We start from the raw sequence: 72,089 nt of genomic DNA, 5'->3' as shown, positions 1-72,089 counted from the left end.
CTTGGAGTGCCCAAGCTACTGACATTTCTGAGCACTCCCACACTTTTTCAATTCTTTTTTCTATTCCTCACAACTGCATGCCCCCCAACACCCAGCTTTCTGATAGGATTGATCTCATGAACAACTCATCCTATGGTGTTAATGGCTGAGTGCGACTCACAAGGAGCAGCGGAGGCAAAGTGACATGCTTTTTTGTTTTGTTTTGTTTTGACATGGAGTCTTGCTTTGTTGCCAGGCTGGAGTGCCGTGGCGTGATCTCAGCTCACTGCAACCTCTGCCTCCCGGGTTCAAGCGATTCTCCTGCCTCAGCCTCCCGAGTAGCTGGGATTACAGGCACGTGCCACCATGCCCAGCTAATTTTTTGTATTTTAGTAGAGACAGAGTTTCACCATGTTGTCCAGGATGGTCTTGAACTCCTGACCTCGTGATCCACCTGCCTCGGCCTCCCAAAGTGCTGGGATTACAAGCGTGAGCCACCACGCCTGGCCCAAAAATGGCGTTTGAAAACTCCCTTCTAAGTGCCTGCTGTTGTACTGTTGCCACCTTCCCATGTCATCCTCATAATGAGATTTGTGGCAATATCCCCACTTGATGGATGAGGAAACTGAGGCATAGAGCAGGTAAGTAAGGTTATACAGCTAGCATGGTGCCAGTCAGGACTCAAAGGTAAGCCCATATGGCTCCCAAGTTTATAAAATATTTGCAATTTAATTTCAGGAAATGCCTGCATTTTGAGCCTTCTCAATGGTAGGCGCAATGGTAGACTTTCTAACTCTCTCTCAAGGTTGAAATATGAATTATTTTGTGCACAAGGCCATCTCTTTGTGCTCCAATGTCACCTTTTGCCTTCTCTGTGCTCTGTCCTGATATTTAGTGGCAGTAGATTAGCCTCCTTTATTTGGGAGAGTCATACTGAGCTTTACAGCCCTTTTTACTTGCTGATGTTGGCCGGGGATGCCCAGGACATCTCTGCCAGCTGGCATGGCAGCCTCGTTGTCACTCCTGAATTCTAAAGAGGACATTTGCTCTCACCACACAGGTACGGATGCCTTGAGCTGGCCCCAGGAAAATGCTGCCAAGCCTCCATGCTGTGCTGCCCGCTGCATAACTCACCTGAATTCATTGCTCCTTGAAGAGAATGTTTTTTCATTCCTCTGCAAAAAGTCAGGGTGAAAACCACTTTGTTAACAGAGAGATATGAAGAAATGTACTAAGAAAATTTCAAAGAGAGAGAAGGAATCAATAACACTGAAGAAAAATAGGATGAATGCGACACCTGGAAACACATTTTTCACCAGCAGTATTGTCATTCTAGTCTAAAGAATAACCAAATGAAAGATTCCTACCTGAGGCTGCCAAAAACACCTAATTACAGAGAAATATTAGCTGATTTCAAGTCCCTGAAATGTGTTTGGTAGAACGCTAATTTTTAAAAGATGATTAAAAGATCTGCTGGGAAATATAGTCTATAGTCAAAACAATTGAAAAATATCTAGGTTACACAAAATTAACTTGCTTCGTCATTTCTTTGCTGAAGATTTCTCATGTCTTTAATATGTTAATGAACATTATGAATTTCTAACAGGCAACTGTAGTATGCAGGATTTTCCAGACTTCACAAACTTCCTGACCTTCACAAAGTAGGTCCTACCCGTTCTCTATCACCAAACCATGTTCATTTTCTCCTTGGACTGTACTACAATGTACTGCAATGTGGAATGTTAGATTTATTTATTGGTGTACTGTTGTGTAGATCTTCTCCAGTGGATACTGTGACCTCCAGGAGGCTGGGTCTAGGTCAGTCTTACTCACTAGAGTGTCCCCAGCATCTAGTGCTGAGTCTAACACACAGAGGCTACTGCAGAAACATCTGTTTTATCGCTGTGGGTTTTTTTTTCTTTTTCTTTTTCTTTTTTGTAAAGCAATTGGCAAAGTGTCTGGCACAAAATAAGTGCTCAATAAATGTTAAACATATGCACCATTACTATCCCTTTCTACAGATAAGGAGACCAAGGCTCGGAGAATTCAAGTAACTTGCTCAAGATCACACAGGCAGTAAGTGATGATGACTGGATTTGAATACAGACATTCTGGTCCTAGAGCCCACACTATTGAATTAAATAAATGTATCAGGTCTCTGCTCAATCCCAAGAGGGAGGCAGAAGTGAATAATTACAGTAAGTCCTGGCTCAGAGGGCAGCCAGCATCTTTTGGATTAAGATGGATGGTTTAGTGCATTCTCAGAGAGCTGAGAAAGTTCATGTTCATTGAGACCTTACTGTGTGGCAGACACTCTTATACACGTGTCAAACCATTTAATCCTTAGGCTCTTCAGGAATTGGGTAATCCCATTTCCTCCTGTAGTGAACCAAACTGAAGCTCAGAGAAGCTAAGGGACCTGTCCAGGGTCACTGGGCCAGGAAGCACCCAAACAGAGATTGTCTGATTCTAGAGCGCCTGGCCTGGGTGGAACCACTCAAGCAGATGGCTGGACTGGGGTGTGGAAGAGCAGAGGCCCAGAGGGAGTTCTTGGAGCAAGGGCTGTCACTCTAGATTCCTTCTTCTTCTGTTGCCAGGCTCCTGTTCCCAAAAGCTATGTGGCATCAACCCTTCAGCCCTAATGCTACCCAGGAGCTGATCAAGAGACAGAGAAGCCCCACTCCTTGCCCTCACTTTGTTACCTGGCTCACCTAGCCTTCTGATCTGGTTAATTAAGTGGACTCTGGGGCCTGAGTGCATACGCATTTTCACCACCTACTAACTCTATGGCCATAAGCTATTTCACCCCTTTGAGCCTCACATATAATAATAGGGCCAACTTCACTAGGACGCTGTAAGGATTCATCAAAATGATGCCTAAGAAGTACTTTAGCTCATGGCTTGGCACATTTCAGATATCTATGAAGTAGCTGTCATTCATGAAGTAATGAATCATCCCTCATGACCCAGGCTGGTGGTGCTGAGGGGACTGTGGATGCTTTCTAGTTCTTATCCTCGGTGGGGCACAAGGATATATGGATAAGCACAGCACTCAGCATATAGAAGGTGCTCCATAAATATTGAGTTTACTTGGCTTCTTCTCCAGAATCAGCAAAAACAGAAAGCTAGGAAGAGGTGAATGTGCTGTGGCATGCCCAGAGCAGCTGGGGGCAGCGGCACAATGGGATGGCCATCTCTCCCTCCCTCTCTGGGTACATCTCAAGGGATATGGTGGGCCTGCAGGGCAGATTTCAGAGCCTTTCTCAGGAAAGCTTCTTTGTCTCCAGGACATGCATGTTTACCTGGCTGTTTCAAGGGGATGCCCAGGTTGAAGGCTTCTCAGGCAGCGGGTCAGCATTAGTTTTACCACCTTTGTGGGCTGTCTCCAATTATGCTATGAAGCAACCTTCTGCCAGATAATAAATTCAAGATCCAATTTTTTCATGCAAATGCCGCACCTGGGGCCAGAGGGATCTTGTCTGCTTGTCCTGAGATGGATTAGTAAGTGGTCCATGGATCCAGCTCTTTCTGTGTGCCTGGCTGCCTGCTAGCCCCTCCCACGTCTCACCTCAGTGAATCCTCACCCTTTCTGTGAGGCAGATGACAGCATCTCCAACTTTCAGGCGAGGAAGATGAAGCCAAGAGAGATTAGGTAATTTGTGCAGTTGTATTATTCCTAAGGGGTGGAGCCCTTTTGGCAACAAATTTTGTCTCTTATCAATATGCACCTCTACTTCCCACCACAAATTCTATTTCTCCCTAGAGGTGAAATATCTGGCTGGCTCTTAGGAGACCCAGGTTGTAGGCCTGACACAGCCTCTAATTTGGGTAACCCCAGCAAGCTATTTAATTTCCTTCAGCCTGGGTTTCACTGTCAAGAAAGTAATAATGATGAGAACAATAATCATCATTTATTGTGTCATTACTGGGTATACTATGGAATCACCTGTGGCATCCTACTGAGTCTTCACACTCATGCTTTGAGGCAGTCGATAATTTCTCTTGTTTCTCAGAAAGAGAAGGAAGTCCACAGTGAGGAAGTGATTGGTCAGTTTCACAGCCAATGAGTGGCTAGGCCAGGATCCAGCATGGAGTGGGATCCTAAGCACTGCATATCCAGCCTTCTGTCCCCCGAGGAGGAGAGGGTTGCACTATAATCTCTGAGGCACCTTCTAGATCAATTTTTGGGATTCTAAGAAGGTTCTAAGACAATGCCAAGGTGGCGGAGACTCAGGTCCACAGGACGGTTCAGTCACTCCAGGGCCATCCCATGTATCACTCTATCCTATTGATTCTCAGGCCCTGAGCTTTTGCTACCTCTTGGTCTCTGCTTGCCTTACCCTGTTCTTTCTCTACATTCTGTGAGCCCCCTTCCTTCAAGCCCCAAATCAAGTTTCACTTCCTCTGACCACTTCAGAGACACTTGGGCCTGTCTCTGCTCTTTGCACTTATTTGACACACATTTTGGATAACTTTGATTGCCACTTGACTTTAAGCTTCTAGTCTTGGATGTGACAGGTGCATAGTGAGCCATAGGATGATGACTTCACATGCATATTTCATATATTTCATATATGTTCATGCAGTGTGCTCCTACAGGTCCCCAGCGCATACGTGGGGTGGTAACATACATGTTACCATTATGATTTCAAACCAATTTTAATGCATTATTTCCAAACTCAGTTTCTTTTATTTTCTTACATTAAAAAGATTTAGATTCAGGGGGTACATGTGCAGGTTTGTTACATAAGCATATTGCACGATGCTGTAAACTGTTTATTTTTGTAGTTTTTTACCATCTTCCATGCCCTTTTCTACTACCTTTGAGGCAATTGAGGTCCAGGGTGCTTCTACAAAACCGGGGTAGCAAATGCCATTAGCAGAAGCAGAACAACAAAGCAGTGTCAACTGAGATTCTCCATTCCAGGTTCTTAAACCCACCACAAGGGTCCTTAGAAAGGCTTTAGCCGGCCATAGCTAATAAATATGTCCTTCTTATTCCCTCTTTACTGGTAAGTCCTTTCATCCTCTTCCAAATAAGCCACACGGAGGCAGAGACGAGGAGAGGCCCATGAAGGCCTGAATGAAGGAGCATGAAGTCCGCTGCTACATTAGCTCTGTCCCCAAGAGAGATCTAGGGACATTTGCTCATCTGGACAATTGTTACTGAGAAATATCATGTGGCTTCAGAGCTGCCATGAGGGCACTAAGGAGCCAAGTAATGGCACCTAGTGTAGAATCACATCTGTTTGCCTAATGTTAACCAGAAATACCCACTTCTCACCTAGCCGCCTGCCCTGTGATGAGACATTGGCAGAGCATTGCAGACACCTAACGGATGGTGGAATCCAAGTACAGGGACCTTGTCAAAGGGTCTTTAGAAAAGGTGGGGAATGGTCAGAAGCATCTGTCACCCACTGGAGGCCAAGGCTGTGCAGGGAGGGTACAGTGTGTACAGTGTAGGATTTCCCCCATAAAAACCTTCTGATAAAACAATTATGGACACACCAGGCATATTGAAGAGGACTCTTGATGTTAGTAATTTATTAGTATGAAGCTACTTCCTCAAAAGTAAATCCCTGACTGGTGGGGGCCCCTCCTCCATTTGTATTTGATTTCATTCCCCTTCTTAGTGTCAGGAAAGACATCCCACCACTCTGTTTTCACCTTAATCCAAATGTTCAAATTTTAATGACTAAAAGAGTCTAAACATGTCAGTATTTCCCTTTCTTCCAATGTCCTCCCAACACATCACCCAAGCAAGAAGTTATAAAATGTTTCACATTATTCCACACAGTATACGTTATCCTCCAGAATGAGGGTGGCACAGCAGGGTCTTGCCCATTGTTCAGGTCACCAAGTCAATACCCTGCATCAAAACCTTTTTCTGAAATGCCAGGCCAGGAAGGACCTGATGGAGAAACTGAGAGCCACTTGCAGGTAGAATTACTATGTGTTCATGTCTCTGCATACCCTTTTTAAGCTTTAGTGTTTGTTTAAAGACAGAAAAGAGGCACACACTGGTGGTTAAACCCTGGCTCAGTATCGGCTGTATGTCCCTAGGAAGGTAACCTGGGCTTTCTAAGCCTCTGCTTTTTCATCTGTAGACTGGAGATGGTAATAGTAACTGTTCTGTAAGGTTGTTACCAAGGTCCAGTGTGGTCTTGTATATGGTACTGGTAGCCCCTTCTGGTGTCCAATAGGTGGTAGCTGTTATACATGGGCATACCAAGATTACTGACTGTCAGAGAGGGCTGTTCATTGCTGTCACTTCTCCCCAACTCTTCAAAGGAAGACATCACTGCAAGCCCCAAATCTCCTTTTGGCTTCTTACAGAGAAAGGAAGAAAGACTTTTCTGGAAAAATGCTCCATGGAGAAGAATGAAATCACTTTGTTGGCGGTGAAAAGACCATTTGCGAAACCCTGATCATGAGCTGAATCTCCAAGCTGCTCCTAAGGGAGCTGAACTTTGCCTGTTGCAGGTGGGCAGAGGAGCCAGAAAGTGGGCGAACAGCTTCCCAGGACGTGGAAACCTTCCAATCTGGCTCACCTCGCCATCCTCATGATTCCCCTGGAGCACACACTGGTTCTGTGTCTGGCTGACAGGGGCAAGGGAGCTGACCCTGCTCTCCGAATGAAGAAGGTGCTTTCTTTTTCTCTTTGAAAGAATCTTCAAGGACAATTTTAAGGTCTCTAAGACAGGGAAGTTTCCTTCTGTTTTTGAGTGATGGACACTATCTTCCTGGTGTTGTAGTTGTTTTTCGCTGTGGTCTCTTTAGTCTATTTGCCTCAATGACTAAAATTTTAGAACAGGAAATATTTGGAAAAATATTCTCTACTCAAAAAATGGCAGAAAGGATTTAGATGACCCATTTTTAACTGAAGTAATTATTGAAAGGTGAATGAAATAATTACTCTTATAATAATAATGATGATGAACCCACATACTGTTCCTGAAGGTTGATGCTGGCCCATAGGTCCAATCTATGTGTGTTGCCGTAATAAGCAGAGTATATCTCCTGCCATGTTTATCAAGCATGAGGTAAGAAGTAGTTGCAAACAAGACCAGAAGGAAAGCAGAAAGGGAAATAAAATTTGGTGAATGCTCATTATGTGCTGACAGTAGGCCAGAAGTTTTCTCGTCAATACCCACTTCCAACAATCCAAAAAAATGGATGTCATTATTATCCTCACTATACAAATGAGGAGAATGAGGCATTCCCAAAATTATGTAGTTTGCAGTAGAGTCTGGATTTTTCTCACCTGAGAGTCCGTGGTTTTGACCACTGTTCTGTCTCTAGACCCCAAGAGAATTCAGTGGAAGAAATTCTGCATTTCCAATTAAACACTAGCAAGAATGCAAGGCCTTACTATGTTGATTTTTCCCAACTTTTCCCCACTGTTTCCCAATCTTTTCCCAACTGTTTTCGAACTTTAACATCTGGAAGTTGTTTACAAGTATTATGTTCTGTTGATGTAGGGGAAAAAAGTGAACTGAGAAATAATGGTGATAAAACTATGCAATTTATTATTATTTATAGCTCATTTGTCTGGATGGGTGCATAAAAACTGAGCAAAGGGACCAGGCGCAGTGGCTCACACCTGTAATCTCAGCACTTTGGGAGGCCAAGGGGGCAGATCACTTGAGGTCAGGAGTTCTAGACCAGCCTGCCCAACATGGTGAAACCCCCTCTTTACTAAAAATACAAAAATTAACTGGGTGTGGTGGGGCACGCCTATAATCCCAGCTACTTGGGAGACTGAGGCAGGAGAATCATTTGAATCCGGGAGGTAGAGGTTGCAGTGAATAGAGATCGTGCCACTGCACTCCAGCCTGGACGACTGGGCGATAGAGTGAGACTCGGTAAAAAAAAAAAAAAAAAAAAAAAGGAAGGAAGGAACGAAGAAACTGAGCAAAGGAAAAAATGTGTGGTGGAGAAGACTTCGAAGCTTGGAGGATATGAGTTCCAATCCCTACTAGCTTACTAATCAGCTGTCACCTTAGAGTAAATTACTTAATTTTTCTGCCCTTCAATTTGCTGATCTGTTAATTAGGGAAAATGGTAACTTCCTCCTTTGAGGAAGAACACTTTTGTTCTTGTGAGAAATAAATCCTTTAAAAAATGTGAAACACTTAGGACCAAGTAGATATAGCACGGAGCAGACTCTAAGAATATGAAGCTGTGTTCAACATTTTGATCACTTATTCAGAAATATTTATTCTATCCTATGAACTGAGCTTCTGCAGGATGCTAGGTTTATTTTTAAGCAGATCAGCTGTTCAAAGACAGCTGCAGTAACCATGACCAGTCAACTGGCAAATAATAAAAAGTAGGAGTATTTCCACTAAAGGAAAAATTTATCAGAAGTGCCCTACTGGGAGATATTAACAACTACTACCTTCATTTGCAAAAGTGAATGCCTTTCCTCCATGGATGGTTACATTTAGTATTGTTCACATATTTATATAAACACAGGTATTTCAAATTTTCCATCCCGTTATATTCATTGGATTTTCAAGAGAAAAATAATCCATGTGAGATATTACAAAAAGAAGACTTTGGAAAGAGATCTGCAGCTGTATGGAAGAATTCCTTATCTCTCATCTTTTGGTCCAAAAGTCATGATGAACTCCGTGACTCTCAATAAAGTATTGCCAGACTGGTTTCCAATCATGTGCCTTATTCTTCCCAACCTGTGAGCTCCTGTTCAGAGTTGCTTAATTAACTTGGACCCAAGTTACTGTTTTGTTTTTTTTTTCACTTGCCAGTTCAACTTGATGGAATGTTCAAAGTAAAATTTCAAAAAGCAGACAAGGGAAACTGCTGTTTTCCCCAGTGTCCAGGGTTTTTATTTACCTTTTTCTCCTTTGTAGGGGAAAACTTAAGAACTTCTCCTTCCTGGATCTCTATAACCAACTCCCCAATCCCACTGTAAAGGGACATTTCATTTTGCTAACTAATTAATAATACTCCTTTTGAAGGAGAACAATCCCCAAAAGTCTCTGCCCAAAGCCCTTTGATCACTTGTTCTTAATGAAATAAAGCAAGTCAATAACTATAAGGCAGAAATGTTAACATTTAAGACCTTAACTGAGGTTCTTTCATGGGAGAATAAGCATCTAATGAATTTTCATGTTTTCCTTTCCGGTGCTTGTAACACTGTATGTATTTGCTGTTTGTCTGGGGAGGAAGTGTTTGGGAGGCTAGGGACGGGGAGTTAGCCAAAAGGAAATATGGCTGGCTGGCTTAATTATTTTTCTTTGTGTAGAATAATATCCTTTAGAACGAAGAACTGCAGTGCATTGCCCTGTATAAATTACTTTACGTTAGCTTCCTACCCAGTGGGAAAGCAGGAGGAGAGAGCATTAGTTTACCTAACTCTGCCCAGGGGAACAGCATCATAGGACTGTGGTTAATGCAATTTATTAAATGCATGTTTAGTTTCTTGGCAAAGAAAATCAACCTTTTTTTTTTTTACGTGCTCTATATCTTTATTGACTCCTTAATAACTACTACAAGCTCACTTGTGAATCACACCTGATGTACAATAAATAAGTCACAATTCTGAACCACATCTATAGAAACTTGAATTCCTAGTAAATATAATAATTGAGGATCTTAAAGCTCAACAAATCAGGCCTTCCAGTTTTTCAGATGAGGAAATTAAGGCCTAAAGATATGAAGTGACTTACCCCAAAGTAAAAGATCTAGTTAGTAATAGGAGCTGAGATTGAGATCCATGACTTTTAAAACCCAGAATCATGCTCTCTCCACTAAACCATGTGATCATTCTAAGTAGTCAACAGTTTTGAAGATCTTCCTTCTGTTTCCCCGGGAAGGGTCTCCACATTAACCAAATTCTTAAGGCATTCAGAGAATCTCTCCAGTGTGAGGTTTTTATTGTTGTAAAAAAGAAGAGTTTTGTCTAATGGTTTCCCCACACTCAGTATGTATATTTGATTTCTCTTCACTATGAATTTTTTGGTGTTTTGTAAGATATGTGCTCTGGCTAAAGGCTTTTCCACATTCATTACATTCATAGGGTTTCTCTTCGGTATGCATTTTCTGATGTTTTTTAAGGTCTGTCCTCAAAATCAACCTTTGAATAAAAGATGTAATTGTTTTTATACTCCTAATATGAACCTTTATGTATCTCTTTATTACGTGGTAGCTCAGAGAGTGCAAAGGTTCTATTCCTTTGGGGAGATTAATTTGGCATTCATGCTTTGAAATCTTAAAACATACCAGGTTCTGGATCTAACATTCATTGATGACTTCATGACTGTTCTCAGCTCTAGCTGAGAGTAACCTGTGGAAATGTAGAAATACACTCATTTAGCTTGTACCCCCTCCATCCTGAATACCCACACTGAGTTTCAGATTCATAGGGTCGGGAGGGTTCAGCTGTCTGTAGTTTAAGAAGTGCCCCAGGTGATTCTGATGATCCTTCATGTTTGAGAACTAAGAATTCGTAAGAATGGTTCTTACACTTTAGCGTGCATCAGAATCTTCTGGGCTCACATAGCTGAACCCATCCCCAGTGCTTCTCATTCAGTAGGTCTGGGACAGAGTTTGAGAGTTTGCTTTTCTACAAAGTTCCCAGATGATGTTCCCAGAGGATACTGCTGATCCTGAAACCACACTTTAAGGATCAGTGATCTAAAATAGAGGTCAGCAAACTATGGTCTGTGAACCAAATCCAGCATGCTTCCTATTTTTGTAAATAAAATGTTATTAGATCACAGCCACATTCATTCATTTACATATTCTTCATGGCTGCCATTGCACTATAATGGCATAGGTGAGTAATTGCAAAAGAGACTGTATAACCCATAAAGCCTAAAAATATTTACTATTTGCAGAAAAAATTTGCCAGCTACTGGACTAGGAGATGGTAGTCCAATCTTGGGCTTTTAACTGGGGATAGTGTTGTCAGATAAAATACAGAGCACACAGTTAAATTTAAATATCAGCTAAACAAAGAATATTTTTAAAATTAAAAGTATATCCCCAATATTGCATGGAACATATGTATACTAAACAAATTATTCAATAAATCTCCTCTCATTGGCCTGAACTGAGTCACCGAGCATAACCAGATGCAGAGTAACATTCAGTGGGGGTGTTTCCAGGCAGGGTAGCACTGTGACTCAATAGAATTTTGTGAAGAAAGTTGGGAATGGTATTGGAGACTAAGTACAAGCTTCATCCACACACCCTTGGGAATAGGACCAACTCTGAAGGCAGGTACCCGTCCCCCTGCAAGACAAGATGGGAAGGAGTCTTCAAGCAGCTGTGGCCTGGAGAGCAGAGTGAGACAGGGAATAGCAAGTGCCCCAAAAGGCTCTGGTTATCACTGGTAAGATTAATCCTTCTGCTCCAGACATGTGCTTCTCTTTCCTCAGAGAGGTATCAGTAACTGACCACCAGAGACTTGACTAGTTCCTGCTTCTGATATTCCTAGGTCATTCTAGCATGGACCCACTAGAGCTGGGTGATCTATTGCAGCTACTAGGCATGAGGCTTGCACTGAACAGATTTGCCCATGTAGTATTTTGAGTTGCTTTTTAGAGGTTCCATCAGACACTTAAAATTTGCCTTTCTGCTGAAAGAACTCCTGCCATACTAAACCTTTCTCACCCATACACATTTAACATTTCAATAAAATAAACAGTCATGGCTATTAGTGTTATTTCATGATACACTGACCGTTATGGTGTCTGAGAAAGATATAAAAATTGTGTTGTATGCAAATGTTGATCTAAGGGATCATATGGCTTAATGATCATATAGTTAAGGGATCATATGGCATATGCTTTGGAGTGACACAGAATCTAAATTTGAATCTGCAAATTTGAATCCAGGCTGGATTGCTCTTATACTGCTCTTTTTGGCTTCTTACTTACCTATGACCTTAGGCAAAGGCAAGTTATTTAAGCTTCTTGAGACTCAACTTATTCCATTGAATAGTGAGGGCAAAAATAGACCCTATCTCATAGGGTTGTGATGAGGATTAGGGAGACGAAGCATGTAAAGTGTTCAACACACAGCCTGCTCATGGTGAGTGCTCAGCACGTGGGAGTCTGTTGTTATTATTTACTAGCATTAGTTATTATGAATGTAAACCATTAACTACGTGACCAACCACCTATTAGATCTCAAACACATTTTATTTTCCTCCCTCCAGAACTGTAACATTTGGAAAAAATTTTATCAAATTTCAACCCTTCATATATGGATAACTGATTCTCAACAAACGTGCAAAGGCAACATACTGAAGAAAAATGATCTGACAATAAATGGTGCTGGAACAATTGGACATACACATGCAAAAAAAAAAAGACCCAAACACTTATCAATACTTTACACCCATAAAAAAATTAACTCAAAATTGATCATAGACCCTGATTGTAAAACCTAAAACTGTAAAACTTCCAGAATGACGTATAGGATAAAACCCTGTGACCATGAGTTAGGTAAAGATTTTTTTTTAGTAGGGCACCAAAAGCAGAATAAAACAACAAAATGATAAATTCCATTTTATCAAAAATTTAAAACTTCAACTGTTTGGCAGACCATCATAAGGAAATGAACAAAAAGGCCACAGACAGGAAGGAAATATCTGCAAATCATGCATCTAATAAAGGACTTATATCCAGATTATAGAAATAACTCAGAACTAAATAATAAGAAAACAGCAACCCAATTTTTAAACAATTTTAAAAAATTTCTAAAAATTTTTAAATTTCTTAAAAAATTTCTTAAAAATTTTCCTAAAAAATTTCTTAAAAATTTTTAAAAAACAATTTTTAAAATTTCAACAGTCACTTCACCAAAGAAGATATTTGGACAGAAAATATGTGCATGAAAAGATATCCAACATCCTTAGTCATTAAAGAGATGCAAATTCACACTAAAATGAAATATCACTACACATCTATTAGAATGGCTTAAATTTTTTAAAAGTTGGTCACATCAATCCCATGTATTAGTGATGATTTTCTTCATTGCTTGTGGGGATAACAATGATACAGCCTCTTTGGAAAAGAGTCTGGCAGTTCCTTAACAAAATTAAATATATATGTACCATATGATGCAGCCATTTCACTCCTATTTACCCCAAGAGAAATAAAAGATACATAGATATGTTCATACACAGACTTGTATTTGAATGTTCATAGCAGCTTTATTTTTCATTGCCAAAAACTGAAAACAGCTCGAATGTCTATTATCCAGTGAATAAATAACACAACTTAGCAATAAGAAGGAATGAACTGTTGATTTATGCAACAACCTGGGGGAAAATAAAAATAATTATGCTAAATGAAAGAAGTCTGACAAAAGAAAGTATATACTGTTTGAATCTATTTATGTGAAATTCTAGAAAATGCAAACTATTCTACAATGACAGAGCAGGGAGAGATGAAAGGGAGAATTTCCAAAAGGCATAAGGAAACTTTTGGGGGTGACAGACAGACAAATCTTTGGGGTGTTGATTTTATTATCTTGTTTGTGCTGTTGATTTAACAGGTGTAAACGTATGACAAAACATATAAAATATTCATTTAAGTATGTGCAGTTTATTGTATATTTTTGCACATACCTTCAATAATGCTAGGTAAAAACAAGTTCAACACTTCACCTTCTGATTTCGTCCTCTCTCCACTATCCCCATGCTCTGATCTGAGAATTAAGGCTAGAGCTGATGCTGACTCACTGTGGCAACAACCGCACTTATCTGGACTCTTTGTTGCTGTGAGTCTAATCTCTCCTATTGGATTATAAGGTCCTGGAAGGCAAATCCTGTACTTAGATGCCCCTGGGGCTGAGCCTACTCTAAGAACAGTGTCCTGCTGTGGCTTCCTGCTCCCTGGTCTGCCCACCTTACTGGCAACTCCAATCTCTAAGTATGTCCTGAGTTGAGACTGCATAGCAGAAACTACCCTGACAACTAGCCCCACCTTGGCCACTGGCCCCTATCCCTGCTAGTAATGCCTGTGTGCTGCCCAGCGTCCCCGAATCTCAATCCTAGGCTGAGGCAACCTCAAGCCATGTCACTGAAGGACTCACATGCCTTTTGCCAGTGCACGTAGCGTATGTGTCTCCCTGGGCAAGGCTTTTTCATCGTGTGCCAGAGTGGCTTTAGGAGCAACCCTAATCTAACTTGTCTGGGAGCAAGGCCTGAAGGTTAGAAATTGAAGCTGGTGTCATTGAATCAACATCATTCCCGCTTGGTTACCTGCCCTTATGGGCTGGCATGATCTGATGAGAGCAGACCCGGGATAAGCAGAAAGATGTCTCCATTCTATCCCTGCCCCCAGGGGAGGAGCCTGCAGGCCAGGCAGACATGTAGGTCCTCTCTTTCCAGCAGCAACTGAGTCTGGGAATTCTGAAAGGAAAAGGCATCGCTACATGGGAGCGATCTTGCAGAAATGCTGATAATTTGCCCCCTACCTCCAAATGGATCTCAGTGTACAGTTTTGTCATGATTTTCAAAAACGAAATAAGCCAGTATAAAATGAAATGGTCTATGCAAAGTAAGTTCTCACAGATGTGATATGTTCCATGTGTTGGATGGAGTTATTAGTCAGCACTAATGTTTAATTAACACAAAAATGCCCAATCCAAACAGTGCCCACTTTCCTGTTCCACAGCTTGATCATGCATAAATTGACTGAAGCTCTGTGAATTTCACCTAATTCATATAATGAACTTCATCATGTGAGGAAGATCCAGGTGGGCCCTGATGACACTGTCCTTCATTGATGGGCTGACTCAGGAAGCCCCAGCATTGCAGGTCAGCACACACTTGTCCTCAGTGATCAAAGACCCTTAAAAAAAATGGAAAAGAGATCATAAGACCTACTAAAACCTGAGCCATGCTGAGATTCTGTTTCCCCTCCCTTACTTTTCCTTCTGTGGGTTGCTAAGCCTGCTCCACTACAGTGCCCCAGGGCTCACTGGAGCAGACCCCAGAACTCTTAATGTGGGCCACGGCAGACTCCCGCCCCCTCCTAAGACAACATTCATCAAGCAGAAACAATAAAAATATCCCCTATGTGCTCTGTACTGTGGTGGATACTTTGAGTATGTTGCCTTTTTAAACCTCACAACAACCCTGTAAGTTAGCAGTTATTATTCCCATTTCACAGCCAAGCAAGTTGAGGATGAAAGAGACTACTAATGTTTCTCGAATTTTAATGTGCATCTGAATCACTTAGAGGTCTTACTAAATGCAGGTCCTGGTCTGATCCTAGATTCTGCATTTCTAATCTGTTTCTAGGTGAGTAGCAAGAAGTGGCATGATTTCCCATTTCATCAGCCATAAAGGGCAGAGCTGGGGTTGAACCTGGTTAGTTGAACTTCAAGGCCTGAGCTCATCCACTTGCCAGGTATCCTGTGAGGTGAGGGCTGGGGATGGGGGGCAACTATGTGTGATGAATCAGGACGTGATGCTGCCTTGGAGGATTCCCAGACTGGCCAGGGAGGCAGACACTTTTACTGAGTAATGAAATGTGCTAAGTGCTGCATAAATCGTGTGACAAATTCCTGTGGGTGCCAAGGGATGGGGAAGGGGGGAGGGATTCATCCAGCCTGGGAGGGAGGGGGTCAAGGGAGACCTCAGAGAGCTTAACCTTCAACGAAGGGTGGAATTCAGCCCTCAGGGAAGAAGAGAGTTGGCTTCACAGGACATTTTGGTCTGAAAGGGCAGCCAGGGCAAAGGCCCAAAGCTGAGACAGTGAGTGCTGCGTTCCGGAACGGTGAGAAGTCTAGCGGGACCGAAGTGTGTCCTCGCCTCCCACCTGCACAGCGCTCTGCTTTTGTTAACAATTTCTGCTGTCCTCCAGCCCTGAGTCCCTCACACCACACCATGTGCCCTGAGTAAGTAGGTCAGGAGGGAGGGGCTGGGGAGCCAGGCGCTGCAGGGCTAGGGATTTGCTTGTCTTCTTTCTGCCTGGCTCTGGCACCTGCCCTAGCCCATCCCTCCTCCTCCTCCCGGGCCAACCCAGATCCAGTGAGACACAGCAAAGGAAGGTGGGCTAAGGAGGCCCTGAACTACTCTCTGCCCTGGCTACTCCCCAGGAAACGTGGCAGGGGCTCTGAGGAACAGGAGGAAGGAGCCCATTGTTCTGGGAGTCTCAATCCCTGCTGCACACCAGTCACTTGGGGGACTTTGGAATCTACAGAGGGGGACCAGCCCCACCCCAGAGCTTCCTCAGAGGATTGACATATGCAGCCAGGGTTGAGAACCCCAGATAAGCATGAACTCAGAAAAGCTTGGGGCAGAGACAGCCCACAAGGTTCCTGGGGAGGAACAAATATTTCAGACTTTGCTACAGCTGAGAAAAAAAGCAAACTGTGATTAGTTTCTAATATGAAGAACTGAATTGAAATAGGGTAAGAGAAGACCACCTAAACCATATGCAGTTTGTCTAAGATTAAAGTGTGTTTTAATATTTGTGTGTCACATCTGATTACTTCAGAAATTTATAGATACTGAAGAATATTTGGAAGTTTTACAAAAAATATAAAGAAGAAAATTGAAATCTGACCACCCAGAGATATTCACCCTTATGGTAGATTTTTTCTAGTCTTTTTTTCTGGGCATGTTTCTAATATAAACATACATGTGCATCTGTCAATAGGCGATCACATTGCTCATACAACTCACTCCCTGATATCGTGTTTCATGTTTATTTTATTGTCTATTGTTCCCTTCACATCCCCAGAGAAACCCCTACAGGCAGGAAGTTTGTGTATTTTGATCCCCTCTATAGCCTCAGAGTTTATGGTGTCTAGCACACAGTGGGCACTCCATAATTATGTGGTCAGTGGTGAGCATATTCGTCCTTTAAAGTCAGGGACATTGAGGTCAGACTTAGATCCAATCCTAGTTCTGCCATTTACTTGGACAAGCTACCAAAACCTGCTAACCCTGTTTTCCTCATATATAAAATGGGGATAAGAAGAAAACTGGCCTGAAGTAGCACTGCTTAGTATAGAGCCTGGCATGAAGTAAATCATCAGTAAAATGTTAGCTGTGACATTATATTTTCTGTATTAGGCAAGTCCTCCTGGAAATTTGAGAAGAAACAGGCCACAGAGTCTACTGGTACAGAAGGAAGACGTTGTATATCTTAAAAACACACAAAGCTGAGAAAAAGAAGCACGGAACTTCAATTGACCTCATCTACAAATTTCTGTTTTAGAAGAGTGTATCAGACAGGGTGCTCCAGAAAACAAACACAATAAGAGATCACACACACACACACACACACACACTCACACACACGAGATTTACTATGGGAATTGATTATGAGGTTGAGGCCACAGCCTGCCATCTGCAAGCTGCAGAACCAGGAAAACAGGTGGGGTAATTCAGTCCCAGTCTGAAGGCCTGAGAACCAGGGAGGGGAGTCAGTAGCGTGACTCCCAGTCTGAGAAGAAAGGTTTGAGAACCAGGGAAGACAATGCTGTAGTGTCAGTTGGAGTCTGAAGTCTGGCCCAGAACCAGGAGCACCAATGTCCAAGTGCAGAATAAGATGGAAGTCCCAGCTCAAACAGGAAGCAAATTCATCCTTCTTATTTTTGTTTTTAGGAAACTTTTATTCTATTCAGGCCCTTAACCAATTGGATGATGTCTACCCATATTGGTGAGGGCCATCTGCTTTATGTAAACTACAGATATTCAAATGCTGATCTGTCCTAGAAACAACCTGAGAGACAGATACATCCAGAAATAGTGTTTTATCAGCTATCTGGGCATTCCTTAGCCTAGTTAAGTTGACACATAAAATTAACCATCACAAAGACAAACAAAATAAGTAAACAAAGCAAATTAAGACTATCCTACATCCTGAAGTATCCTTGATATGGTTTGGCTGTGTCCCTACCCAAATCTCATCCCGAATTATAGTTCCCATAATCCTCATATGTCGTGGGAAGGACCAGATGTAGATAATTGAATTATGTGGGCAGTTTCCCCCATCCCAGTCTCGTGATAGTGCGTTAGTTCTCATGAGAGCTGATGGTTTTATAAGGGGCTTCCCCCTTCACTGGGCATTCATTCTCTCTCTTGCCGCCGTGTGAAGCGGAATGTGTTGCTTTTCCTTCTGCCATGATTGTAAGTTTACTGAGGTCTCCCCAACCATGCTGTACTGTGAGTCAACTAAACCTCTTTCCTTTATAAATTATCCAGTTCCAGGTATGTCTTTATTAGCAGCATGAGAATGGACTAATGCAATCCTACAGCGCTTTCTTCAAGACATATGAAAAACACATTGATAGAATGCTCAATAAAAAGTTGAATGTTATTCAGCCACCATTTTTTTCCTTCTCCAGAATCCTCATTTAAGGTGCAGAATTGTGTCCTAGATTTGGCAATGCCTCCTCTGATGCAGAAGGGACTCCCCTGCAGATCTCCAGTCCCTAAGACAGAACGTTACCAGGTGACAGCATGGCAAGTCTCCTGCAGAACTCCCTGTCCCTGAGAGGGAAACTTTGTGCCTGGCTCTAAGGGATGCTGTCTCAGATTGTGTGTCACCTTTTGGTCATCACCATTTGTCTTGATTACATTATAATATGAGAACCATAAGAGAAGCTTAAAAGAAAAAAAATTCTCTAGTATCTAGGACACAGCAGTCCATGACGTAAACTAAACATTCGATAAATATTCGTTGAATAAAAAATTTTTATCTTACTTATTGAATAAAATACTTGTTAAACAAAATCATGCAGGCTGCTTTTATGTCACTGGGTTTCTTTTTACCAAATGCTATTTTATTTCCACTAAACGCAAATTATTGTCCTTATATGAGTATTAACTACTCTCTCTATTTCACCTTGAACATGACATGTTCTCTCACATGTGTATGTCTTTCTTTTTTAAAAGTGCTCAAAACCCTTATCCTGGAAAGCAGGAAAGACTCCATTTTTCCCTTGGTTAATTTGGAGTGATTCTTATCTCTAGTTTACCTGGGAAAAATTTTTATCTAACTCTTATTTTTGGCATGGCTGTCCTATAATAATGATAACTGATGTATTATCACTGACAAGTGTGGAGATTGTGGCCTCAAAGAGCTACAGAAATCACAGAAGATAAGTGGGACATGTTGGTGGCAGTGGGCACCTGAGTTAGAACTGCCAGTGTTTACCACTTAATGTCACCTGCTTTTGTGGATTCAGAACACCACAGTGGTAAAAGTGATGGACTTTTGAGTCAGACAGACATGGATATAAACCTTAGCACTACCCGTTCGTTTTCTATGACTTTGGGCAATCATTGAACTTCCATAAGCCTTAGAAGGCAAGGGCATGAGTGTTGAACTTCTAGGGTCATTGCAAAGATCAAATGAGATAAATGCAAAGCAGGGGTTTGGCATAGGGTCTGGCACATTGCAAACATGAAATAACCATGGTAATTCTTCCTACTAGTTGAAGTGACTATAATCAGGGTCCATTCTTAAAGACAAAAAAAAGTTTCTTAAATGGCCTCTGAAGGCTTGAAACTTCTTTATTTCTTCCTTATTGTCAGCTAATCAGTAGGAATGTTAAGCTCAGAATAAAGTGGTCAAGAGACAAGGGCTTGTCTCTGCATGGAAAACACTCTCTTTCTTGGGCACCACCCTCTCAAGACAGCAGTGAGAGCCCCTTCCATATTTTTCTGACATCTACTTTAGGTTTCATTTTAACTAAACCCCAAGGCTTCTGAAAAAAGAGGAAAATAAAGCCCTAAATAATATTGCAGGTAAGGTGAAAATAGGTTCCTGGGATGAAACCAGTTAAAAAAAAAGCTGTTTTTTCATTATAGGTTTTCATCATAGGAACTTTTTACACGTTCAATGCAGAATAAATTTAGATCCTGACATTCAAGAGCTAAGTAGCTACACATTTCCTAAACTGAATAAAAATCTAGCATCAGGGCACCTCCAATGAATGTGGTCTTTGTGTAAGCTGCTGTTTATCACTTGCTTGCTCATTTCTTCTAGGATGACATTGCCTTCAGGTTAAGTCTTGAAGCATTTTTCCTCCCATGTATGAATGTTTCAAAAGCAAAGCTTAGGGTGAGAAAGAGATGCAGACAGCGAGGGTGTTTGCCTGATGAGGCTGCTGATAGGGCTGGGGACATTTGCTATCAGGTAGGACCTGGCAAACATAACTTCTCTCTCAGAAATGGACATGTTTTTACTAAGTGCCCAGAGACTGATGTGTCAACCAGAACACCAATTTATAACTTACCACTGAAAATTCAAACTCCTAAGGGGAGCATGCTTGTTCCTCTTTTGACCTTCTGCCCTCCCACTGTGTAACTCACATCACGTGAAGGCCAGTGATAATCAACAAGTGGCCAGCCGGACGCGGTGGTTCATGCCTGTAATCCCAGCACTTTGGGAGGCTGAGGTGGGTGGATCACCTGAGGTCATGAGTTCAAGACCAGCCTGGCCAAATTGATGAAACCCTGTCTCTACTAAAAATACTAAAATTAGCCAGGTGTGGAAGTGCACACCTGTAGCTCCAGCTACTTGGGAGTCTGAGGCAGGACAATTGCTTGAACCCAGGAGGCAGAGGTTGCAGTGAGCCAAGATCATGCCACTGCACTCCAGCCTGGGCAGCAGAGCAAGACTCCGTCTCAAAACAATAACGACAACAACCAAAAACAACTAGTGGCCACCTAAACAGGAGATCAGAACAACTTATTCATTCAATAACTATTAATGGAACGACTGCTACGAGTCTGGCTCCGTACGAGACACTTTGAATGATGAAAAAATCATAATCACTCTTGCCATGAAATAACTCACAATCTATTGAAGGATGTAAACTGGCTACAAGTGAGTATGAAATAATGTGGAACTCATATAACATGATGTAGAAAGTGTATGATGGTGTGGGAGCCCAGAACAGAGGCATCTCTGCCAGCATGGGGAGCAGGGTATGGGAGAGGGGAGCTGGGGAAAACTTGGAGGCGGTCATCCTGAAGCTGAGACCTGAAGGATGGCTGAAAGAGGAAGAAAGGAGAGAGCTGGATGTGCTGGTGGTGGACAGTGGGGGACTGGATAGCGGGAAAGAATGTCCTATGATTCCTAATTCTGTTGGCTCATAAACCATGTCTTTTTCTCTGCAGGGATGTTTGAAGTTGGATGCTATTTCCACAACAGAGACACAGTTTTCTAGAAACCAGACCAGGTGTCCTTGGGCACCTTTTTCTCTGGAGTCTGCTGAGATGGGTAATGTCAGTGTCTCCTTTGCTAAGTACTTCATTGCGTAGTAGGCTTTTGTTGAGAAATCAAATCAATCTTGTGGGCCTAGAATATATTCTGGCTTTGGCTTTGTGCGTATGTACCCTGAACCATTATGTTTTGGGTGTTTTGCTCATTTTTCAGAGGGTAGTTAGGTATTTGTTATGGCCAAATTTTTGTTGAAAAGACATATAACCCCTTAATGTAATACTTTCATATTATCTATATAACTTCTATTTTAGTGGATACCATACCTTCCCTGGGCAATAATTCATTCTTCATTTGCTCACTGGTAAATTTATCATGTAGTTATCCTGTATCGCATGGTAGGGATAAGATGGTGAGCAAAAGGCAGACACAGTCTTGGCCCTAATGGAATTCACAGTCTAGTGAAGAAGATAGATAATAATCACGTAATCAAGGGCTTAAATGTAATATTAAAACTGTCCTAATGCTATATATAAATAAAGAACAGTAGAATAATGATGGTGTGCGTGCGAGAGAGGAAACTAAAACCAAGGGAGTAAAAGAATTTTCAAAGTGTCAGGAAAGGGGTTAGTTACCATCTACGTAGGGTGAATAGAGCCAACTAATGATCAGGCAGTACAACTATGAGATAGATTACAGTTTTTTTAAAAGCTGAGAAAGAAGCCACAGCCTGAATACAAAATAAGGCTCAGCTTTTAAATCTGAGGCTCAGGTAGAATTATTCTGGATGTGTAGCCAAATCCATTAGTATCCTATGTCTTACACTGGTGACTCGGTTGGCCAGAAATGGCAAATACGCTGTCCTTATATGGGGAAGTGTCTTTGTACCCTGGGAAATTTGGAAATAAGCCCTCAGCTGGTAAAATACATAAGCCACACCCAAGGTATTAGCAAATTTTGCTTTGGAAGGTTTTGCAATCATAACAATTTGTGTGTTTGTCATTTATGGTAGTGCTTGCCAACATTTACCACGTCATAGAATAAATAATATTTCAAAGGAATACTAGGGTTACTCTCCAGAGGGATTTGGAGCCCTATATGAGGCTGTTCTTGGCAGGATGCCAAGAGCCCCATGGATTCTGGCCACCTCAAGCCCCACTTGCCTGTCCCAAAAGCTGAGAGTATCAAGTCTTGGGGCATACTGATAGGTAACCATCTATTTAAGGTATACGAAACAGTTAAGTCCATCTGACCTATTGGAGTTGTTATTTTGATTTTAACTGTTTATTTGGTAACACACTTGTGATTTTAATTTGAAATGTCTAGATAATTTGATTGATTGTATTTGTAAACACTGTTTATTTAATAATCTGATCGGTTACATCCCAAAGTTGAGATTAATTAGTTTTGAAAGTAGTCTTTAGGTGCCTAAGAAAATCATGTCAGAATTGTAGGTCTGCCTACAGCTATGCCCTGAGAGAATTAGATTCATTGCATTTGTGATTGTAATTTGAAACATCTAAGGACATATTAATTAAGAAAATTATGTTAAATGTTATAGATAATTTAATCTATTAAATTCATTATTAACTATTAATCAAATTATATTAATCAAATAACAAGTTAAACATTTTTTAATGTATGTAGAAAATAGCTAGATTATAAGTAAAAGAACATAATTCACCAACTGAGATTAATGCTTAAGAAAAGCAAGTTTTTTAGTATTAATTAAAATATAAGTAATAGTAAATACCCCATTGAATGTGTAAAATCCATTCTCATACAACATAAAACTCAGTTGACAACCTGAAGACAAGAACATGATCAGGCGGAACACATAATACCAAAATTGATTCTATCTGGAAGGTGACGAAGGATTTTCCCAGGGGAGGTGAATTTGGCCTGGGTTTGAGGATTAGGAGGAAACCAGGTCCAGTGAGAGGAAGGGAGAAGAATGTTTCAAGTACTGAAAAAGGAAGAGGAGGAGGAAAAGGAGGAGAAGAAGGGAAGAAGGAAGAGGAGAAGGACAAAGAGCCAAGGGCATGTGTAAACGCCCTCAGGTAGGCTTAGGCATTGGGGAATATAAAAAAAGTCAACAAGTCTAGAGCACAGAGAATAAAGGAGAGCAGAGAGCTTGGGCCCCAAATGTGTTCTCACTTCCTTTAGTTTTCTGCATAGGAGTCTTTTCTTTAGAGAGGCTTCCTCCACCTTCTTTCTAAATTTACTCTGCTGGTTACTCTTCAACTCCTTATGCTGCTTAACATTTATTCATCATATTTATCACCCCCAAAAAGAAACTTCTTTTTTGTATATGTTTGAGTTGTTGATCTTTCCCACTAGAATAAATATTCTGTGGCTCCACAAGAGCAGGAATATTGTTTTTTTTGTTTATCACTGTATCCACGGTGCTTTGAACAGTGTTTGCAGTCAATAAATATTTCTTAAAAGAATTAATCAATCAACTAATCCATGAATTAACACAAGAAGGACCTCGAGGACCGTGTTAAAGATTTTGGTCTTCAAACTAAAAGCAGACAGGAGGCATGGCCAATTTGCATTTTGAAAATGTTTGACTAACTGCATAGTGGAGACAAATGACAAATGATCACCACTTAGAATAAAATTGTGGCAGTGGAAAGAGATGTGCACAGATTTGGAAGGTGAGAGAGCTTGTTGATAGATTGAATATGCAGATGTAAAGGAGAAGAAGGTCATTTGGTTCATAGGTTTTGGGCTTATGAAACTGGATGGATGGGGATCCTAATCCCTGAGACAGAGGACATTGGAAAGAGACTAAATCCATATTTTGGAGAGGATGAGATCAAGGTACCTAGAAGCATCTATGTAGAGATGTCATATAAGTAGTCAGATCTGTGTGCTGGAAGCTAGGTTAATGATTTATATTAATGAGTTATCATGTATAGATAACAATTGAACCCATGAGTATCAATAAGAAAACCTAGGCAGAAAACATAGAGTTAAAAGAGTACATAATGAAAAGTAGAGGGCCTGTGATTAAATTTTGACAAATATTAATATTTAATGACCTAAAGAGGCAGTGGATGGAGATACTGGAGGAACATAAGGAAGATGTCATGTCACATAAGCCAAAATAGAGTGTGATTCAAGAGGGGAGTGAACAGTCAACATGAAGATATGTGACCAAGAGGTCAAACAACGGGGAGCTGAAAGGTGGATTTAGAAAAGCGGTCATCTTAGCGGGCATTATATTGCTAGCTTGATATGATTGTAATTCACTTCAGAGTGGGTTGAGGAGTAAGTAAGAAGTGAATAAATGGAGACAGGAAATAAAGGCAGGAAGTAAAGGCAGCTCTTATAAAAGAAATAGGTTGTAAAGAGAAGATAAGTGTCTCAGGGGGTGGATATAGTGTCAGAAAAGAGATTTTTGGGAGACTTGATTTTGCTCTTTTGTTTGTTTTTAATATAGAGGAACTTGAGCATGTTTAGATGCTTATGGGAAGGACCTGGTTCCAAAGAAAGATTGACGGGAGAAAGACAAGGACAATCCATAGTCCGTGTGAAGTCCCTGAGAAAAACTAAGTGGGCATGAGAAAAGGAGAAAAGGAGAAAAAATGAGGACAGGTGTAAATAGGTCTGTAGATTTAGCGTTTGGAAATGGAGGGCATTTCCCACATGATGACTTTACTTTTCTCTGAGTCACAAGTTGGGTCAATTACTGAGAGATAGTAGAAAAGAAGATAAAGTGGCCAAGATCAGATGATGGAGTAGAGGAGAAGTCTGAAATAATAGTTGTTATTAGTCAGCAACTCTAGTCAACAGTTTTAGATGATGATAAGAAACAGACAGGAAGTGTGGGGTAGAATATCTTAGACACTGAAGATGAAGAGGTCAAGGAGGTGAGCAGCCACATTACAGGATGAATTGTCCATGTGACTGTTGAAGTCAATGGGTGATGGCAGAGGAAAAGCATTTGAGGAGCAAAAAGTGGAGAGTCTGAATGTCATAGGGCTCAAAGAAGATTTTTGTTTGTTTGGTGTTTTTTTGCCAAGAGGCTGAGAGTGGTTTGGAAATGACAATAGAAAACCAGAAGGGCATATACTCCAGTAGCTGACCCTGAAGGATCCACTTGGAGAGAGAATTACCTACCTCTTAAAAGGGCTGCAGGAGAAGTAGGCTGTGAAGAAGGAGCCCAGGTTTGAGTCAAAGAAGGCAAAAAGGTTTTGTTTATCCGGTTGTCATATTTTCTCTACTTAGCTTACTGTTACATATGAGGAAACTAAAGCTCTGGAAACAGGAGTTAAAACTCACTATTCTGGCATTTCCTTTGAAATATTACTGATCTACCACTTCCATGTAGCATTAAAAGGCAAATCAATCTGCCCCGTGTTCATACAAAATATTTTTTCCATGCATGTTGTATGCCTCCTAATTGAAAGAATCAAACCAGCATTGGCACATCTAGCACCAAATGTAATGAATAATCTCATATGAAATTAGAAATGTTTGCATATATTTGACATTCTTGAATCTCTGTGACAAGTATAATTTCTTTTTCAAAAAAATAATTTTTGGTACTGAGCTTGAGGTGAAGAAGTAATCTGTGTACCAAACCCCCGCAACACACATTTTCTTACGTAACAAACTTGCACATGTACCCCTGAAATGAAAATAAAAGTTAAAAAATACTTCAGGGAAATAGTGAAGTGTAAAACTTTATAAATAAAAAGTATGATTTCTTAACAACATGAAAAAATAGACCCCAATCACGTCTTTCTTTCAAATGGAGATATGTGTAAGATGAAGCAGACCTCTTCTTTATCAAGCAAATTTGATGACTTAAGGAGAAAGTTCCAAAGGACTTATGGCATTGAGATTTGACTTGTTAGCTCTATTTCTCCAAGACTAGAGAAACTCACAAATACCTGTAATTTCAATATCACAACAACTTTGATTCTAACTGAGGAATTTCTTTCTAAATATGGGTCCTCCTTTCTTGTCATTTCCATATTTTATCTTCTTTGAGGAGACAAAGAATTCCAAAGTCTATATTTAATATTAATTTTTTGGAAACTTAGCAGCACTGGGGAGAGGAGCTTTTATAAATGGGATATGAACTTTGAACACAAAATAATATTTCCTTTGGTGTCATTATGCGGCACTGAGCTAAGCAGACTTGTAATTGATATAGAGTTATTGAGTATTTTGTACATTTTTTCATCAAATCCTGTGTATTAGGAATCCAAAGGGAATGAGGAGGTATAGTTAAGCATGCTACATAAAAAGCTATTTTGTACATAAGGAGTATTTCTTTATCTTTCATATAACTCACAGTATACTCTAAAAGACTCCTCTCCTATCATTGGGCATCGGGTCCAAATAACATAATCAGTGTCACAGTGAAGACTGTGAATGTCTGCATCATGGCTGGCTAAAATCCTGGCCCTTCCCCTGACCTTGAGGTGCACTTGAGCAAATTCTCTGAACACTCAAAGCTCCTTTTTTTTATCTACAGAAGAATGCAGCCGTGACGGTCACCTCAGAGGGCTGTTGGAGAGGTAGGTGCTGTGCAGTGTCTGGCACAAATATAATGCAGAGAAGGGTTTCCATTACAGTTAATGATACTTAATATAATATTATTATTATTAATTGTAGATGATTAAAGCTAATTATTAGGCCTGCTTCCTTCAAGATCCTGCTAATGTTCCACTATCTCTGTGGAAATCCATACCTGACCAAATATCCCAGAATCTTTCTTCCAGTTTCTGAATTCCTGAACTATATCTGAACTACATCACCCAGTTTTTGATGTTGTGCTATCATGGATTATTATCCAGGAAATTTTGTATATGCAATTATCGTCCCTTCTATAATACCCCTCATGTCTTGTCCAGGCTTAACCAAATGAGCTCTGTGCTTCTCTGGTTATTCTGGACCCTTCTCTTGATTATAGCAAGTAATACTGAAATACAGATTTTAATTTATACTCTGTTTTCTTGAGGGCAAAAACTGCATTCAACAAAAACAACTATCAGCAGGGTCAACCGACAACCTATAGAATGGGAGAAAATATTTGCAAACTATGCATCCAACAAAGGGCTGATATCCAGAATCTATAAGGAACTTAAACAAATATACAAGTAAAAAATAACTCCATTAAAAAGTAGGCAAACGACATGAATAAACGCTTTTCAAAAGAAGGCATATGTGCAGCCAACAACTGTATGAAAAAATGCTGCACATCACTAATCATCAGAGAAATGCAAAATAAAACCACAATGAGATATCATCTCACACCAGTCAAAATGGCTATTATTAAAAGTCAATAAATAGATACCGGAGAGGTTGTGGAGAAAACAGAATGCTTATACACTGCTGGTAGGAATGTAAATTAGTTCAGCCATTGTGGAAAGCAGTTTGGAAATTGCTTAAGGAACTTAAAACAGAATTACTATTTAACCCAGCAATCCCATTATTGAGTATATACTCAAAGGGATATAAGTTGTTGTCCCATAAAGACACAGGCATGCATATGTTCATCACAGCACTATTCACAACAGCAAAGTCATGGAATCAACCTAAATGTCCATCAGTCGCAGACTGGATAAAGCAAATGCGGTACATATACACCATGGAACACTATGCAGCAATATAAAGAATGAGATAATGTCCTTTGCAGGAACGTGGATGGAGCTGGAGGCCATTATCCTAAGCAAACTAATACAGGAAAAGAAAACCAAATACCATGTGGACTTACTTATAAGTGGGAGCTAAACATTGAGTGCATGTGAACACAAAGAAGAAAACAACCTACTTGAGGGTGGAGGATAGGAGGAGGGTGAGGATCAAAAACTACCTATTGGGTGCTATGCTTATTACCTGGATGATGAAATAATGTGTACACCAAACTCCTGTGACACACAATTTACCTATATAAACAAACCTGCACATGTACCCCTGAATCTAAAATAAAAGTTTAAAAAAATAAAAAACCAACCATGTCTCACTCATCTCTCTATCTCCAGGACTGACACAGATTGGCTGCTCATAAACTGAGCTGTCACAAACTGAGATTATAAATTCCTAGAGAGTATGTGCTGCTCTTGAACTGTCTTTTGGCTACTCTCCAGTACTGTTGAGTGCCCAGGTGCATAAAGCTTTCTATTTAATGATCCCCCTTCCCCTAGTCTTCCTACCCACGTGATAACTGTTAGAATACAAGTAAGGTGGAAGGTTAATAAGTGGGACAGGAAAAAAGTTTCAATATTAAAATAATAGATGAAACAGGAATTACCAGCCTTTCCAGAGTCTCAGATAATATCAGTTATGACTTTTCAAGTGGGGCAAGTATAATTGGAACTCAGTACTCCTTCTATTGCGGGGCTAGGGAGTGGGGTCTTGTTTCCATGTTACATTCTTTCAGGAACAATGCAAAGACCAACAAGGCCATCCCTCTTCAGTGAAATAACTAACACCTGCGGTGTTAGCATAGGTCTCTGACCTTAAAATCAAGTGGCTCTAATTTGTATGTTCCTCTGAGCTACAGTTGTGATACATATAAATGCTGTGGTTTACATACATATATCCTATCCTTTGTTGCTTTCGGAGTTCTTATTCCTCTCTCTCTCCCCTCCTCCCTATCTGTCTCTGTCTCTTTCTTTCTTGCCTTTTTAATTTGTTAATTCACTTATTGTGGGTCTCCCCCAATTTACAAATATGAGGGAAGGAAATCTGTCTGTGTCATTTACCAACAAAACTTCAAGGTCTAGAATGTTGCCTCGCATAAACTAATTCATATAATTCATACATATTTAGACATGAAAGAACTATCCTCTCTGACGGTGCAAAATTTAAATAAAGGCTGATTAGATATCAGACCCAACTGATCTGTTTACTAAACTGACCCATTATCTGACTTATTAATGAAAATAATCTAGGAGTTTAGGTACACAGCACATCAGTAATGTAATTCTCCTATTGAAGCAGCAAATCAATTCCTACACAAATTATATTTGCCAAGAAAGGGAAACCCCTGAGGCCGTTTGTGGAAATGAAGCACAAGCTCAGTGGACTCACTCCACGGGCTGTGGTCATGCGCCAGCTGCTCACCTTGTATGGAGACAGGGCTATTTTTTAATGGAGACATAAAGCTGTGACTGATGGGCCACAAACACCATGGGAAATTTCCATTTCAGTCGCATTTCCTTTTCTTGTTTCAAATTGCATTTTGAGCTTTTTATAAGATGATTGATGTTAAATCCCTATTTCTGTTGCTGGTAAGTCATTCAGTATTTGTATTTGTATTTGTCATTACAACTCAAGACTAGAAGCCAAATCAATCAGGGGATGAAAACACAATACATGATGGTGATCATATTCCATCATGTTGCAATAAAACAGATAAGACTCTTCAGACAGATTCCCTGCTTTTTAAAGCGATTTCTCCTAATCTGTGGCTGTAAATGACAGCATCTATCCCAACATCTCAGGACACCAGCCAAAGTAATTTCTTTTGGTGTCTCTTGTTACAACGGCTTGAATGGTCAGATATTGAAACGTATATGACTCAGATTAAAGGAAATGGCAGCATTATATCGCAATGCCAAGGAAGCAATTACTGCAAACAAGACATTTACTAGAAAATGCCTATCTTGGAATTCTCCTTGGCAGGAAAAAAAATGATATATAAGACTTTCTTCCAGGTTTCTTTTCTTTTTTAATATTACAAAGGGAGAGAAATCTTCTTGAGCTCACCAAGAAAATATATTTCTAAACAACACATTTATAAAGCCTGGTTCTTCACACAGTAATACCTATATTTTACCATTGGGCCTCTTAAGTTTGTTTGACTTTTCTAAATTCCTTCATTGGCTCCACATGGCAAAGATTCTATTGTCCAGATTTGGCTAACAGCAGTGGCAGGGGCATGACCGGAATAGAAGGCCAGCTGTGACCACCAATGCCAGTGCCCATGGGCCAGAGAACGGAGTTCTTTATTACTTTGATTTAAAGATTATCATGCAGAGGAAAATCTTGTTTTCTTACTTCTCAATTATTTGGGGATGAGAAGGAGTCCCATATAGTAAAATTTTAAAATTTGTTACATTAAAAATTCATGTGTTTGAAATTAGGCTCAAGTTTTTATTTAACATATTGCAAAAAAGAAAAAAAAAACATGACTTAGATATTTTAAATTGAGAACTAAGAGGGCTAGGGAAACTTTGAAATCCAGATAATGCGTGACATGGATCAGAAGCATCATGTCTATCACATGATGATTTTCACTAGAAAGTTACCTGACCAAGTGTTCTACTCCTTATCCCCTTCAATGCCTAGCACACTATAATGAATATTGTAGGTGGCCCAAATAATTGTTGAATTTTTGTTGAATGAACGAGTGGGTTGGTGAATGAATGATTGAATCAATGAAATAGCAAGAGAGAAAATGAATTGTCTTCAAGCTCAAAGGTGAGCTATTTCTACAGCCGGTGTCTATATACAACAAGGCATCATAGAATTTGGGCAAATGCCCTTAAGTTACATATTTGCTGAGAAGATTTTTCTCCACATTAACAGGATAACTTTTATGAAATAAAGACTTTGTTTTTTTCTCCATCATTTTCTACAGACTCTACTATGACATATTTTGAATCAATGAGTGATTTTGTTATGGAATATTCCATAAAACAGTATTTATTCCGAATTTTTCCTCCCAGGGCAGTTCTAAAAATGAACTGGAACCCATTCTTTAAAAAAAAAATCTAATTTATTTATTTATGTGAAATTGACAGAAGTATATATACATTGTGGATGGTCAAATTTAGTTAATTAACAGATACATTAACTCACAAGGTTATCATTTTTGTGGTGAAAACACATCCACTCTCTTTACTTTTTTTAAGAATACAAGGTATCATTAACTATATTCTTTTGCTGTACAAGAGATCTCTTGAAATTCATTCTCATATTTATTCTCCTGTAATTATATATCCTTTGACCAATGTCTTCTCACCTTCTTTTCTCCACTAACTTCCTCATCCTCTGGTAACCACCATTCTAATCTCTACTTTTATAAGTTCAACTTTTCTAGCTTCCACATGTGAGTGAAATAATGAGGTATTTGTCTGTGCCTGACTTGTTTCATTTAACATAATGTCCTTCAGGTTCATCCACGTTGTCATCAATGGCGATTTTATTCTTTTTTATCCTTTTATTCTTTTTACTGAATGGTATTCCATTGTATATATATACAACACACCTATTTTATGCATTCATCCATTGATGGGCAATTAGGTTGATATCCTATCATTGCTATTGTAAATAGTGCACCTATAAACATGGAATGCAGATATCTCTTCAACATAATGATTTTATTTCCTTTGGCTATAACCCAGTAATGAAGTTACTGTATCCTATGTTAGTTCTATTGTTAATTTTTTTAGGAACTTCCATACTGTTTTCCATAATGTCTGTACTGATATATATTCCCACCAACAGAGTATAAAAATTCCCTTTTCTCCACATACTCACTAACATTTGTCATCTTTTATCTTTTTTTATAATAGTGATTCACACTGGGATAAGGTGATATCTCATTGTGGTTTTGATTTCCATTTCCTTGATGACTAGTGATGTTGAGTATTTCTTCATATACCTGTTGGCCATTTACTATTAGGCCAAATCCCTATTCAGGTCTTTTGACCATTTTAAAATTTTATTTAATTTTATTTTTGTTGTTGTTGTTTGAGTTCTTCAAATATTTTAGGTATTAATCCTTTGTCAAATATATAGTTTGCAAATATTATCTCCTATTCTGCAGGTGTCTTTTCACTATGTTGGTGGCTTCCTGAAGCTTTTTAGTTTGATGTAATCCCATTTTTGCTTTCACTGCCTGTGCTTTTGAGGCATTAACCAAAAAATCCTTGCCCAGAACAACATCACAAAGTATTTCCCCTATGTTTTTTTCTAGTAGTTTTGTAGTTTTGGGTCTCACATTTAATTGTCTAATTCATGTTGAGTAAATCTTTGCATAGGGTGAAAAAAAGGAGTCTAATTTTATCCTTCTGCATGTGTATATCTAATTGTCCCAACACCACTTATTAAAGAGACTGTCTTTTCTCCAACGTGTGCTTGTGGTATCTTTGTAAAAAAAAATCAGTTGGCTGTAAATGTGTGGATTTATTTCTGGGCTCTCTATTCTGTTATAATTGTCTATGTGCCTGTTTTTGTACCATTACCATTCTGTTTTGGTTATTATAGCTTTTTAATATACTTTGAGTCAGGTAGTGTAGCACCTCTAGCTTTGTTCTTTTTACTCAAGGTTGTTTTGGGTCTTTGGGCTCTTGGGTGGTTTCACACGAAACTTAGGATTTTTTTCTATTTACATGAAGAATGTCAGAATGTCATTGGGGTTTGATAGGAATTGCACTGAATCTGTAGACTACTTTGAGTAGTATGGACATTTTAACAATATTAATTATTACAATTAATAACAAGATATCTTTTCACTTTTTGTATTTGCTTCAATTTCTTTCATCAATGTTTTACAGTTTTTATTGTAGACATCTTTTACCTCCTTGGTTAAATTTATTCATAGGTATTCTAAATTTTGTGGCTATTGTAAATGGGATTATTTTGTTGATTTCTTCTTCAGATAGTTTGCTATTAATATATAGAAATGTTACTAATTTTTCTTTTTTCTTTTCTTTTCTTTTTTTTTTTTTGATGCAGTCTCAATCTTATTGCCCAGGCTGGAGTGCATTGGTGCAATCTTGGCTCACTGCAACCTCCGCCTCCTGGGTTCAAGCGATTCTTATGCCTCAACCTCCCGAGTAGCTGGTATTATGGGCATCTGCCACCACGCCTGGCTGATTTTTGTATATTTTAGTAGAGACAGGGTTTCACTAAGCCTTGTCTCGAACTCGTATCCTCAAGCGATCCACTTGCCTCAGCCTCCTAAAGTGCTGGGATTACAGGCATAAGCCACCGCACCCAGCCACTAATTTTGTATGTTGATTTTGCGTCTTGCAACTTACTGAATTTATTTATCAGTTTAAACAGTTTTTTGTGGAGTCTTTAAAGTATTCTGTATATAAAATCATGTCATCCACAAACAGAGACAATTTAACTTCCTTCTTCGCAGTTTCGTTACCTTTCATTTCTGTCTTTTTTTTTAAATTTATTATTATTATACTTTAAGTTTTAGGGTACATGTGCACAATGTGCAGGTTTGTTACATATGTACACATGTGCCATGCTGGTGTGCTGCACCCATTAACTCATCATTTAGCATTAGGTATATCTCCTAATGCTATCCCTCCCCCCTCCCCCCACCCCACAACAGTCCCCGGTGTGTGATGTTCCCCTTCCTGTGTCCATGTGTTCTCATTGTTCAATTCCCATCTATGAGTGAGAACATGCGGTGTTTGGTTTTCTGTTCTTGTGATAGTTTGCTGAGAATGATGGTTTCCAGTTTCATCCATTTCCCTACAAACGACATGAACCCATCATTTTTTATGGCTGCATAGTATTCTATGGTGTATATGTGCCACATTTTCTTCATCCAGTCTCTCGTTGTTGGACATTTAGTTTGGTTCCAGGTCTTTTACCTGATTGCTCTGGCTAGGACTTCTGGTACTTTGTTGAATAAAAGCAGTGAATGTGGACATACTTGTCTTTTTCCAGATCCTAGAGAAAAAAAATTCAACTTTTTCCCATTCAGTATTATGTTAGCTGTGGGTTTGTTTTAATTGGCCTTTATTGTGTTGAGATACATTCCATCTATATTTAATTCATGAAGAGATTTTTATGGTCATAAAGGAAGGCTGAATTTTGTCAGATTATTTCTCTGCATCTATTGAAATGATCATACAGGTTTTGGCCTTTATTTTGTTAACGTGATATGTCACATTTACTGATTTGCATATGTCAAACCATTCTGGCATCCTTGGGATGAATCCCACTTGATCATGGTGAATGATTTTTTTAATGTGTTGTTGTGTTTATTTTGCTATATTTGTTCAGGATTTTTGCATCTATGTCCATCAGGGATATTTACCTGCAGTTCTCTTTTTTGTTGTGTCTTGTCTGGTTTAGTATCAGGGTAATATTGGCCTCACAGAAAAAGGTTAAAATAATTCACTTCTCTTTAATTTTTTTGAAATAGTTTGAGAATAATTACTATTAGTTCTTTAATTTCATGGGAAGATTTGACAATTAAACTATCAGGTTCTGGGCTTTGATGAAAACATTTTTATTGCTTATCTAATCTTATTTCACATCTTTTGGACTATATAGGTTTTCTTTTTCTTCTTAATTTAATATTGGTAGGTTGTATGTGTCCAGGAATTTATCCATTTCTTTTAGGTTTTCCAATTTTTTGGTATAGAATTGTTCCTAATAGTCTATTATTATTCTTTGTATTTCTGTGTTATCGGGTGTAATGTTACCTTTTTCCTCTCTAATTTTATTTGGGTCTTTTCTCGTTTTTTCCTAGTTTAGCTAAAAGTTTGTCAGTTTTGGTTATCATTTTGAAAATACAAGTCTTTGTTTCATTGATCTTTTAAAATTACTTTTAGACTTTATTTCATTTATTTCTGCTTAAATCTTTGTTCTTTCTTTCCTTCCACTTGTTTTGGGTTTTTTTTCTAGTTCCTTTAGGTGCATTATTAGGTTGTTTATTTCAGATCTTGCTTTTTTGTTTGTCTGTTTTTTGAGATGGAATTTCACTCTTGTTGCCCAGGTTGGAGTGCAATGGTGCGATCTCAGCTCACTGCAACCTCTGCCTCCCAGGTTCAAGCAATTCTCCTGCCTCAGCCACCTGAGTTTCTGGGATTACAGGAATGCACCATCACTCCCAGCTAATTTTGTATTTTTAGTAGAGATGGGATTTCTCCATGTTGGTCAGGCTGGTCTCAAACTCCCAACCTCAGGTGATCCACCCACCTTGGCCTCCCAAAGTGTCAGGATTACAGATGTGAGCCACTGCACTTTTTTTTTTTTTTTATGTAAACAGTTGTTGCTATAATATTCTCTCTTGTAACAGTACCCCATAGGTTTTGGTATGTTGTGTTTCCATTTTCATTTGTCTGTAGAAATTTTTTTGATTCCCCTTTTAATTTCTTTATTGACCCATTGATTGTTTGGAAGCATATTTTCTAGTTTCCATAGATTTGCAAATTTTCCAAGGTTTCTCCTGTTACTGATTTCTAGATTTATATTGCTGTGGTCTGAAAAGATATTTTATATGATTTCAGTCTTCTTAAATTTGTTAAAACTTGTTCTGTGGCTACATATGTTCTATCCTGGAGAATGTTGCATGTTCGGTTGAGAAGAATGTGTATTCTGCAGCTGTTGGATGAAAAGTTCTGTAACTATCTTTTAAGTCTATTGGGTCTAGAGCACAGTTTAAACCCAATTATTTCTTTATTAATTTTCTGTCTGGATGATCTATTCATTGCTGAAAAAGGGATGTTGAAATCTCTTACTGTTGCTATATTGCAATCTATCTCTCCTTTTAGAACTATTAATAGTTGACTTTGACATTGGGTGCTTTGATATTGAGTGCATATGTATTTACAATTCTTATATCCCCTTGCCTATCATTGTATGATGACATTGTTTGCCTCTTTTTTTACTTTTTGACATAAAGTCCACTTTATCTGATATAATTATAGCTATTCCACTCTCTTCTGGTTTCCCTTTGCATAAAATGTCTTTTTTCATCCCTTCACTTTTAGTCAGCGTGTGTCCTTACTAGTAAAGTGAGTCTCTTGTCAGCAGCATATAATTTTCTTTTTTAAAATCCATGCAGCTACTGTATAACTTTTAATTGTAAAATTTACTTCATTTACATTCAAAGTAATTACTGTTAGATAAGAACTTACTATTGTCATTTTGTTAATTGCTTTCCAGTTGTTTTGTTGATTCTTTTTTCTCTTTCTTCCTCTCCCACTGTCTTCCTTTGTGGTTAAATAATTTTCTCAGTTTTGTGTTTGATTTCTTGCTTTTTATTTTTAGTATACATATTTAAGTTTTTGCTTTGTGGCTACCATGAAGCTTACAAAAAACTATCATACTTATGTTTGTATTTGGTTATTTTAAGCTAATAACAACTTTCATTACTAAAAAGAAAAAGAAACTCACCAAAAGTCTACACTTTAACTCTACACTCCACCTTCCACATTTTGAATTGTGCTGTCACAATTTACATCCTTTTATATTGCATATGCCTTAAAAATTGTTATTGCTATTACTTTAATAGTTTTTTAACCTTCATACTAAAGATATGTGATTTACACACCACCGTTATATTGTAAGAGTATTCACAATTTGATTGTGTCCTTTCTTTTACCAGTGAATATGAAAAATGTACTTTCAGATGTTTTTTGTGCTACTCATTAGCATCGTTTTCTTTTAGCTTGGAGAACTCCCTTTAGCACTTCCTGTAAGACATGTCTGGTGGTAATGGACTTCCTCAGCTTTTATTTATCTAGAAAAGTATTTATCTTTCCTTCATTTCTGAAGTACAGATTTGCTGTGTACAGTATTTTTAGTTGAAAGATTATGTATGTGTGTGTGCTTTGAATATATTATCCTACTTTCTCCTGGCCTGTAAAATTTCTGCTGAGACATCTGCTTTATGCATATTGAAACTCCCTTATATGTTATTTGCTTCTTTTCTTTTGCTGCTTTCTGCATCCTCGCTTTGTGTTTGATTTTTGACAGCTTGATTATAATATATTATCTGGTATCTATATTTTAGATTGAATCTGATTGGCAACTCTTGACCTTCCTGTAAATTGATATTCACATCATTCTCCAGTTTTGAACCATTTTGTGCCATTATTTAGTTAAATAAACTTCTTACTCCTTTCTCTACTCCTTCTTGAATACTGATGACTCAAACATTTGCTCTTTTGATGTTATCTCATAAACCCTGTAAACTTTATTCTTTTTCATTTTTTTCTCCTCTCACTGTGTATATATTTTCAAATAACTTGCCTTCAGGTTCACTGGTTCTTTCTTTTGCTTGATCAGTTCTGCTGTTGATGTCCCCTATTTGTATCTTTCATTTTGTTCATTGTATTTTTCAGCTCCTCTTTTAAAAAATTAATTCGATTTCTCCATCAAATTTCTCCGATAAATTTCTAATTTTTTTCTGTATTTTTCTGAAGTTTACTAAGCTTCCTAAAACAATTATTTTTAATTCTTTGTCAGGCAGTTCTTTATCTATATCTCTTTATGGTTAGTCACTAGCATCTTATTTTGTTCATTTGATGATGTCATATTCCCCTGATTATTCTTGATCCTTAGGGCCATTCATTGATGTATCCACATTGATATAGGTACCTAATTCTGTCTTCACAGTCTAGCTTTGTTTAGGGGAGTTCTTCAACAGTAAGCTTGTCCCAATATTCAAAAAAAGGTGTACTCCTAAAGTCCCTAAGCCCATGAGCTCTTTGGCCAGTACAGTGCCAGAGAGTGCCCTAAGCCCAGGACTGACTCAGTCAGAATCCCATGGCTGCTGAAGTTGACACGGTACTCATGCACCTGAAGCCCGTGGCTACTGAGATGAGTGCAGCACTGGGGAAGTACAGCCTCTATGGCCTGCCTGCCACTGAGGTTTATTAAGGGCCCAAAGTCCCTGTAGTCAGTTGGTGATTATGAAAGCTAAAATTTTAGTCTGTCTTACTGGAGCCACAGATTCCCATCTGGCATTGGGACAGATCTAGAGGCTCTGTCTTTGAGCACCAGCCTAAATTGATGAGCCATGGGGTTCTTCGCAGTGCTGGATTTTACTGTGGTGGGCCCAGTTCTAGGTTCCAAAGCAATGTCGTATGCTTAATTCCCTCTTCTTCCCCAAGCAGACAGTATCCCTTTCTGTGCTACACTGCCCAGAGCTTGGGGAGGAGTGATGTGGCAGTCTTGTGGCCACTGAGGCTGATGAAGTGCTCAGTCAAACACAGTGCTCACTGATGATGAGACTGGCACGGTACTGAGGCCTGCCCAAAGCCCATGGGCTACAGTCTGCCTGCTGCTGAGGTTTATACGGGACCTGAGGCTGCTGTAGTCAGTTGGCAGTGATGCAACACAGAATTTGAGTTCTTTTTGCTGGGGCCAGAAGTCCTCATGTGGCATCAGGGTGGATCTATAGGCTCCATCTGCAGGAACTGGCCTGGAGTCAAGGGCCATGGCATTTATCCCAGTGGTGGGTCTTAATTTGGTGGGTCATTACTGAATTCCAAGGCAAAGTCCTATACTTACTTCCCTCTCTTTTCCCCAATCTTATGGTGTCTCTTTCCATACTACACTGCATGGGATGGAGGAAGTGGTAAATGAGGGCAATAAATTCTTTTTACTATCTTCAATGTGTCTTTTAAAATTATTATCCTAATACCAGGTACTATGATCTCTCACTTAGTTTCCTTAGTTCTTGTGAAAATGTATTTGTGCATGGACAATTGTTCACATTGATGTTTGCACTAGAGAACAATCACTGGAGAGTCCTACTCCAACCTGCTCCACCCCTTTGTTTGACTTGGAACCATTCTAAAGGTATTCTGCTCCTAGGTATCTTGTTTGAATCATCAGCCTGTTCTTCAAGGGAAATAATGTGCCATGTTTGGAGTCAGTGGGAGGCATTGTGCCTATTGTGCAGGAGTTTAATTCCACCTGGGAGATAAGATTATCATACAGACACGTAGGAAATAGGGTGAAAATAATCACAGGACAATTTACACAAAAGCATACAGTGTTTTCTTAAAATAATTTTATTATGATTAAATGAATGCATAAGCACTGTAAACATGTTGAAGAGAATAAAGAATGAACCATAAACAGTAATGCCATGATTAAAAAGTTTATGTTTTATTAAAATGTATATGTTGATATACTGCTCCAATATTTTTTTCTATATGTGAATATTATCTAAGGATTAGGGCTGGAATTAGATTGATACTTAATTTTGTAACCTAGTTCTTTCTTTGCTAAATATGGTAATATGAACATTTGTCTATATCACTCACACTGACCTCTTATAATATCCTTATAATGACACATCATTCCAGTGATGTAAACAACTGTGGAAAAAAACTCAGACGGAGCTTGTTGTGATCCCCAGGAGAATAAAAGAAAAATGAATTGTACTGTGGGTCCCAGCATTCCATTTCTATTGAGGGCCTCCCTTCATGTGTTATTCTACTATCTGACATCAGCTACTTGCTATATGTCAGACAGAAGACCTAGTATTGAACACACACGGTGACTAACATGAATATCCATGATCTAGGAGCTTACAATCTAATGAAAGATTAGCATGGAATTAATTCCTTTCTCCTTTCATCAGACTGTTAAACAGAGGTCATGCTACCTCTGCACATTTTTATGTTTCTGATTACCTGAAATTTCAAAATGATAGGAATGAACTCTGGGATGACAGAAACAAAAAAAAAACTCAAAAAAATGTTGGTCAAACTCATGACAGGGAAATGATGTGTGGCTCACAGTGGTTCCTGCAGTAGGCCCACCTAAAGGCTTTGTGTGAGCATTTTTTTTGCCCACTCTCAAGACCTGGTGGGCATAGGTGATATAGAGACCTCAAAAGAAAACATCTCAAAAGAATTCATGCTGGAATGCAGAAGTAAAATGGCTTTGGTGAATGTGCAGATCACAGATCTTTCTGGAACATCTAAGTCTTCAGCATGTGAGTTTACCATATTTGTTACTATGACAAGATCTGATTTTGTTTTTATCACTATCCCTTCTCATTACATTATCCTGGGGAGGTCACCCAGAATTCTCTTTTTCTTTCTGTTTTAAAAACATTTCTGTAAAGTGGCTAAAACTATTTCATTGGAAGTGTCCCTTATTTTATCAATTAAGTACAAACATAAGTTATAACAGATTCCTTTTCATGTTGTGTTATGCCATGAATACACTACCCATTGCATAGACTGCATCTTTTAAATGGCTGAAATATTGACAGAGTTCTGGAGAGCAGAAAAAGAGGAAGGAAGGTGGAGAACAGCATAATAGTTTATCATAAAAGTTAGATTTTTATTCCAAATAATGGAGAAAGGAGGAATCCTGCCTAAATCATTCTACTAAGCTAGTATCACCCTAATACCCAAACCACGAAAGTACATAACAACAACAATGAAAACCAGAGATCAATATCCTTGATGAACATAGATGCAAACATTCTCAACAAAATAGTGGCTAGCAAAATCCAATAGCACATTTAAAAATACATCATGATCAAGTGGGTTTCATACCAGGGATGCAGAGATGATTTAACATATGAAAGTCAATAAATGTGATACATTACATAAACAGAATTCAAAACAAAAATATGATCATCTCAATAGACATAGAAAAAGCATTTGACAAAATTCAGTGCTCTTTTTGATAAAAACCCTCAACAAAATTAGCATAGAAGGGCTATACCTTAAAGTAATAAAAGCCATCTTTGACAAACCCACAGCCAACATAATACCAAATGGGGAAAAGTTGAAAGCATCCTCCCTGAGAACTGGAACAAGACAAGGATGCCCACTTTCACCACTTCTATTCAACATAATATTGGAAGTCTTAGCCAGAGCAATTAGACAAGAGAAAGAAATAAATAGCATCCAAATCAGAAAAGAGGAAGTCAAACTGTTGTTGCTTTCTGATGATGTGATAATATAACTGGAAAACACTAAAGACTCATCCCAAAAGCTCCTAGATTTGATAAATGAATTCACTAAAGTTTCAGGATAAAAAATCAATATACATAAATAAAGAGCACTACTATACACCAACAACAATCAAGCTCAGAATCAAATTAAGAACTCAATCACTTTTACAACAGCTGCAAAAACTAAAAAATACTTGTGAATATACTTAATCAAGGAGGTGAAAAACCTCTACAAGGAAAACTACAAAACACTGCTGAAAGTAATTATAGATGACACAAACAAATAGAAACACATTTCATGCTCATAAATGGGTGGAATCAATATTGTGAAAATGACCACAGTGCTAAAAGTAATCCACAGATTCAATGCAATTCCCACAAAAATACCATGATTATTCTTTACAAAAATAGAAAAAGCAATCCTAAAATTCATATGGAATTGCAAAAAGAGTCCCTAGAGCTAAAGCAATACTAAGCAAAAAAGAAGAAATCTGGAGGCATCATATTACCCAACTTCAAATTATACTAAAAGGCTATAGTTACCAAAACAGCATGGTACTGGTATAAAAATAGGCATGTAGACAAATAGAACAGAATAGAGAACCCAAAGTAAAGCCAAATACTTACAGCCGTCTGATCTTTGGCAAACTTGCAGCCAACTGATTCATGAAGCACACAAAAACATAAAGTGGGGGAAAGGATATCCTATTCAATAAATGGTGCTGGGATAACTGGCAAGCCACATACAGAAGAATGAAACTGGATCCTCATCTCCAACTTATATAAAAATCAACTAAAGATGAATCAAAGACTTAAATCTAAGACCTGAAACCATAAAAATTCTAGACGATAACATCAGAAAAACTCTTCTAGACATTAGCTTAGGCAAAGAATTAATGACTAAGAACCCAAAAGCAAATGAAACAAAAACAAAAATTAATAAATGGGGCCTAATTAAACTAAAAAGCTTCTGCACAGCCAAAGAAATAATCAGCAGAGTAAACAGACAACCCACAGAGTGGGAGAAAATATTTGCAAACTATACATCCAACAAAAGACTAATATCCAGAATCTACAAGGAACTCAAACAAGAAATCAGCAAGAAAAAAACAATTCCATTAAAAAGTGATCAAAGGACATAAATAGATAATTCTCAAAAGAAGATATACAAACAGTCAATAAACATGAAAAAAATGTTCAACATTACTAGTTATCAGTGAAATGAAAATGAAAAATCACAATGAGATTCCACCTTACTCCTGCAAGAATGGCCATAATTTAAACATAAAAAAATAGATGTTGGTGTGGATGTGGTGAAAAAGGAACACTTTTATGCTGATGATGGGAATGTAAACTAGTACAACCACTGTAGAAAACAGTATGGAGATCCCTTAAAGAACGAAAAGGAGATCTACCATTTGAGCCAGCAATCCCACTACTTGGTATCTACCCTGTATTAGTCTATTCTCACACTACTATAAAGAACTGCCAAGACTGGGTAATTTATAAAGGAAAGAGGCTTAATTGATTCACGGTTCTGCAGGGCTGGGGAGGCTTCAGGAAACTTATAATCATAGTGGAAGGGGAAGCAAACACATCCTTCTTCACTTGGTGGCAGGAAGAAGTGCCAAGTAAAAGGGGGAAAAGTCCCTATAAAACCATCAGATCTCATGAGAACTCACTCACTATCACAATCACTGCCCCCCCCCCATGATTAAATTGCCTCCTACCAGGTCCCTTCTATGACATATGGGGATTATGGGAACTACAATTTAAGGTGAGATTTGGGTGGGGACACAGAGCCAAACCATATTATTCCACCCTTGACTCCTCCCAAATATCATGTCCTCACATTTCAAAACACAATCATGCCCTTCCAACAGTACCCCAAAATCTTAACTCATTCCAGCATAACCCAAAATTCCAAGTCCAAAGTCTCATCTTAGACAAGGCAAGTCCCTGCTACCGATGAGCCTGTAGAATCAAAAGCAAGTTAGTTACTTCCTAAATACAATGGGAGTACAGGCATTGGGTAGACACACCCATTCTAAATGGGAGAAACCAGCCAAAGGACAGGGCTACAGGTCCCATGCAAATCCAAAATCCAGCAGGGCAGCTAAATCTTAAAGCTCCAAAATGATCTCATTTGATTCCATGTCTCACATCTGAGGCACACTGATGTAAGAAATGGGCTCCCACAGCCTTGGGCAGCTCAGCCTCTGTGGCTTTGCAGAAAATAGCACCCCTCCTGTCTGCTTTCATGGGCTAGTGTTGAGTGTCTGCAGTTTTTCCAGGAGCATGGTGAAAGCTGTTGGTGGATCTACCATTCTGGGGGCTAGAAGATGGTGGCCCTGTTCTCACAGCTCCACTAGGCAGTGCCACAGTGGGGACTCTGTGTGTGGGCTCCAACCCCACATTTCCTTTCCACACTGCCCTAACAGAGGTTCTCCATGAAGGCTCCACAACTGCAGCAAACTTCTGCCTGGACATCCAGGTGTCTCCATACAGCCTCTGAAATCTAGGTGTAGGTTCCCAAATCTCAATTCTTGACCTTTGTGCACCTGCAGGTCCAACACCACCTGTAAGCCACCAAGGCTTGGGGCTTGCACCCTCTGAGGCAATGGCCCAAGCTGTACCTTGACCCTTTTTGCCAAAGCTGGAGCTAAAGCAGCTGGGACACAGGACACCATATCCCAAAGCTGCATACTGCAGGGGGGCCCTGGCCTAGCTCATGAAGCCATTTTTCCCCCCAAGGCCTCCAGGCCTGTGATAACAAAGGCTGCTGTGAAGGTCTCTGACATGACCTGGATGCATTTTCCCCATCATCTTGGTGATTAACATTCAGCTCCTCGTTATTTATGCAAATTTCTGCATCAGGCTTAAATTTCTCCCAGAAAATGGGTTTTTCTTTTTTATTGCATCATCATTCTGTAAATTTTCCAAACTTTTATGCTCTGCTTCTTCTTGAACACTTTGCCACTTAGAAATTTCCCCAACCAGATATCCTAAATCATCTCCTTCAAGTTCAAAGTTCCACAGATCTCTAGGGCAGAGGCAAAATGCCTCCAGTCCCTTTGCTACAGCATAACAAGCGTCGCCTTTGCCCTAGTTCCCAATAAATTCCTCATCTCCATCTGAGACCACCTCAGCCTGAGCTTCATTGTCCATATCATTATCAGCATTTTTGTCAAAGCCATTCAACAAGTCTCTAGGAATTTTCATACTTTCCCATGCCTTCCTATATTCTGAGCCCTTCAAGTCTTCAGGAAGTTCCAAACTTTCCCATTTTCCTGTCTTCTTATGAGCCCTCCAAAGTGTTTCAATCTCTGCCTGTTACCCAGTTCCAAAGTTGCTTCCACATTTTCTAGTATCTTTACTGCAGCATCACACTCTCTGCAGTACCAATTTACTGTATTAGTCCATTCTCATGCTGCTATAAAGAACTGCCCAAGACTGGGTAATTTATAAAGGTAAGAGGTTTAATTGACTCACAGTTCTGCAGGGCTGTGGAGGCCTCAGGGAACTCAGAATCATGGCAGAAGGGGAAGCAAACATGTCCTTCTTCACATGGCATCAGGAAGGAGAAGTACTGAGCAAAAGGAGAAAAGGCCCCTTATAAATCCATCAGGTCCCATGAGAACTCACTCACTATCATGAGAACAGCATGAGGGTAAATGTCCCCATGATTAAATTACTTCCCACTGGATCTCTCCCACAACACATGGGGATTATGGAAACTACGATTCAAAATGAGATTTGGGTGGGGGCTCCAACCCCACAGTTTCCTTCCGTACTGCCCTAGCAGTGCTTCTCCATGAGGGCTCCACTACTGCGGCAAACTTCTGCCTAGACATCCAGGTGTTTCCATACATCCTCTGAAGTCTAGGCAGAGGTTCCTAAACTTCAATTCTTAATTTCTGTGCACCCATAGGTGCAACACCATGTATTAGTGTTGGACACAGAGCCAAACCATATCATATCCAAAGGAAAAAATTCATTATATGAAAAAGACACATGCACATGCCTGTTTATAACAGCACAGTTTGCATTGCAAAAGTATGGAACTTAGGTCTGACCTAAGCACCCATCAACCAACAAGTGAATAAAGAGAATGTGCTATATGTACACCATGAAATACTACTCAGCCATAAAACAATGGCTTTTGCAGCAACTTTGATGGAGTTGGAGACCATTATTCTAAGTGAAGTAACTCAAGAATGGAAAACCAAATATTATATGTTCTTGCTTATAAGTAGGACCTAAGCCATGAGGATGCAAAGGCATAAGAATGATAGGATGTACTTTGGGGACCTGGGGAGAAAAATGGTGGTGGGATGAAGGATAAAAGACTATATATTGAGCATAGTGGACACTGCTTGGTTAACAGGTCCAACAATATCTCAGAAATCACTGCTAAAAAACTTATTTATGTAACCAAAAATTACCTGTTCCCCCGAAACTATTGAAATTAAAAACTTAGTTTTTTAAACTTAGTGCTTTATTCTGTGTCCACTTTTTCTCAACAAAAGTGTATTTTTATTCATTATTTCATAATCTTCCAGTAGTATAATAAAGAATTTGTCTAGTCTTTGTCCTGGGTTCCTAGCATGGAACTTCTAAAATCCTTGACATTTCCTGAGTGATAGAGTCTTTGTTATGCTAATTAGGTTACTCATGGTGGACCCCTAGATAGCTTCTTCTGGGCAAGTTGAGCTGATCACCAGAAAGACCTACCATGTAATTAGAGAGTTGGCACTTTAGACCATCTTAATTTTGGGGGAAAGGAGAGGAACAAGAGATTGAGTTAAGTCACATGGTATGTTAGTCTGTTCCCATTGCTATAAAGAAATACCTGAGACTGGGTAATTTATAAAGAAAATAGGACTATTTGGTTCACGGTTCTGCAGGCTGTACATGAAGCATGGTGCTGGCATCAGCTTCTGGTGAGGGCATCAGGAAGCTAACAATTAGAGTAGATGACAAAAAGGGAAGCAAGGCAGGGGGTGCCAGGCTATTTTAAATCACCAGCTTTCACATCAACTACCAGAGTGAGAACTCATGCATTACCATGGAGATGGCACCAAGCCATTCATGAGGAATCCACCCCCATTATGCAAACACCTCCCACCAGGCCCACATTGGAGGTCACATTTAAACATGAGATTTGGAGAGGACAAAGCATCCAAACCATATCACATGGCTAATGAGCTAATGAATTATGCTTATGCAATCAAGACTCAATAAAACCTCTAGACAACAAGGCTCAGTGGAGTTTACTAATTTATCAAAACACTGATGTGCCAAGGGGGTGATTCACCCTCAGTCCACAGGGAGAGGCATGGAAGCTCCGTGTTTCCTCCCGGACCTCACCCTATGGGTATACCTTATAATAAAACTGTAATCATAAGTATTACTTTTCTGAGTTCAGTAAGTCATTCTAGCAAATTATCAAACACGAGGGGCAGAGTAGAAAACTCTTGGATTGGTAGTTTATTAGTCAGAATGCAGGTGGCTTGTGGATCCACATAATTTATAATTGATGTCTAATATACAGTCTTGTTATGAACCATGCTGATCTGATGCTAACTTCAGGTGGTTAACATTAAATTGAATTGTATTACAGTACATTTAGTTGTGGTAAAGGCAGGAATACTTCCCAACATTCAAATGTAGGAATCATATTTTCAAGTTACAGGGAATATGTTAATGTTTAAATACACTAAGTAATTCCCATCAGATAATACAGTTACTAAGTGGCTGACTTAGAATTTAAACTGAGGCTTGTGTGATTCCAAGGTCTGTGATCTTTTTGCTTTTTGCCAGCCTGCTCTAACTCTCACAAAGATCAGATATTACAAATGCTTATCCCAATCCCATTTCAGGAATGAAGCTGAAAGGAAAACTGCTAAGGGAGAAATTTCTGGCCCTAAATCTTCAGTCTCCTTAGTGTGAGAAGTGTTTAGAGCAATGTAATTTTGCAGAATAAGCCTGTAAGTATGCAGCCAAAGATGACTGTCCTGAAATGTGAACTCTACAAACAGCTTTCTCCTGTGGTACAACGGTTTTCTGATTTCCTTTAAGAAATGAGAGTTCCACAATCTTGAATGATGTTCAAGGCCACTGTGTTAGGCTCTGAGGATAAATGAAGTTAGAATCTAACGTCTCCTCCTTTAAGCAGCTAACAACCCAGTGGGAAGACAGGACAAGGGAGATTAAGATAAATAATTGAGACAAGAAAGATCACCCAAAGAAAATATTTATGAGGGTCAGGGTGACTGTGAAGAATTTCTAAGGGAAGATCAGAACTGGGCCTTGAAACATGTATAGGATTAGAAAAAGGATTACTTCCAAGATTGGAGTAGAGCACTATGTGCAATGTGTGTCCTACCGTGTCTTCAGTGAAAGTGATGATGAGAATGATGATGATGGTGATGATGATGATAATTCAAGCAATTCTGAAGCTTTCAGATGAGTGCCCTTCTGGTTAGAGTGCCCAGGAATAAAATAACTGTTTATACTTTGAAATGAAACTTGCACTGTTTAATTTTGTTCCTAGAGTCCTTTGAATTAGAAGCACTCATCCCAGCTGCGAGCATTGGCTCATGCCTGTAATCGCAGCACTTTGGGAGGCCGAGGTGGGCGGATCACCAGAGGTCGGGAGCTCGAGATCAGCCTGGCTAACGTGGTGAAACCCCCTCTCTACTAAATACACAAAATTAGCTGGGCGTGGTGGTGCATGCCTGTAATCCCAGCTACTCAGGAGATTGAGGCAGGAGAATCGCTTGAACCTGGGAGCTGAAGTTTGCAGTGAGCTGGGATCGAGCCACTGCACTCCAGCCTAGGCAAGAGAGTGAGATTCAGTCTCGAAAAAAAAAAAAAAAAAAAGAAGAAGAAGAAGAAAAAGAAGAACTCATCCCTAGAAGGAAAACTTGCCCAAACAAGAAGGAAATGCCCCTTTTAAGGGTAGGATATGCCTGTAGGTGCCCTGAATGGGAGCATCAGTTTTGATAGAGAAAATTCCAAAGCCTGGGGTTTGCACAAGGAAAGGATTGAATGCATTGCAACTTTAAGCTCCCTATGTCACCATCCCCAGAGAGTAAAATGCTAATCCTCTGTCAGGCCAGCGTACCCAGAAAGTGGGGGGAACTAACCTATCCTCCCTCTCTCTGACACTATATGGCTCTGGTGCAGCTGACCCAGTCTATGTTTGAAGACCAGGCCCTGATTGATTTAAGCTGATTGTGGTCTCCTTTCCCTATGTCAACCATAATTGGTTCAGGATGGACATATCAGCAAATCTGAGCCAATAAGAGACAGAGTGTCTAAGGATTTGTGCAGGAACAACTAGAAGTGGCCCTCCTTCTCCCTTGGAGAATGGTTTAAGGCTGTGAGTTTGCAACTAGCAGTAGCTGTTCATAAATAAGAAAAGAGGGCTTGGAATGGGGAAGATAGCAATGTGTGAAGCCTGAGGATGAAGCCAGCACTATGAAAGACAGAACAAAAAGAAAAATCAAGTTCTGGTTATAATATATGTGTTATTGAATCAAGTATCACCTAAACATGGAAATGTTCCTAAATCTTTCAGGTTTATGAGCCAAGAACTGCCTTCCTCACCCCCATTTTTTGCTTAATTTGGCTTTTTTTTTTTTCTTTTTCTTTCTTACAACAAAAAGTCCCTAACTGATGATAATGAACAAGCAGTCTCTGGCATTATATAATTTGCCTCAATTTACTGCCTGCGAGTGTTCACTCCAAGTGTTAACCACTTGTGTAAAACAAATATCTATAACAATATTTTCTAAGCATAATTAATTATGTGTATTCATAATATCAGCCTATACTTGGAAATATGATATGTGAATATCTGTCAAATCTATCAGATCATGACTACTGCATAATGGCATATTCTAATGAGATTTAATATTCAAAATTGAAGATCATCAGTTAAGATAATTGCATTCAGAATATCACTGATTGATAATATTTTCACACATGACAAATCTTAAAGCACCATAATTTAGATAAAGCACTTACCCCAACTTAGTCTCATTTTAAATTTAGTAATCCACTTTGTATTCAGGCATTTGGATACTGTGAAATAGTTTAGCCCTTAGGGCCTCCTCAAAAGAAATCTCAGATCAGAATGCATGCAGCCATTACCGGGATAATACCAGGGAGTAGGTGAAGCAAAGACAGATAATGTGCTTGCAAAACACTGCCCTTGCTAATGCGCAGATGCCCACACATTGCACATTACATCTTCATTCTCATTTCTACCTTCAAGACCCTAAGGTTGTGTCATGAGCAGAATGAGTGTGCTTGGTGGGACAAAGAGGATCTTCAAAATTGCTCAATCCTCACATGTATGCTCCAAAACTACATGCCAAAATATTTCTCCAACCTTCACCAGAGTCACTCCTATAAACCAGAATATTCTTATCTTTTAGAAGACCTTGTTTTCTCTTTGTCTTCTCCTTTTCCATTTTCTTTTGTGCTTTGCAAAGGGTAAACAGCAAGAGGAGTACAGAGTCCATCAGTGATTTCCTGTACAGACTCACTTGACGTTAAAAATTTGTACATTTATCTCTCATCCAGGGTGAAGAAGCCCCTCTGAGCCTTGACAAAGAGCATACTAAGGCGACAGTAAGAGGAGGAATACAGCATTCCCATGTCTGGATGGGGAGTGGTATTTCTGAAGTCCAATGTTACATGGAAGACAAAGTTCTTTCCTTCATGGAAACTTTTTCTTTGCCCATTCATCTCTATGGCCACAGCAGCTAAATTTAGAAATTCCTGTTTCAGTGGAGGCCAGAAACAAGAGAACAGCATCTTTAACTTGATGAATGAAAATAAAATGTTATATACATTGTTACTAACACATCAATATATATAGGAATAAATATATGTGTGTATTTTGATATTTATTTAAAATACTATTTAATATTTACCAGGGTAATATCATATATATAGTTTAATTTCTTAAATACTACTTTTTCTCCCTTTAAAAATTTCAATGAAAGTTGATTGACTTTTAAAATGGCCATCCTTCCCAAGGTAATTTACAGATTCAATGCCATCCCCATCAAGCTACCAATGACTTTCTTCACAGAATTGGAAAAAACTACTTTAAAGTTCATATGGAACCAAAAAAGAGCCCACATCACCAAGTCAATCCTAAGCCAAAAGAACAAAGCTGGAGGCATCACACTACCTGACTTCAAACTATACTACAAGGCTACAGTAACCAAAACAGCATGGTACTGGTACCAAAATAGAGATATAGATCAATGGAACAGAACAGAGCCATCAGAAATAATGCCACATATCTACAACTATCTGATCTTTGACAAACCTGAGAAAAACAAGAAATGGGGAAAGGGTTCCCTATTTAATAAATGGTGCTGGGAAAACTGGCTAGCCATATGTAGAAAGCCGAAACTGGATCCCTTCCTTACACCTTATACAAAAATCAATTCAAGATGGATTAAAGACTTAAATGTTAGACCTAAAACCATAAAAACCCTAGAAGAAAACCTAGGCATTACCATTCAGGACATAGGCATGGGCAAGGACTTCATGTCTAAAACACCAAAAGCAATGGCAACAAAAGCCAAAATTGACAAATGGGATCTAATTAAACTAAAGAGCTTCTGCACAGCAAAAGAAACTACCATCAGAGTGAACAGGCAACCTACAAAATGGGAGAAAATTTTCGCAACCTACTCATCTGACAAAGGGCTAATATCCAGAATCTACAATGAACTCCAACAAATTTACAAGAAAAAAACAAACAACCCCATCAAAAAGTGGGCGAAGGATATGAACAGACACTTCTCAAAAGAAGACATTTATGCAGCCAAAAAACACATGAAAAAATGCTCACCATCACTGGCCATCAGAGAAATGCAAATCAAAACCACAATGAGATACCATCTCACACCAGTTAGAATGGCAATCATTAAAAAGTCAGGAAACAACAGGTGCTGGAGAGGATGTGGAGAAATAGGAACACTTTTACACTGTTGGTGGGACTGTAAACTAATTCAACCATTGTGGAAGTCAGTGTGGCGATTCCTCAGGGATCTAGAACTAGAAATTCCATTCGACCCAGCCATCCCATTACTGGGTATATACCCAAAGGACTATAAATCATGCTGCTATAAAGACACATGCACACATATGTTTATTGTGGCATTATTCACAATAGCAAAGACTTGGAACCAACCCAAATGTCCAACAATGATAGCCTGGATTAAGAAAATGTGGCACATATACACCATGGAATACTATGCAGCCATAAAAAATGATGAGTTCTGGAATACTATGCAGCCATAAAAAATGATGAGTTCATGTCCTTTGTAGGGACATGGATGAAATTGGAAATCATCATTCTCAGTAAACTATCGCAAGAACAAAAAACCAAACACCGCATATTCTCACTCATAGGTGGGAATTGAACAATGAGAACACATGGACACAGGAAGGGGATCATCACACTTCGGGTACTGTTGTGGGGTGGGGGGAGGGGGGAGGGATAGCATTGGGAGATATTCCTAATGCTAGATGACGAGTTAGTGGGTGCAGCGCACCAGCATGGCACATGTATACATATGTAACTTACCTGCACATTGCGCACATGTACCATAAAACCTAAAGTATAATAATAATAATAATAATAATAATAATAAAATAAAAAAGTGAAACTAATAAAAATATATTCTGGGCTTTATAACAGATGTAGAAGTAAAATAAAATATATGGAAAAAATGCACAAAGGTCAGGGTGGGGTGTATAGAATTACAATGTTGAAACACCCTTCATATGTTTATGAATAGTATAATATTATTTGAAGGTAGCTGTGAAAAGTTAAAGTTGCAGATGGTAATCTCTAGAGCAACCACTAAAAATTAACACAAAGAAGTATAACAAAGATGTCAATAAATAATATGAAATGGAATATTAATATCTTAACATTAATTAATATTTTAATGCCTGATTTGTCCAAAAGAAGGCAGGAAAGGAGGAAAAAGGGAGCAAAGAAACAAAGAATTTATGGGACATTGTTGTGGGCTAAATTTAGCACCCTCCACAAATTTATATGTTGGAGTCCTAAGTGCCAAGACCTCAGAATGTGACCATACCTGAAGACAGGGTCTTTGAAGTGGTAATTACATTAAAATAAAGTCATTGGGGTGAGCCCAAATCTAATATGATGGGGGCCCTTATGAGAATATGAAATTTGGACACAGACACGAAGAGAAGACTATGTGAAGACACAAGGAAATGGCTGTATCTAATCCAAAGAGAGAGGCCTGAAGCAGATTATTTTCTCATGACCATCAGAAGGAAGTGACTCGGATAACACCTGGACCTCATTCAGCACCCAGAACTGTGAAGATGTAAATTTCTGTTGTTTAAGTCACCCAGTTGGTAATACTTTGTTATGGAAGTCCTAGCAAGCTAATACAGCGAATACAAACATTTAAAAAACAAATAACGTGATGTGTATGCAACATACATAGATCAATTGTACTTGTATTATTCTGATAATAAAGAATTGGAAAATTCCATTTATAATAGCAACCAAAATATAAAACACCTTAGAATAAACCTAATAAAAGATGTACAATACTTCTACACTGAAAACGAAACAGAAATGAAGTTAGATCCAAATAAATGGAGAGGTATATAATTTTCATGGATCAGATGCCTCAAAATTGTCAAGGTGCTTATTCTCTCCAAAATTAAAATCCCAGCAGAGCACATTGAAGAAAATGGAAAACTAATAGGTATTTAAAATCTGAAATTTGACTATTTTTCTAATTCCTCTAGTTGTGATGTTACATTATTAATTTGAGATCTTTCCAACTTTTTATGGTAGGTCTTTAGCGCTATAAACTTTACTCTAAATACTGCTTTTGCTGCATTCCAGAGTTTTTGGTATGTTGTGTCTCCATTTTCATTTATTTCAATTTTTTTAATTTCTGCCTTAATTTTGCTATTTACCCAAAAGCAATTCAAGAACAAGTTGTTTAGTTTCCATGTAATTATGTGGTTTTGAGAGATCTTTTTGGTAGTGATTTCTATTTTTATTTCACTGTGGTTCAAGAGTATGGTTGGTATGATTTCACTTTTTTAAAAAAAATTTTGAGTTGCTTTATGGCCAAGCATGTTATCAATCTTGGAGTATGTTCCATATGCAGATAAGAAGACTGTATATTCTTTGGTTGATTGGTAGAGTACTCTGTAAATGTCTATTAGGTCCAACTGACCAAGTGTCAAATTTAAGTCCAGAATTTCTTTGTTAGTTTTCTGCCTCTATGATCTAACAATGTCAGTAGGATGTTGAAGTTCTCCACTACTATTATGTGGCTATCTAAGTCTTTTCCTAAGTATAGAAGTACTTATTATATGAATTTGTGTGCTCCAATTGATGGGTGCATGTATATTTGTGGTAGTTAAATCTTCTTGTTGAATTGAGCCCTTTTATCACTATCTAGTGCCCTTCTTTGTCTTTTTTTTCACTATTGTTGGTTTAAAGTCTGCTTTATCTCATATAAGAATAGCATCCCTGCTCTTTTTTGTTTTCCACTTGCACAATGTTTCTTTCTCCAACCCTTTACTTTGAGCCTGAGTGTCTTTGCATGTTAGATGGGTCTTTTGAGGATAGAAAATTGATGGTCCTACTTTTTTTATCCAACTTTCCACTCTGCCTTTTAAGTGAGCATTTAGACCATTTACATTCAAGGTTAAAATTGATATGTAGACTTTAATCCTATTATGAAGTTGTTAGCTGGCTGCTTTGTAGTTCCTGTTGTGTGGTTGCTTTATAGGGTCAGTGGGCTATGTACTTTAGTGTATTTTTATGGTAGTGGGTATCTCTTTAATTTCCATGTTTAGAACTCACTTAAGAATCTCTTGTAAGGCTGGTCTAGTGGTAATAAATTTCCCTGACTGGAAAAGATCTTATTTCTCCTTTGTTTATGAAGCTTAGTTTGGCAGGATATGAAATTCATGGTTAGATTCCAGTCCCTCTTGGCTTGTAAGACTTCTGCTGAGAAGTCCACTGTAAGCCTCAAGGGGTGTCCTTTGTACATACATGGTCTGGCCTTTTGTCTAGCTGCCCTTAAGATTTTTTCTTTAACATTGACATTGAACAGTCTGGTGATTATATGCCAGAGTAATGTTAGTTTTATGTAGTATCTTACAAGTGTTCTCTGAATTTCTTGTATCTGAATGCCTACCTCACTTGCAAGATTAGGGAAATTTTCTTGAATTATTAGGGAAAAACAAGAACAAACTCACCCCAAGCTAGCAAAAGAAAAGAAATAACGAAAATTGAAGCAGAATTGAATGAAACTGAGACCCAAAAAATCCATAAAAAGGACAAATGAAAACAAAAATTGTTTTTTTGAAAGAATGAAGAAGAGTGATAGCTACCTAGTAGGGTTGACAAAGAATAAGAGAGAGAAGGGCCAAATAAGCACAGTTAGAAATTACAAAGGTGACATTACGATTGATCCCACAGAAATACAAAAGACCGTCAAAGACTATTATGAACACCTCTATGCACACAAACTATAAAATCTAGAGGTAATGGATAAATTCCTGAAATATACAATCTCCCAAGATTGATCTAGAAAGAAAATGAAAACTTGAACAGAGCAATAATGAGTTCTAAAATTGAATCAGTAATAAAAAAAAAAACTACCAACCCCCAAAACCCATGTACTATCTATTATGAACTGGCAGCCAACATCATACTGAACAGTCAAAAACTGGACTCATTCCATCATGTGTGACGGCTCATGCCTGTAATCCTACACTTTAGGAGGCCAAGGTGGGAGAATTACTAGAGCCCAGAAGTTCAAGGCCAACCTCGTCAGCATAGCAAGATCCCCCCACACCAAACAAACAAACAAACAAACAAAAAACCTAGACTCATTCCCTTTGAGAACTCTCACCATTCCTATTCAATGTAGTACTGGAAGTCCTAGCCAGAGCAATGAGGCAAGAGAAAGAAATAAAAGGCACCCATATTGAAAAATAAGGAGTCAAATTATTTCTCTTCACAGACAATATGATTCTATACCTAAAGACTCAGCCAAAAACCTCCTGGAACTGAAAAATGACTTCAGTAAAGTTTCAAGATACAAAATCAATGTATAAAAATCATTAATGTTTTCATACACCAATAATGTTCAAGCTGAGAGTCAAATCAAAAATGCAATCTCATGACAATGGCCATCAAAAATAAAATGTTTAGCAATATATCTTTAAAAGGAGGTGAAAGATCTCTACAAGGAAAACTACAAAACACTGCTGAAAGAAATCAGAGACAACACAAATAGAAAAACATTCTATACTCATGGATTGGAAGAATCAATATTGTTAAAATAGCCAAACTGCCTAAAGCAATCTGCAGAGTCAATGTCATTTCTACCAAGCCACCAATGTTATTTTTCACATAACTAGAAAAAACTATTCTGAAATTCATATGGAACCAATAAAGAGCCTGAATGTTCAAAGCAATCCTAAGCAAAATAACAAAACCAGAGAGATTACATTACCCAAGTTCAAACTATACTATAAGGCTCAGTAATCAAAATAGCACCATACTGGTACAAAAACAGGCATATAGGACAATGGAACAGAATAGAGAATCCAGAAATAAAGCCACACATCTACAGCCATCTGATCTTTGATAAAAGTTGACAAAAATAGGAAATGGGGAAATGACACCTTATTCAACAAATGATGCTGGGATTGCTGGCTAGCCATATGCAGAAGAATGGAACTGGACGCCACATACAAAATTTAACTCAAGAAGGATTAAAGATTTAAATGTAAACTATTAGAATCCTAGAAGGAAAACCTCTCTAGATATCAGTTTTGCAAAGAATTTATGACTAAGTCCTCAAAAGCAATTGCAACAAAATCAAAAATTGAAAATTGGCACTTAATCAAAAGAACTTCTGTATAGCAAAAGAAACTATCAACAGAGTAGACAACCTACAGAATGGGAGAAAATATTCACAAATTATGCATCCAACAAAGGCCTGATATTCAGAATCTATAAAGAACTTAAACAATTGAACAAGCACAAAACAAATAACACCATTGAAAAGTGGGCAAAAGACATAAACAGGCATGTCTCAAAAGATGACACGCAAGTAGCTAACAAACATATGAAAAAATGCTCCACATCACTAATAAGAGTAACGAAAATCAAAACCACAATAAGATACCATTTCACATCAGTCAGAATAGCTATTATTAACAAGTCAAAAAACAACAGATGTTAGCAATGCTGTAGAGAAAAGGGAGTGCTTATACACTATTGGTAGGAATGTGAATTAGCTCAGCCACTGTGTAAAGCAGTTTGGAGATTACTCAAAGAGGTTAGAACAGAGCTACCATTTGATCCGACAATCCCAATTCTGGGCACGTATCCAAAAGAAAATAAACATTTCTACCAAAAAGGTACCTGCACTCATATGCTCATTGTAGTACTATTAAGAATAGCAGACATGGAATCAAGCTAGGTGCTCACCAATGGTGGATTGAATAAAGAAAATGTGGTATATTTATACTATGGAATACTAAGCAGCAATAAAAAGGAATGAGATTATGTCCTTTGCAGAAACATGGATGAAGCTGGAGGCCATTATCCTAAGCAAAATATCTCAGGAACACAAAACCAAATACCACATGTTCTCACTTATAAGTGGGAGCTAAACATTGGAGGAAGGGAAGGGGAAAGGACTGAAAAACTAACTGTTGGATATTATTCTCAGTACTTATGCAAAGGGATCAATCGTACTCCAAACACTTCAGCATCGTGCAATACACCCAAGTAACAAACCTGCACTTGTACTTCCTGAATCTAGAATAAAAGTTGAACTTATGAAAGTAAATATATAATAAAGTAAAATTTTTATGGAAATTCAAAGGGTCTATAATAAGAAAAACAGCCTTGAAAAGAGGAATGAGGTTGGATAATTTATATTTTATGATTTAAAAATAAAGCTACAGTAATAAAGATAGTGTTAGATCAATTGATTGATGGGAAAGATTGTGAATCTAAATACATATGCGCACATATATGGACAACTGAACTTCAGTGCACAAAGTCAGTGGAGAAAGCTGTTTTAACAAATGGTGCTAGAATAATTGGATGTTTGTATGAATAAATAGAAGCCTCAGCCCCCATTTCATGCCATACACAAAAATTAATTCACTTAATATCATATATCTAAATATAAAAGCTTAAAAATATAGAGCTTTCTAGAAGAAAAAGTTAGAGGAAATCGGAAAGTCTATTAAAAAGAGAATGGATAAACAAATTTTACAAAATAAAATACTACTCAGCAAGGAAAAAGAATAAAAGAACATAAGACTGTGTACTATATTATTTCATTTATATTCAGTATAAGAATATTAAAAACTGATACATTGTAGCAGAATTCAGAAAGTCATTGCCTCTGGCATGGAGTGAGACAGTTAAAAAATGGCTGGAAAAGTTAATGAAGAAATTTTCCCGAGGGATCAACAAACAAAAAGAAAGACAAATATTACTTCTAGCTGAGGAGGATAAAAACTAGGATGGAATAACAAGAAATGGTTTTATGTAAGAATGGGCATTTGAGCTGGGTCTTGGAGGATAAGGAGGGAGTGCACCTTAGACATGGGATAAAAGAAATGATAAACAGTCAAATTTCTGCACCCAAAACCAGCAAATACCACATCATCTTTCTTTCCATGCCACAAATATCAATGGACTCTTCCCTGTGCAATCTCAAGGCTAATAAACAAGTGTATGCTTCAGTCCTTCAAACAGGCTACCTGTCTTTCTAAGAAACCATTTGTATTCTGAAAGAATTGCATATTCTGATTGAAATGTTTTCTGTAGGTAACATTTTGTTACTTCTTGGCATCATAGATGGAGGGAAAATCCACCTAGCGGGTCTTAAATTGCCTCTCAATATGCAGTCCTCTTCCCCAAGGCTTTTCCTTTGATAGAACACTGCTTGCTGTGCTGATTCTGTTGACGGATCTGCAGCGTAGAAGAGTACTCAGAGGGAGACCCGTCTGTCCAGCAGCCTGCCCCACTCTGTTCCAATAGGAGTCCCAATTAGGGAATATCCAATTTCTGCATATTCACTTCTGCTTAATTATATCAAAGCCGGTCCACTTTCCTATGCAATTTCTGTACCATATCAGAAATTCATGTAAGTTTTGGACATGAGTATGATACCATCTCTGGTTTCCCATACTGATGCATATTTCTTCTTCCTATTCTTTTTTGCTTTTTTTATTCGTGAAAAATTGTAGGGTCCGTAAAAAATTATGGGGTCCATGAAAAATTTTGTTGCAAAATAATGTGTAGCGTATATAATGTGGTTCCTTCAAGAGAGTATTCAGTGTCCATTACCCGAGTACAATATATTTACAATGTTAAGTATGATTTTAAGTACAATGTTAAGTATGGTCATCCTACTCTGCTATCAAAACTTGAATTTATTCATCTTATCTTACCATATGTTTGTACCCTTTAGCCCACTTCTCTTCATCCTTTCCCCTCCCACCCACTCACATCCCCAGCCTTATTATCTATTTTCCACTCCTAAATATAAGTGAGCACATGTGATATTTGTCTTTTGTGCCTGGCTTATTTTACTTAAGAGAATGATTTCCAGTTTCATCCATGTTACCGCAGATGACATAATTTTATTGGTAGTATTCTATTGTTTATATACATCACATTTTCTTTATAGACACTAAGGTTGATTCCATATGTTAGCTATTGTGAATAGGGCTACAATAAACATGTGAATGCAGGTATCCTTTTCATGTATTGATTTATTTTCCTTTGGGTAGATACCCAGTAGTGGGATTGCTGGATCGAATGGGAATTCCATTTTTAGTTTTTTGAGAAATCACCATACTGTTTTCCATAGTGGCTGTACTAGCTTTAATTCCTACCAACAGAATTGAAGGGAACTCTTTTCCCTTTTCTTCACATTCTCTCCAACTTGTTTTTTTGTGTCTTTTTAATAATAGCAATTCTAGCCGAGGTAAGATGATGCCTCACTGTGGGTTTGATGTGCATTTCTCTGATAATTAATGATATTGAGCGTTTTTTTCATACACCTATTGGCCACTTGTATGTTTTATTTTGATAAATGTCTATCCATGTCCTTTGCCTACATGTTAATGGTATTATTTGATTTTTTTCTTATTGAGTTTTTTAGTTCTTCTATATTCTGGATATTAATTCCTTGTAAGATAAATAGTTTGCAAATATTTCTCCCATTCAATAGGAGGTCTCTTCACCCTGTTGATGATTTCTTTTGCTGTGAAGAAGATTTTTAGCTTAATAAAGTCTCATTTACCTGCTTTTTGGTTTTGTTGCCTGTGCTTTTGAGCTCTTAGTCATATATTCATTGCCTAAATCAAGAACCAGGAAATTTTTCCCTAGGTTTTATTCTAGTAATTTAATAGTTTTGTGTCCCGCATTTAAGTTTTTACTCCATTTTAACTTGATCTTTGTATATGATGAGAGATAGGGGTCAATTTCATTCCTCTGGATGTGGCTCTCCAATTTTCCTGGCATCATTTACTGAAGAGGCTACCTTTTCCCCATTCTAAGTTCTTTCTGGTTTTGTCAAAGATCAGTTGGCTGCAAATGTGTGGCTTTATTGTTGAGTTCTCTATTCTGTTCTATTGGTCTGTGTGTCTATTTTTTATACCAGCACCCTGCTTTTTTGGTTACTATAGCCTTGAAATGTATTTTGAAGTCAGGAAATGTGATGCCTCTAGATTCTTTTCTTTTTCCTTAGGATTGCTTTGGCTATTCAAGCTCTTTTTTGATTCCATATGAATTTTAGGATTGGTTTTTCTAATTCTGTAAAAAAAGGACATTGTTATTTTGACAGGAATTGCATTAAATCTGTAGATTTCTTTGGGCAATATAATCATTTTAATGATATTGACTTCTGATTCGTGAGCATTGGATGTTTTTCCATTTGTTGGGATCATCTTCAATTTCTTTCAACCGTGTTTTGTAGTTTTCCTTGCAGAAATCTTCTACCTCCTTGATTAAATTTATTCCTAGGTATTTTATTTTTTTGTAGCTATTGTGAGACTGCCTTCTTCATTTCTTTCCTGGCTTGATCATTATTGCTATATAGAAATGCTAGTAATTTTTGTACGTTAATTTTGTAAACTTCAACTTTACTCCTGAATTTATTTTCCAAATCTAGGACTTTTTATTATAAAAACTTTCAACCATACACAAAAGTAAAGAGAATACCATAAAGAATTCTCCTGTCACTCAGTTTTACAATACCCATGTTTTGCCATTCTGATTGATTTCTCTCTTTTTTTATTGTTCTCTTTTAGCTCTTAAGTGGAAAGGATAATTTTTTTTCACTATTCATAGTGAAAAATGGTGGTGTCTGTACCACATGTGATGTCAAGAAAGAACAGTGAGGGCCCTCCCTGCTGCCCTCCCCTGGCCTCTAGCAACCGCTGCCCTACTCTCTACTTCTATGTGATAAACTTGTTCAGCTTTCACATATGAGTGAGAAGATGCAGTGTTTATCTTTCTTTGCCTGGCTTATTTTACTTAACATAATGTCCTCCGAGCTTATCCATGCATCCATGTTGCCACTAATGACAGAATTGTGTTCCTTTTTATTTTTTGGATTCTTTTGGTAGTTTTTTTAATCGCTTTATAGGAGAGGAAGGGTGGGGCTCTATTTCTGAGCTCAAGTCATTGTCTTTCCTAGATGCTAGCCTGTGTTAATAGCTTTTCAATATTGGACAATGCTAGGAACCTGTTTAAAAAAAGTCTTATATTTATACATGATAGGTAATTAATCTAATTGTGTTACATTTTATGTTGGAATTAAAGAAGGAGTGCTTGAGTTGTATAAACAGGGTTCAGATCCCAGCCCTACCACATTCTCAGGCAGCAAATTAACATTTCCAAGCTTCATTTTCCTCATCTGTAAAATGAAGATGTTAACAGTATCTATTTCCTGGAATAGTTAAGAGGGTAAAATGAGATAATGGATCTAAAGCTTCCGCATGTGCCTGGCACACAGTAACTGCTTAATAAATATTTAAAAGAATTATTGTAATCTTCCATCATTGCTGGATCTGGTACCAAACTTAAATACTTTCATGTAAGTTCAGATTTCTCAGACCTAGACTTTTCAAGAATAGGTTTTCTAAAAAATCATAGTTTATGGTACAATTTAATTTTATCTAACCCTAAAAACAGTACCAAAAAAAAAAAAAAAAAAGAAAACCTCCTGGATGTAGATACATCCTCTCTGTCTAGATAGAGCTCTTTGGAAAGCTAGGAATCCCAAGGCCTCTGGCTCTTGTTTTCCTCATCTAGAAAGTAAAATTCCATTTTCATCAAAATTTCACAAAGATATGCACACTTCTATACAGAAGGAATTACATTCTCAGGTTATGTTGCTGTGGGCTTTTCTTATTGAATAAAGAGAACTGTGTCTTCCCAAGCTTGATATGTAAGGAAGGAGCTAAAGATTTAAAGGGAGACACAATGAGGATTTAAACAGATTTATTGAAAATCATATTTGGAATGCATGAGTTGCAGGCCCAAGATTAAGGCAAGTCTCTCTCTCCAGAACATTTTCTTCAGTAGTAATAGACAGGCAAAGCCTTTTTCTTTTTAAATCATCCTCTAATGAGAAATGGTTTAAACTGGAAAACTTCTTTATACAGTAATTTGGGCAGATCCAGGGATAAAATGAAAAGATCATTCAGTAACAGAACTAAAGCTGTCCTAACACAACTATGTCAGTCAGAATTAGAATGAGACGGTCATGACATTTGACAGCCATCGTGCCGGTACACTTGCCACAGAACGGACCTGAGCCAGATAACTCACATTAATTCCGGTCCCTGATCCTCCTCAACACTACCCCTCTGAACTCTGTTCAAAACCCTTGAGTGGCTTCTCATTAATCTCAGAATAAAGTTTCCAAAACTTAACATGCCCTGAAAGTCCATGCATGGTCCAGACCCTACTGACTTCCTCACTCATGATTCTGCCTTCACTCATGTATTCTAGCCACACCATCCTCAAATGAAACATACTCCCATTGCCATGGGGCCTTTGCAAATACTGTCCTCTCTGCTTGGAACGCCCCAGTGGGCTCTTCTTCATGCTTTAGACCACAGCTCAAGCGTTTATGATACCATTGAACACCTCCTTCATAACTCTTAAAATTATAATCAATAACTAATTATGCAATTAATTTGTTAATACTATGGTTGTTTAAATTTCTCATTAGAATAAAAATGTCATGGGGATAAGGACAGTGTCTACCATGCTGACCATTCTATTCCTAATGTTTGTATAGGACAAATGTTCAATAAATATTTATTGACTAAGTAAATGAATGGATTTTCATTCTCTACCAATATCAGAGCTTGGGCTATAAACCTCTAAGTTCAACTTATCTTTGAATCGAAACGTATGAGTCACTCAGCAACATGAGCGCTGGCTTACATTGACTTGTATATCTATGATATCTTGTGTGTGTATGTGGATGAGTATCTATTGATCTATGTTCTCACCGGTTTTCTCTTTCCTTGGGTTGCTTTTACTCCCAGATACCCTGCCAGGTAACATATCATTTCTTTATTTTTGCCATCATTTCCCTATTACTGGTCTTTTTTGCTTTTCCCAATCCCCTCAGAAGCCAAAATCATCCTAAAATCTGGTGGTCTCACTGGCGTTCACCATTCATGGCTCCCAGGCTTTTGATTTAATGGCTCTTTTACTTTCAAGGCCTGCCTTCTTCCCTGCCAAGATATTTAGTTATTATTATTCATAGAAAATTATTCAAAAAATAGATTCATTCTCTCTCTGTCTCCATCTCTCAGCTGATGGGGATATTATTCTTGGTTTTAGGGCTATGAACTTTAGAGAAAAGATGATTTTTTAAATCCTTGGTTGAGTTTTAGGAGATTCATGATATTTTTCACTGAATACTATGCATCCCTTTATAAAATAATAATGGTATGCCCAGCTCTTCAAGAGGATGCAAATTGTACAACTAAGACTTTGGAATTGAGAGCTTTTGGAAAATAATTGAAACTTTCATATAGTTTACACAACTATAGTTGTGATTTATTTATTTATGTGTTCATCAATCTAACCAGCATTTACTCAGTTTCTAATATGAGTTAGGCACCATATTTATACCTAGTTCGTTATAGAATGATGTAGAAGGCAGATGAAAGTTCTGCCCTCAATGAGGCATAGATTCATGCTGCAAGAAATAAAGAGTAAACAATAAAATACCTATTTATAGCAAGTACAATACCAGGATATTATGAATTAGCTATAATCACTGAAAATCTATTTTCTCCTCCATGGTAAGAAGAGCATTGCTGCTTTGCCTTGGCCATGCTATGTGCACTGTTCAGTTATAGCATTTTGTTTTGTTTTGTTTTTTAACTTTTCTTTTAGGTTCAGGGTACATGTGCAGGTTTATTATCTAGGTAAATTGCATGTCATGGGGGTTTGGTATATAGATTGCTTTATCACCCAGGTAATAAGCATAGTACCCGATAAGTAATTTTTTAATAGTCTTCCTTCTCCCACCATTTACCCTCAAGTAGGCCCCAGTGTCTGTTGTTCCCTTCTTTGTGTCCATGTGTAGTCAGTGTTTAGCTTCCACTTATAAGTGAAAACCTGTGGTATTTGTTTTCTGTCCCTGCATTAGTTTGCTTGGGATAATGGCCTCTAGCTTCATCCATGTTGCTGCAAAGATATGGTCTTGTTCTTTTTATGGCTGCATAGTATTCCATGGTGTATATGTACCACATTTTCTTTATACAGTCTACCATCGATGGACATTTAGGTTGATTCTATGACTTTGCTATTGTGAATAGTGCTGTGATGAATATATGTGTGCATAAGTCTTCATGGCAGACCAATTTGCATTCCTCTGGGTATTTACCCAATAGTGGGATTTCTGGGTCAAAATGGTAGTTCTGTTTCAAATTCTTTGAGAAATCACCACACGGCTTTCAATAATGATTGAACTAATTTACATTGCCACCAGCAGTGTATAGGTATTTGCTTTCCTCCACAACCTAACTAGCGTCTTTTCCTTTTTGACTTTTTTAATAATATCCATTCTGATTGGTGTGAGGTGGTATCTTGTGTGGTTTTGATTTGCATTTCTTTAACAATTAGTGATGCTGAACATTTTTTCATATGGTTGTTGGCCACGTGTATGTCTTCTTTTGAAAAGTGTCTTTTCATATCCTTTGCCCACTTTTTAGTGGGGTTGGTTTTTTTTTTTTCTTGTGAATTTGTTTAAGTTCCTTGTAGATGCTGGATATTAGACCTTCGTTGGATGCATAGTTTGTGAATATTTTCTCCCATTCTGTAGACTGTCTGTTTAGTCTGTTGATAGTTTCTTTTGCTGTGCAGAAGCTCTTTAGTTTAATTAGGTCCCCTTTGTCAATTTTTCTTTTTGTTGCAACTGCTTTTTGTTTGCAGATAATATGATTCTATAGATAGAAAACCCCATAATCTCTGTCCAAAAGCTCCTAGATCTTATAAACACTTCAGCAAAGTTTCAGAATACAAAATCAACGTACAAAAATCAGTAGTGTACACTAGCAGTGTTTTTCAAAGTTTTTTAAAGATTCCCTAGTGGTCATGAAATTAATTGAGATTTTACTAATATTTTTAGTGAATTAAATAGAATAGAACATATCAGAGATTATTTCACATATTAAAGGTTAGTATTGATATTTGTTTCAGATTTAAATTTATGGATATTCTGGTTCTGTTGTAAAATATATGTGACAGCAGGTCACCATAAAAAATGTATGAAGGCATGGCTCCTTAGGCCACAAACTCAGCACTGTGTCACCACATATGAGGTGCTTAGGGGCACCACCTATGAGGTGCTTGTTATAATGGTAACAAGACAGGCAGCTGGTTCCTTTAGGACAAGAAGTAGGCACATTAAAATTCAGCTTCATTTCAAAAGACATTTCATTTCTTTAGATTTTGGATTTGAAAATATTATTTGAATGTATAATCAAGAAGAACTAAAAATAAGTTATCACTCAGCATGGACAACTTTAAAAATGATATGATGGGAATAGGAAGCATTGGTAGGCTTTCCTAATTATAGACATGCCACATGATTATTAAATTACTCCATTCACTCCATCTTTATTGAGCATTTATTGTGCCCCAAGCACTGTGTTGAATAAATCACACATCATTCTTACTCTCATCATGTTTACAATTTTCTCTTCACTATCTAAATTAATGGTCCTGAACCCTGACAGCACAATAGCATTATCTGGAGGACTTTTGAAAAAACTGATGCCCAACCCTATTCCCAGAGATTCTAACTTAATCAGTCTGGAATAAGATGCAGAATTAATATTTTTAAAGTTGTTCAGATGATTCTAATGTGCAACCATGATTGAGAATCAATGGCCTTTAGCATTCAATAAAAATCTTGCAAATTTAAGTATTATTTAACTTTGGCTAAAATACCCAGAACATTTTTTGTCTCAGGGTGATAAAATAAATTCTTCTTACAAAAGTGAGAATTTTAAAATTTCTCTTAAAATGTCAGCATCTATAAAGTCCTTGAGTTTTTTTTATCATTTTGAAATAGTGATCTTTACCATTTTAAAATCACTCTGCTCTGGCTAAATATTCATGAATAATCAGTTTTTTATTATTTTTATTTTGAATTTTTACCTTAGTTATTAGTTTTGAGTTATTTGTGAATTTATGAAATGACCTTAATTTCCATTTCTCCTAAATGGTTAAAATTAAGGACAAAAATCACCCTTTAAGTTTCATTTTTTAGTCATTGTTATCAAATTAAAGTTGTATGTCTATACATTTGTAGATAAAATATTCAAATTGATACCATTTGGATATTTGTCTCATTTTTGCTATTAATTGTATTAAACATTATTAAAAGTATGAGTAATACTTCTACTCCCATTAATACATTTATTAATAGCTCATTCCTCTTTGATTTCCAATAATAAATCTCCTTGTGATGAAAGTTTATCAAGAATCTGAAAAAAAAATCTCTGCCTGATTCAATGCCCTATTTTTCTCATCAGCTTTTGTGTTTTATCTGTTTAAGTGTTTTTAACTGGTTTAAAAAGGCAGCTCTCATCTCTAACACAATGATTTTTGCCTTCCCTGAAGATAGGATTAAACCATCTGATTGAAGGACTCCATTCTGCCTTATTTCCTTTTCAAATGAAGCTGAGCAAATCAGCTGAAATTGTTGTTAGCTGTCTGACAACTAACAACTTTCCCTCCAAGTTGGGCTCATTGCCTGTTGATGATATTCTTATTTATTCCATTCTTTGGAGATATTGATGACACCTAGAGGTATCTTTCATCTTCTCTTATCTCATGATTAGATCCTTAAAAGTGTGGCCTATTGAAACAATCACCTTGACTTGGCAGCCCACAACTATGTGGACTTGGCCTCATTCACTGCAACCTCCGCCTCCTGGGTTCAAGTGATTCTCCTGCCTCAGCCTCCCGAGTAGCTGGGATTACAGGCATGCACCACCACGCCCAGCTACTTTTGTATTTTTAGTAGAGACGAGGTTTCTCTATGTTGGTCAGGCTGGTCTCGAACTCCCAACCGGGTGATCTGCCTGGCTTGGCCTCCCAAAGTGCTGGGATTACAGGCATGAGTCACCGCTCCCAGCCATTAGCTATTTCTTTACGGAGCCCAGGTTTCTTTTAGAGACAAATTTTATTTCAATACCACAATCTGGGTACTAGAGCTCATTGCTACTGGGAGGATCACTGTCTCTAGGCTTCTCCATTCATTAGTATCCAGAACTAGGAAATACACACATACACACATACATATAAAAGACCACATAAGTTTATTTTGCTGCCTCTAATTCAAATTTAAGCCGACAGAAATTTTACTCAACTTTTTCTCTATTATATATACATCTCCTGTCTTTCACACTGAGAATCTTGGTTCTCAAGAACAGCAGGGGTGATAGAATGAAAATATTCCATAATTACTCATTTATTTATTCACATATTGTACACACAACAGTATCCAAATAATAATATTGATACTAATACTAATATTAATGAATACAATTCCTGAAAATATTACAATTATTTTTGCATATGACTTACACATTCTCCTCCTGTATTTCTTGGAGTTCTACTCTATCTGCATTGTCATAATACATAGTACTTATGAATTCTATCCTCTCCTTCTTAGCTCTCACTTAGTTTTAGTTCTATAGATTCCTATAAGCTGACAACTGATGCTCATGTCTATGTCTCTTTATGTCTAAAAAACATTATAGGGCGATCACCATTTTTTTTATTATTTTTAGTTCTTTCTCAAGTTTTGTCATCACATTTTTATGTTTTTCTAATTTTGATTTGTATTGTTCTTGAATGTCATATTTTCTTAATCTCTTTTAGTTTCAAAATTGTAGGATATAGTTTTGTTGTTGGGGAGCATATCTTTCTAGCATGCTTTCATTGTCTGCAGAGATGTTATTCTGCCCCTTATTCTCTTTTTTCTTATAATAACCGAGTATGCGTTTGGCCTTCATACTTTTCTGTTGCCCATTTTTATGTGTAATTGGTTCTCTGCACTTTTAGAATGGGCGTGGTTCAGGAAAGCTTTTATAACTTCACAGAGCTCGCTCGTGTGTTTCATAATGCTCCAAAATAGGCAGCCTGCTTCCTGAGGTCTCCCAGCTCTGTTCTCCTCCCCAGTGTTGTCTTTTCTTGTCCCTGGTGTCCATCTCCTGCTCAATTTTGATTCTGCTCCCAGCAGTTATTCCTGAGGGCGGGCCCATCGTAGCAGGAGCTCTGGCTATTTTGAGAATTCATCTCAAGCTTTGGCTGATGGCTGCAGCTCCCTCACACCTGTCTAGCGCCAGATTTCTTGCACTCATTCGATATGAGATAGAGTAAACCCCACCCTCATTTCAGCTGCTGTTCTCTAGTTAGCCTGTGGTACTTTCCGGTGAATACCTATTAAGTTTTTGGGGTTCTCTGTTCTCAGCCCTATAAAATGCTGGCCTATAGTTTCAGTTGTGTTCTCCACAAAAACGCCAATACCTCATAGATCTTGTGGCTGTTGGTAGCTTATATTTTAGGGTTTGTGGGGACACCTCACCTAGTTTTGTTGTCAATGTTGTCCGTGTTTTGCCATAAAGTTGCTCAAATTTTATGGGGGCATTCAGAGATTGAAAAACTTTATAGCCATTTCCACCCTCTGCTCAGAATTCTCCTGAATATATGTATTTTTCACTTTGCTAATATAATAGGCAAAAAAGTTTTAAATTTTTAATCTTGATACCATTATATTATAAAAATAATATATGCATTGAGGATATTCAGAAAACTCATAAAGTATACAGAAAACAATAAAAATTGCCTATAATTTTATCACCCGAGATACATACAACTACTAAGAATTAGGTGTGTTTTTTAGCCTTTTTAAATGTTTAAGTAAAGCACATTTTATTTATATTCATGTATAGTGTATAACATTATACATGGATCAAATTGATTCAGTTTTGTATCTGATGTTTTATAGTTAACACAGCATAGTAAGCCTTTTCTCCTTGTCCTCAATTATTTGAAAGTCTATTTTTTATGTGCTCAAGGGGGTTCATGTGTACACAGACTTGAGAAATTCTGAAATGAACAGTATTAGGTGAATTGCTTTACTAACCAGAGAAAAATAAATTTAGATATTCTCCTTAGAACATGTATAAACAGAAATTCTAGAAGAATAGAAGACTTCAGTACATTTTAAATGAAAAATCAAAAAGAAAAATAATATAGGTAAACAGGAAAAAACTTGCTAAGCATAAAAGCAAATAGTCACAAAGAAAAGTATTAATACAGCTGACCATCTGAAAAGTAGTATCATCTTTAGGCATTCAGCTATCGTGTCACCATAGCCTTCAGCAATGACTAAGGATTCTAACTAATCCTCTGTTATCGAGTTAATAGAGATCATTTTCTTTGGCAAGGTACTAAATCAGAATCCTAGAATGAAAGAATCCAATTTTCCAGGTGGTTAACAGTACATTCCCAATTAATTAATCCCTGAGAATCTAGCAGCCAGCAGTTTAAGACATTGCAATATGGCATATAGCGTTCAAGGAGATCTTATGCAGGATCAGTTGACAATAAAGAGAGCGATGGCTGCTCTCATTTTGTTTAGCCTCCTAGCTGGCCTGTGGGACAGTGAATTTTAGGAATCCAAATGTATAGAAAGTTTCAAACTTGTAGAAAATTAAAACAAGAAAATATACTTATAAAACAGATAAATTTCAGAGGTGATCATTAACACCTCATGATTATTTTACTTTCTGAAATTCACTTAATGTCAGCTTCCTGCAGTGCCTCTAAGATTCTCCGCAGGAAGCAATAAGGAAAATATAAAGTTAACATGCTTGGGGCCATTGCCAGTGAAAGAAACAGATGAAACAACTTGAAAAACTTCTGGATATTGTGAATAATATTCAGATATGTATCTCCTGAATAAATAGTGAACTGATTGCATAAAATATCAAGGCGACTTGGGTGTTTATGAATGGAACACTGGGGCTCTAGGCAGAGACTAGGGTGAGGCAAGTGAGATACCCAGGGATTAAAATTGAAGGAGGTGTCCACTCCCAGGGCCAACCCTGTGCTGTGACCCGGAGCGGGAGTGACTTCTTAAATTTTGTGCCTTACTTATCTTATTCACCTCACCTGAGTGCTGGTCCTGCTTTTTCAATGCCTAGTTTTGTTTCCGGATCTTTTCCCAAGCAAATTTACTTCTCATAGCTCCCTAAAGACTAAAGCAGAGTAAGCTAGTTATGTGTTACCCTAAGGGGAATTTCCGCTCAGCCAGACAGAGGAATAGAATGGCTTGAGTGAGGAGCATCTTCTCTATATTTATCCTCATCTCCTACGTAAAGAGCCATGAATAGGGGCATGAAAATTAAAAATGAGAGAGAGAGAATAATCTGTTAAGCAATGTGCCTCGATTTGTAAGACCTAAAACTAAGTAAGCACATCAAGTGTCAGAAAGCAGGGGAAATTTTGCTTCTGGTTGCATCAAAAGGTAACTTCCACTTCTTAAACTTTGCTTAGTCTGTAAAACAAATAACTACATCTAGTTTGGGGCTGAAATTCATAAGTGTGATCCATGCTCACCAGGTTTCATCCCTGTCCTGGGGGAATGTAACTGACACTGAAAGAAGATAATTTTGTGTGATTTCTTTCATATTTCCCCCCTCAAAACATTTGTGGGCAAATAGCGCTCACTTAGGAAATGCTTTCATTTCCTCTGTTTTCCATTAGCTTGGACTCCTATGTTTCTGGTGCTCCTCAACACCTGTTGGGAGTTCACACTATGGCTGGCTGGCAGCGTTAAATCTGGAAGGAAGAACATATTCCACCCCTCCCAACAATGTCTCAGTAGGAAGTGCTTCAGGGAAAATAAGAGGAATATACTGAGCTGAGAATGTGGAACAAAAGTCCAGGTTGGCTCTGCCTTTGAGCCCAGAATGGATACACAATAGTCAGGGAATTGATTTCTGTCGCTTGCATACTTTATTTCATCTTGGGCCACTTTTTATCATTACCCATCTCAGCATTTCTTTCCCTGTTACATTTGAAAGGAGAAAACAGTTATTTTATCTGCTTCTACATTTCTTTCTTTAAGTAATAATTATCTTTTTATTCTTTCCACTCACTACCTCTCTTCTCATTATTCTCAGCGGGTTCAACATCAAAACCTGGCTGAATCTGTCCCGGGAACACATTCTTTTGCCAAAGAGCCTGCTTCCTCGTGTACTGTTCAGCTTTTGCAGCAAGCTTTGGAGCATATTTCTTGCTTAAAATAGTAGCCCAGTTTACCTACAGGACCAACCAGGACTTAAAAATTACAATAATATAACAATTATGATTCCCTGCCTGCGCATATCATTTCAAAGACTTTCGCATTACTTACATTAGGCCTCCCACAACCTGGCCCCACCCTCTCCAGATTATGTGTCTCAGTTTTTCTTCCCTATAGCTAGCTGCTCCCTGTTTTTCCCAAATGTGCTTTTCCACTTGTGGCCTTTCCAATGCTACACTTTCCCATTCCTATACCTCCACCTGGAATGTCTTAACCCCTGAGTCCGCCTTTCTTATTATATCACCGTTCACTGAAATCTTAATCATTCTGATGAGTTTGGTCAAGATGTGCCATTCTCCCCCATGAAGACTTCCCTAATCCCTAACTACTCCCTATATATACAAACTTCTGACTTTTGACCCAAGACCCTTTTCAAATTTATCTTGAAAGATGACTATTTATATTCTTTAAAGAACAGGATCAGAGAAGGTATCCCATTGTTCCCTGGGACCAGCCTGATTAAATGCACTTCAGTGCTAGACACTTAGAAACTGGAATTTATCACACAAGATATGGTGCTGTGGCCCCTAGCTTTGAAGGGGGCGTATAAAAATACATACAGAACTCAACCTCAAGAGACGATGTTCACCTCAGTCTGTTGTAAAGGACAGATGAAGACTGATTTAAATTCAACAAATATTTATTGCTTACCCTCCATGCAGGCCCTGTATTAATCACTGGGGATACAAGGCAGATGTCTACACTGGAAGCTTGGTAAATGGGCTAATTAATTTGAATTTATTTTTTCCCTTGTGATGAGTTAATGCAGTGATTCTCAAACTTGGCTGTGCAGCAGAATCACCAAGGGAACATGTTTTTATGTATTTGTTTATTTATGAATTCATTGTGAATTCTGTTTTGTAGAAATAAGTAATACATTCACTGGATACAAATCTAAAATACTGAAAAAGGTATTCAGTGAAAAGGATCCCCTGCACCACTACGCCATTGTCGCAGGCACCAAGATTCCCTCCCGGGAGACCTTACCAATTTATTTGATATTGTGGGGCAATATTCTTAAAATATTCTTTAGCTCCACCACAGAGTTATTGAATAAGAATCTCTTTGATTAACAGATGAGGGCCTGGGATCAGTAGATCTACAAAGCTACTCAGTTGATTGTGATGAGTTGGTCTATAAAATGGCCTTTTGGAAACTAGGTTGATGGATGGGCAAAGTTAGGGGAAGAAGTACTTCAAAGATAATGGTTAGAGTTTTGAGTGTAGGCAAGGAAGACAATGATTGTGAATGGAGCACAGTGAATTACAA

This window comes from Pongo pygmaeus, chromosome 4 (assembly GCF_028885625.2).
Source record: "Pongo pygmaeus isolate AG05252 chromosome 4, NHGRI_mPonPyg2-v2.0_pri, whole genome shotgun sequence".
NCBI lineage: Eukaryota > Metazoa > Chordata > Mammalia > Primates > Hominidae > Pongo > Pongo pygmaeus.
Note: the sequence above shows the minus strand (reverse complement) of the source record.